This window comes from Haliotis asinina, chromosome 1, assembly GCF_037392515.1.
Source record: "Haliotis asinina isolate JCU_RB_2024 chromosome 1, JCU_Hal_asi_v2, whole genome shotgun sequence".
Lineage (NCBI taxonomy): Eukaryota > Metazoa > Mollusca > Gastropoda > Lepetellida > Haliotidae > Haliotis > Haliotis asinina.
This window is the reverse complement of record NC_090280.1, coordinates 45,654,908-45,726,996: the sequence shown is the minus strand read 5'-3', so window position 1 is coordinate 45,726,996 and position 72,089 is coordinate 45,654,908. Positions and strand designations below refer to the sequence as shown.

Sequence of the window (72,089 nt, the reverse complement as noted above, 5' to 3'; positions counted from 1 at the left end):
TGGTTATCACCACAGCGTTGACCAAACCATGGTACGATTACATGGTACGAACCATGGCCAAATCTTTGACATCCAAAACACCGGAGTCGATTGGAGACATACACCTCCACTCCGATGTTGACATAGCCAGCTTTTAAGGACTGTGGCAATGAAGTGGGGAAACGTTTCACCGAAAACACTCCTTGATCGCTTAATTCTGCAGTTATATGCTGCTCTGACATGTCTGACAAGGAACGAATCCTGTCGTGTACAAAGCCTCGGCAAAGACTTGAGTGTTCTGAGTTCATTTACAACAACCTCATTATTGGTAAATTGATAATAAATTGAGTGATTGCTGCTTCCCCACACATTCTACAAACAGGGAGTCAGAACGAAGTCGGGCAACATTCTTCACGTCTCCACAATAGCCATAAAGTGCTTTTGAAATGACGAACGGGTTGAATTTAATGGGTGAGTGATCTTTTGCTTCGATAACTGAGCCAGTATGATTGTGAGCCATGATGAGTGAGTGAGTGAGTTAATATTTAACGTCACATCGGCAATAGTTCAGCCATATCGTGACGGGAACGTAACATTAAAATGGAATATATGAGAATTATAAAAAACCTGTCGACGAAAGACAGTAAAACAACAAGAACATCACAGAAAAAGAATGTAAAACTAGTAGGTATGCCTAAAACAATTTATCTTCATGTCCTTGTGAGCTATTGGACTGTTTCTTGGCAAGCCTTACATTTATTTTTCCCTAATGCGTGCATGCTTAATAACAGAGTTTGTGCCAGTTTACATTAGGGTTGCTGTCTGGAGGTTCTTCGGAAAGGGGTGAAAGCCTGTCTACAACGCTATCTGACCGAACTTCGCAATGGCTTATTTTGTGACTGAGCTTGGTGGCCACTAAAAGAAAGTGATGCCCAGTCCTATCTGGTTGTGGAGGGTATCTTTAGACGGCATAGACTGCCTTCCTGATATATGATACAAAGTGCAAATGACAACTCTTGGTCTGTGACTAGAAACTAACTTACACCAGATTTACGTATATACTGCTACTGATGACGTCTCCTGGTACACACAGGGCAACTTTAGAATAATGTAAGAAAACGCAGTGCATCAACTTACACAATCCTCTGGCCCAAAGATTCCTAAAACTAAAGACACCAGTCTTTTAGCACACCCTCGGTCCTTCAGTCATGGCACAAGGCTTGCATGTAATTATACTGAGTCAAAACGAAACTTCCCATTCTTTCTTCAGTGCACTATAAAAGAACAAGAGATGGTAAGACGGTTAAATTGTTATTGTCTCATTGCTGAGAGCTGTGTGATGTACTGGATACACTGACAGTGCCACAATCAGTTCCATTAGGCTACATCGCCGTTCGCAAACATGGGTACACAAAATTTCAAGTCATATAGATAAACATTCAAAGTATCTCAGTTCAGTACTGTGTATGGCTGCCCTGTACAAGGATCATAGTTCAAGGGGTTGTCATGTCAGGTCATGTCGGGTCATGACACTGGAAAGTGTTTATCATGTGGTCAGATATGCTCATTTCTCATTGGTTGATAGGCCAACAGCTGGTTCTGCATGTTGCACTTGAACAATTAACCTTCACTTCACACTGGGACACAGAGATAGACAGGTGAGCCATTTTTTTGTGTTGGCATGGCATGTTTTCAGTGCTTGTTGGTGCGGGTAAAGCAGGTATTATAATCCAATTCATAGTGGAATATTGTTGCATCTTTAGCTGTAATTGTATTATAACTTTGTGTAGTTAATAAATTAACATTTGATTTTGTAAATGTTGAATAAGCTTTAGAATTAGCGTTATAAACTTAGTTACTTTTTAAATGGAATAATGTTGCTTTATTGTATAGTTTTCTGCACATTACTGGTCCCAAGGGTGATTTGTGACTGAATGAATTGCTGTGCTGTTTGTGTACTGCAGACGGTAGCGTGTATGCCATGTGGTCATGGAAGGGAAGGGCGTCGCCATGTGCTCGATAGGCTGTGTACCATATATACGTGAGTGCATGATTGTGTATCAAGTTTGGTACATAATACTAGGCTGTGTTACGTTTCTTTTATTCTTTCTATGTATATCATGTAATATTTTAAATGGATATTTGTATCTTAAGGCATTTGTATCTTAAGAAATGAAATGAACTACATTGTTACCTAAATCTGCATGATCTGCATGAATCTGTAATGATTGTTCTAAGTTGGTCTTGAACTAAAATGTGATGTGTTATAATGTAAGCCATAAACCACCATGGAAGGAACGAATTCATGGGTGAGCACCTGGTGGCGGTAAGCAGCAGCTATGAGATTTCCACGGATGTCCAGAGGTCGGATTGTTCCCACAGAAAGCATTCCACACCATGCAACTTCAACCCCCGAATCTGTCGACTTCCTGTACACAACATTGGGTATACCATTCACGACGTCGTCTCCAGACTCCATGCCTGCCGCCGATATGGACGTCGAGAATAGAGATTGGCCGCCCACATTCGAATGGTCTGTGACGCCGGCAGAGATTTGTCACGCAGGTGACGTAGGACGATTTGACGGCCGTCTGCTAGTGACGCCGCACGTGGACGACCCGACCTTGTTGTGTGGTGACCCGACCCGATCTGACGTGTTGCCAGTTTGTTGTAGACGACCTCGCAAGTCATAGACAGTACGACGGCTGCGTCTCATTGCTCTTGCGACGTCAATAACTGATCTTCTCACTAGCAACATGAAAACGGCACAATCACGTGGCATAATTGACAATCGTGGCATTTAAAGTACGGTTAGAACTGTGGTGTAAAAGTGTTTGTTTTTTTTCAATTCTTGAGGCCAATGGAAACACATGCAAATGAAGAAAATTTCGATGCGAAGATCACGTGATCGACTGCACGTGCAAAACCTGATTTGGCACTAACGTCATTTGCACGACGAATGGATGGGTTTAGGTGGGTTTTGCTCACGTATTTCTGGAGTCGAAAGATGGGGATCCCATTTCGGATACATAGATGTATCATCGGAGAAAACATATTCGTTATTTTTACAAATTACATTTTGTGAAGTTTCATTTTTTATTCAGTATACTTTCCACTTTTGCCTTCATCGTCATATTATCTGCTTGACACATTATTGGATAAGGTTCCTGTCTTCATGGGTTACCATGTTGTTAAAATTATTAATCAAGCTTATTTCATGAGTGAAAGTAGCTTCATTTGACATGCATGTGATGCAGTGTAGCACTCCCGTGATATGCCTGTTAAACCGTCCATCACATCCAGTAGCACTCATTGACTTCAAAGTAATTATGCACTTAATATTTAAATTTTGTGATGCAAACAGTTTGCCTGGAATATGATTCAGTCAAGAAAAGGAAAAGCTTCATCCTTGCTTTGCTTTTTTCTAGCACAAATGCTTGTAAAATGTACCTCTTCACGCAAAACTAAAAGTGGGTTCGTAAGGAAGATATCTGAAAAAAAAGAATTTCCTTGCAATCCATTTTGAAAACATGTATTAACATTATTAATGATGAATTCATTGTTTGGATAGTAGATGATAAATAAACCACTTTTGAAAAAACCCAACAACAATAAATTGATTTTTTGCAGTTATTGACCTCTGACTCGGTGTGTGAGTGAGTGAGTTAATATTTAACGTCACATCGGCAATATTGCAGCCATATCGTGACGAGAACATACGTGACAAAAAGAATATATATGCATATTATGAAGAACCTGTCGACGAAGGACAGTAAAACCACTAGATTATCACAGTTATTATTAAAACTAGTGTGGAAACTTAAAAAATAATAGTATCATTATTGGGACAGTACAATATAAAAACAGGCCGTAGATCACCAACAACAGAGGGTAGATCACCATATTAGGGGCCGTGGGGACTTACAGTACCTCTGCTACCTGCATGGTCCCTAGCTGGGTTTACACCATCCCTCAGCTGCTGGCGACTGTATGCAAGATTAGCCAAAAATTACGATGACACATATACTACAGCTAAAAAATGTGGAAGATTAAATCTGATTCCAAATGTTTTGGGACTTACGTACCCTCTCAGGAGGACAATAATTTTACGGTACTTCAACCCCCTTCGAGGATACAGCCATTAACAATGTTATCTGCTGATTCAACTTCCAATCATAAAATGGTTATCTATTTACAAGTTCTGAAACAGGTCTAATTTTTTTAAAAACGCAATGATTAAATGACAACTAACATTACTAAAAAGATCCTTCATACTTCGTGATGTAAAATAGTTATCCCTTGTGATGGAATATTCAACACAGTCAAGCAAAACATGCTTGACTGTGATTCTTTCATCACAAGGGATCCTCACCTTTTAACAAGTACTCATGTGTATACCGCGTATGGCAAACGCGACATCGTCGCATAATGACCTCCTCAAATCTGGACTGACAACCCAAGTAGGTGTAACCAATATACGGTTTTATCTCATGTAATTTATTGATACCTACTTGAGTGTCCCACTTCTTCTGCATTAGATCACGGATATAAGATCTAATTGTAGGTTTATAATCTGAATATGGAATAAGAAGTGGAGTCACAGATTTGTTGAGTGCCGCCTTGGCAGCAAGATCAGCCAGTGTATTCCCTGAAATGCCTACGTGGCTGGGTAACCAACAAAAGACGATGTCGTATTGGCCAGTAGCAAGATCATTATACAATTCAATAATTTCTATTAAAAGTGGATGTTTACAAGAAATATTTTTAATAGCCTGAAGGCAAGAAAGAGAATCGGAATAGATTATATATTGTTTACGTTTAGAGTGTCTTTGAATATATCTGAGAGCTGTTAATATGGCGTTTGCTTCTGCAGTAAAAATAGAGCTGTTATCTGGAATTCTAGAAGATATTGTTCTGGATCCAATGACAGTGGCACAAGCCACTGCGCCACCGTCCTTGGATCCATCTGTAAATAAGGGTTTGTAATTGCTATATTTAGTTTTTAATTGATTATATTCTTGTTTATATTGTAATTCATTAGTTTCTGATTTTTTAAAAGAAGTTAATGTGAGGTCGACTTGTGGCCTTACCAATTGCCAAGGAGGAGAAGAAAGGAGACGGGAGGGAGCTATATTTTCCAGCTCAATGCCGGCCGAAGAAAGAAAGGGTTTAATTCTGTGCCCGAGAGGTGGAACAAGAGAAGACTTTTTGTCATACAAATCTTCATAAAGTGGGTTGAACACACAGTTGTATGCAGGATTAGAACCATTAGAGTATAATTTAGTAATGTATTGTAAGGATAATTTTATACGACTTTGTGCAAGAGATGGTTCGTCGGCTTCAACGTAAAGACTGTCAATAGGTGAAGTTCGGAAAGACCCAAGACAAAGTCTTAAACCTTGGTGGTGTACAGAATCAAGAAGTTTAAGGTTGCTTTTGCAAGCTCCACCGTATACGATGGAACCGTAATCAAGTTTCGAACGGATCAATGATCGATAAAGTTGTAGGAGGGTAGCTTGGTCCCCTCCCCACTTACAATTAGAAATGACTTTCAAAAGGTCAAGTGCCTTCAGGCATTTAGCTTTAAGGGATTTGATATGGGGAAGAAACGTTAAATGCGAGTCAAAAATCAATCCCAAGAACTTGGCCTCTTTTACAACTTTAATAGCAGTGCCATTTAGAAATAGTTCAGGGTCCCTATGTGGTTTATATCGTCTACAGAAATGTATACAATTAGTTTTTGATTTAGAAAATCTGAAACCGTTCTCAAGACACCGTTTATTAATTTTGTTTAAACACAGCTGCAGTTGCCTCTCAATAGTATGCATATTTTTACCACGACAAGAGATATTAAAATCATCCACAAAAAGTGATCCGTCAATCGAATCATTTAAAACTTTGGATAAACTGTTGATTTTAACGCTAAATAAAGTAACAGACAAAATACTCCCTTGTGGAACACCTTGATCCTGATTATAATGATCAGACAGGGTAGAACCCACCCGGACTTGAAATTGCCTGTCATTTAAAATGTTGGATATAAATAGAGGCAATCGGCCTCGCAATCCAAAGGCATGTAAATCTTTTAAAATGCCGTATTTCCATGTAGTGTCATACGCTTTTTCTAAATCAAAAAAGATAGACACTGCATGTTGTTTATTAATTATAGCGTTTTTGACAAAAGACTCCAAACGCACCAAGTGATCAATGGTACTTCTGTTTTTACGAAAGCTACACTGAATATCTGTTATGAGGTTATTGGTTTCTAAGTACCAAACTAGTCTATTGTTTATCATGCGTTCCATGGTTTTGCAAACGCAGCTTGTGAGAGAAATTGGGCGATAATTTGAAGGATCGGTATGGTCACGTCCAGGTTTAGGTATTGGGACTACTATAGCATCTCGCCACGATGACGGAAATTTCCCTGACGTCCAAATATCATCAAAAATATTTAGAAGAGTTTCTAAACAAGATTCAGGTATGTGCTTCAGAAGTTGATAATGTATGTTATCAGCTCCTGTAGCAGTATCGTGGGCCTGGTCAAGAGCAGTATGGAGTTCATGAATTGAAAATACCTCGTTATAATCTTCCCCGTTATCTGAAGTGAAATTTATAGATTTCTCTTCTTGCTGTTGTTGATACCTTTGGAACTCAGGTACATAATTTGTGGAAGAAGAATGTTGTGCCAGTGTTTCACCAAGTTTATTAGCAATATCAGATGTATTAGTTAATAACTGGTCTCCATCTTTGAGATGGTGAATGCTAGATCTAGAGCCCTTACCTTTGATTTTCTGGATCATATTCCATACTTTAGAAATCGGCGTGCGTGAATTTATTTTAGATACATAGTTTTGCCAGGACTGACGTTTATTTTGTTTAAAGGTACGCCGTGCTTTAGCGTTTAAGATTTTACATTTGTTCAAGTTATGGACCATAGGATGACGACGGAAATAATGTTCAGCTTTTTTCCGTGCCTTGCGAGCCTGTTTGCATTCAACATTAAACCATGGTTTTCGTATGTGTGGAATTACTGAGGACTTTGGGATACACTGATCAGCTATGTCGTTCAGATTATTAGAAAAAACATTTAATAGCATCAGGAACATCAATGGAAAGTTCAGGTTTAAGTTTGTCAATGCAGAGAGTCTCATATAAACTCCAGTTGGCCTTTTCAAAATTCCATCTAGATGATGGAGGGACATCAGATGGGTTCAGGGGTTTTAAGATTGTTGGGAAATGGTCACTTCCACAAAGGTCGTCGTGGACTGACCATTCAAACTCACTCAATAGACCAGAATCAGCAAGTGACAAATCAAGAGCTGAATAGGTTCCTGTGCCAGGGTGTAAATATGTATTTGAACAATCATTATATATGCATAAATCGTTGTTTGTAATAAACTCCTCCAGTACTTTCCCTTTAGTATTAACAGTTGTACCACCCCAGAGTGGGTTGTGGCCATTAAAATCACCCATAATAATACAGGGTTTCGGGAGTTGATTGTAAAGGGTTTGAATATCAGCCTGCTGAAGAGCTGAAGATGGTGGAATATATAGCGAGGACTCGGTGTGTGACCTAATTAGGCCTTATCAAACAAAAGACTCGTATTCAGCAGGAAAAGAAACACTCCCAGAAAATGTGTTTTGCTTGAAAGTATTATGAGTTGTAAGCTGCATATTTACCATAAGTACATGTAAACTGTGCAAAAAACCTGTCAACGAAGGACATTAAAAGCAGATAGAATGTCACAATGACATTCTATCTCCAAAATTGGATTTCAAAATTTGGACAAGGAAGCATAAAACTGGGCTATAGATCACCAACAACTGAAGGAAGATAACCATACTATGTACTTGGGGACTTACAGTACATTTGCTTCCTCCATGGGCCTTAGTTTGATTTACGCTATCCTTTCACCTGATAGCAATTTAGACACATCTCGCTAAAAATGAAAAATACACATGTTCTACGATATACAGTGGAAAGTTTTACTGTACTTTGAAATTCTTGGGGACTCACGTACTCTCTCAAGAGGAGAATCCTGTTATTGCACTTTGTCCCAACTCGAGGATACAGCCACTAACAATACAGAGTTCAAACTTCCAATCAGAAAATATTTATATATGTACTAATGAGTTACCAAATCAAATTATTTTACAAATGCAATAATAAAATGAGAAGAAACTTTATTAGAAAGATTGTTCATAGTACGTGATTTAAAATAGTTATCCCTACTGATGAAATATTCAACACCGTCAAGCAAGACATGCTTGACTGTGAGTCTTTCATCACAAAGGTGGCAGAACGGAGGATCCTCACCTCACTATACACCGACCAAACGCTTGACAGTACACCATTGAAATAAACCTGAACATAGTAGGAAATATTTGCTACGACCGGGTTTGCGCATGTGTGCAGATATTTCCTAACTTTGAGCATATACACGTACCAACTTCTAAAGTGTAGGCACCCATGAAGAGCCACCTCCTCGTGGTGGGTGCTGGGTAACGCTAAGTGCTCTTCTCCCGTGTGGACCCGGGACAGAATGTGTCCACAGCACCCCATTGCTGGTCGTAAGAGGCGACCAAATTGGGCAACCTGTTTGCCGTGGGTTGCGTCCCGTGTCGGTGGAGGACGGGAGTCTGGTGGTTGAGGGCAGTGGGAGACTGAACCATTTTGCTCTTACTGCTCAACACACCACTTTAGCCCTTACTTCACCTAGACGGGTGGTAGAACTGGCCCAGTTCTATCAATCGTCTGGTCACGCCAAGCCCTGAGCTACAGCTATGCTCAAAATTTATGAAACTGTTAATTTGCTTTTTCATGCTTGGTTATTTTGAATTTGTAATTTCACATGCATCATTTTATGTATCTTTTTGCCTAGAGTCGTATACCCAGAAGGCGGTGACTCATGGGCCAATCTGGTGGAACTATTAATCTATTAATTTTTCTGCTGGAGTATATCATCCGGGTATCCTTGGTGCTGCAAGCTGGAGATCCGCTTGTTTTTAGCATTGTCCTTGTGATACTCCGTGGTGGGTGGGGAGCCCGGATGATGAACCAATAAATACTAACCATGGAATACCAAACCCCTACCAAAAAGACAAAACGTCCACTTGACATTGATTCTGATAATACTGCACACAGATCCACTAAATCAATTGACTACTGGTCGCGCTTTGTCGTAATTGAAACTCTGGATAAGTCACCATTGAAACTCAACCCTTTTGCGGTATCTAAGGGAATACAAGGAATTGCAGGTGAAGTAAAAAACATCAGACGTTTGCGTTCAGGTGCTTTACTTGTTGAATGCAGTAAACGGCAGCAAGCCACGAACCTGATGGCGATCGAATCGTTTGTGAACATTCCTGTGTTGGTCTCAGCACACAGAACTTTGAACACCAGTAAAGGAATAGTGCGAGACCGTGACCACTTGTTTGCTGACATGACAGAATTTGATATCGTGTCAGAAATGAAGGATCAAGGAGTCACTTATGTTAAGCGATTCCAAAGTCGTAGAAATAATGAAACCGTACAAACAAACACATACCTGTTTTCCTTTTCGTGTCCGATTGCTCCAAAATCAATAAAGGCTGGCTACTGTAACATCAATGTGGATACTTACATTCCTAATCCTTTAAGATGCTTTAAATGACAAAGATACGGCCATGGTGTCAATACATGTAAATCATCGGTTACATGTGCTCACTGTAGTGAGAAAACTCACACGACGGATGACTGCACCAGCACTTTCAAAAAATGTACCAATTGTGAAGGAAATCACTCATCTTTCTCAAAGGAGTGTCCCATTTGCAAACAGCAAATGGAAATCAACAAAATAAAATTTACACAAGACATTAGTTTTGCTGAAGCCAAAAAACAAGTGCAAAAATCTGAACTCAAGGAATCGTATGCTTCCGTATCTCGGTCACCATCTGATACAGCCAAACAAACCAAAATGTCTATAAGCTGTCAAACTAACTGGACATGGATAAATACCGATTCCCCTCAGATTCTGTCACCCGAAATATCCACTCAGACTGCGGAAGTACTTCCAGAGCCATCCCGTATTCAGGATGCATCTATATCTAAGGCATCTAAATCCCAGTCACATGCTAAATTTGATTCTGAACCAAATGTGAAAGACATTGCAAAGCAGCCAGTGAAATCAAGAAATGTATCTTCACAAAAATGTCAGAGTGGCAGAGCCTCGAAAGGTTCAACAAATAAAATCCAGCTGTTCAACAAATATGGATCGTTGGAGGACATGGATGTGTCCGAAACCATCCCCCACAGGGCACATAGCTTGTCGCCCTCTAGAAAGGCAAGGGGTAGGTCCCCAATAAATCCTCCGAAAAAATAGTTTCTTCAACCATTCTACAGTGGAACTGCAGAGGCCTTAAAAATAACATTCATGAACTTCATCTACTAGACCAGGATATTCAACCATCTGCGATCTGTTTACAAGAAACGTATCTGAGACAAACAGATTCTATAAACTTACGTCAGTTCAACACATATCATTGTTATTCTCCCCCAGGTGATAAAGCCACTGGTGGATCCTCCATTCTTGTAAGACATGGCGTTATCCACAGCCCTGTGATGCTCAAAACAAATCTCCAAGCAGTTGCAGTGCGCCTTACTTTGAAGATTACACTTACTCATTGTACATTGTGTTCATTGTACATTCCGCCATCATCGACTCTCCTTTTCGCTGATCTTCAATCTCTCTATGATGAACTACCAAAACCATGTGCACTCGTGGGTGATTTGAATGGCCACAACCCACTCTGGGGGAGTACAACCACAAACACAAAAGGTAAAATTCTAGAGGATTTTATTTTAAGTAATGAATTATGTATATTCAATGATGGTACAGACACGTATTTACATCCTGGTACAGGAACATATTCAGCTCTTGATTTGTCAATAACTGACTCCAGCGTACTAAATGAATTTGAATGGTCAGTCCACGATGATCTTTGTGGAAGTGACCATTTTCCTACTTTTTTGAAATATGTAACTCCATCTGATGTTCCTCCATGTTCAAGATGGAATTTCAAAAAGGCTAACTGGCATTTATATGAGAAATTGTGTCTTGACAAACTTAAACCTGAACTTTTTATTGATGTTCCTGATGCTATTAAATGTTTTTCTGATGAACTGAATTACATAGCTGATGACTGTATACCAAAGTCCTCTGCAGTTCCACATATCCGGAAACCATGGTTTAACCATGAATGCAAACAAGCTAGGAAGGCAAGGAAAAAAGCAGAACATTATTTCCGTCGCCATCCTATGGTGCATAATTTAAATAAATTTAAAATTTTAAATGCTAAAGCACGGCGTACATTTAAACAGAGTAAACGCCAATCTTGGCAAAATTATGTATCCAAAATAAATTCTCGGACACCCATGTCCAAGGTATGGAACATGGTGCAGAAAATTAAAGGTAAAGGTACTAAATCTGCTGTCCATCATCTTAAACATGGAGATCAATTACTTACTGATAAATCAGATATTGCTAATAAACTGGGCGAAACTCTCGCTAAAGATTCTTCCTCTTCTAATTACACACCTAAATTTCAGCAATATCAAAAACAACAAGAATTTTTTTTTATTAATTTCAATTCTGATAATGGGGAAGATTATAATGAAACATTTTCTATTCATGAACTCCATACTGCTCTTGATCAAGCTCATGACACTGCTACAGGAGCTGATAACATACATTATCAACTCTTGAAGCATTTACCAGAACCCTGTTTAGAGACGCTCTTATCAATTTTTGATGATATTTGGACTTCCGGGAAATTTCCTTCTTCATGGCGTGATGCTATAGTAGTACCAATACCTAAACCTGGACGTGATCATACGGATCCATCCAATTATCGTCCGATTTCATTAACTAGCTGTGTTTGCAAGACCATGGAACGCATGATAAATAATCGACTTGTTTGGTACTTGGAAACAAATAACCTTATCACAGATATACAGTGTGGTTTCCGTAAAAACAGAAGTACCATTGATCACTTAGTGCGTTTAGAATCATTTGTGAAAAACGCGCTGATCAATAAACAACATGCTGTGTCTATCTTTTTTGATCTTCAGAAGGCATAGGACACAACCTGGAAGTATGGCATTCTGAGAGATTTACATGATTTTGGTTTGCGAGGTCGTTTGCCTGAATTCATAGCCAAATTTTTAAATAACAGACAATTTCAAGTCCGTGTGGGTTCTACCCTGTCTGATCATTACAATCAGGACCAGGGTGTTCCACAAGGCAGTATTTTTGTCTGTCACACTTTTTAGTATAAAGATAAACAGTTTATCGAAGGTTTTAAGCGATTCAATTGATGGATCGTTATTTGTGGATGATTTTAATATTTCTTGTCGTGGTAAAAATATGCATACCATTGAACGGCAATTGCAGTTGTGTTTAAACAAGATTAATAAATGGTGTCTTGAAAACGGCTTTAAATTTTCTAAATCGAAAACTAACTGCATACATTTTTGTCGTAAATATAAACCACATAAAGACCCTGAACTATCTCTTGATGGCACGCCAGTTAAAGTTGTTAAGGAAGCTAAGTTCTTGGGCCTAATCTTTGATTCACACTTAACTTTTTTACCCCATATTAAATCCCTTAAAACTAAATGCCTGAAAGCACTTGACTTATTGAAAGTGGTTTCAAATTCTAAATGGGGAGGGGATCAAGCTACCCTTCTCCATCTATATCGATCTCTCCTGCGTTCTAAACTTGATTATGGCTCCATCGTCTATGGTGGAGCCTGCAAAAGCAACTTAAAACTATTAGATTGTGTCCATCATCAAGGTCTAAGACTTTGTCTTGGGTCTTTTAGAACTTCGCCTGTTGACAGTCTCTATGTTGAGGCTGATGAACCATCTCTTGAGCAGCGCCGTATAAAGTTAGCTATACAGTGCACTACTAAATTATACTCTAATGAATCTAACCCTGCATATAATTGTGTTTTCAATCCCCTTTATGAGGAATTATACAACAAAAAGTCTTCTCTTGTCCCGCCACTAGGACATAGAATTAAACCCTTTCTTTCTGCTGCCGGCATTGAGCTGGAAAACATAGCTCCCTCCCGTCTTCTTTCTTCTCCTCCTTGGCAGTTGGTCAGGCCCCACGTGGACCTAACATTGACCACATTTAAGAAATCAGAAACCAATGAATTACAATACAAACAAGAATATAATCAATTAAAACATAAATATAGCAATTATAAATCCTTATTTACAGATGGGTCCAAGGACGGTGCCGCAGTTGCTTGTGCCACTGTCATTGGATCCAGAACAATATCTTCTAGATTACCAGACAATAGTTCTATTTTTACTGCTGAAGCTAATGCCATATTAACAGCCCTCAAATATATTCAAAGACACCCGAAACGTAAACAGTATATAATATATTCCGACTCTCTTTCGTGCCTTCAGGCTATTAAAAATATGTCTTGTAAACATCCACTTTTAATTGAAATTATTGAATTGTATAATGATCTTGCAACTGGCCAATACGACATCGTCTTCTGTTGGTTACCCAGCCATGTAGGGATCTCTGGTAACACATTGGCTGACCTTGCTGATAAAGCAGCACTCAACAAATCTGTGACACCACTGCCTATTCCTTACAGTGATTACAAAGCTAGCATTAGAACTTACATCCGTGATCTGATGCAGAAGTGGGACACCCAAGTAGGTATAAATAAATTGCATGAAATCAAACCATATATTGGTTACACGTACTTGGGTTGTCAGTCCAGATTTGAAGAGGTTATTTTAAGACGATGTCGTATTGGCCATACACGATATACTCATGTATACTTGTTAAAAAGTGAGGATCCTCCGTTTTGTATCCCTTGTGATGAGAGAATCACGGTCAAGCATATCCTGCTTGACTGTATTGAATTCTCCATCACAAGGGATAAATATTTCAATGTCAAAACTGTCAAGGATCTTTTTAACACTGTTAATTCTCATTTAATCATTGGTTTTTTAAAAGAAATTGATTTCTTGGTTGAATTATGATTAGTATGTGCTGTAAATAGATGTATTTTAATGATTGGTAGTTTATATTAGTAACTTGAATTGTTAGTGGTTGTACCCTCAAGGGAGGTTAAAGTATTGTAAAATTATTGTCCTCCTGAGAGGGTACGTAAGTCCAAAAACATTCACAGTAAATTTAAATCTACCAGGTTTTTAATTGTAGTATTCTTGTTGTTTTAATTTTGGCTAACCTTTCGTACAATCGCCAGCAGCTGAGGGGATGATGTAAATCCAAATAGGGTCCATGTAGGTAGCAAAGGTACTGTAAGTCCCCATGGTCCCTAGTGTGGTGATCTACCTTCAGTTGTTGGCGATCTATAGTCTGTTTTTATATTGTATTGTCTAAATAGTGCTATTAGTTTTAACTTTCCATACTAGTTTTAATTAAAATTGTGATATGCTAGTTGTTTTACTGTCCTTCGTTGACAGATTTTTACAAAATGCATATATTTCATTTAAGTGTTCATTCACGTGTTCTCGTCACGATATGGCTGAGATATTGCCGACGTGACGTTAAATTCTAACTCACTCACTCACTCTAAAGTGTAATTTCCTACGCCTGTTCAGCTCGCGCATCACTTCTCTTGACAGTACATAATTGTAAGATTTCACTGCATGCGACCTTTCTTAATAGTCTCACAGTACCTGAACAATGTTATTTCCCCATACCCACAGTCTTTGCTGTAATAAAGCCATACATACTTAAAGTTGTCCATTTGTTTCACTAAAAGTATACATTACCAAAAATGCTGTATCAAATTATATACTCTGACAGACATGAAAATAGTTTTTATCGTGGAGCGATTATGATCTGATAGCACAAGCAGGTGCGTCCTCTGAGTATATCATTAGGCACGGTGGATCTCTTGCCTTTTGTGAAAATCGCCCTGTTTAAATTGACGGTTCATAAACTCAGGTTGCGAGTAAAGTTCACAAACGTAATTGTGATGTCGCATTGCAATACAATTTCTCTGTCGGGGAAGTCATTCTCACAAAATATATATATTCCCTTGTTTGGAGAAGGTTTATGGTATCACGCCCCAGTGTTGTTAAATATCTTGAAGGTCTTTAGACTGACACAGACCTCGCATGTTGGACATGAATACAATATCTCAGTGGGTTTTTGCTTTCCTAAGTGAGTGGAGAGCTTTCTGCAACACTGGAGATAACAGAAGCTCTGCCCATTTATAGTGCAATGTGTAAATTACAAATTGTAGGACCAGGATACTTCGCACTTGTAACAATCGTTTGAGGAGATTTAGAGAGAAACGGTCTGAGCGCGATGTATCTGACTGACGTAAATGGAGAACGCTCGAAGAACTTTATAACTGTAATAGTGGAAATACCGGCTATGTTAAAGAAGTACCCTTAATCTGATAGTCAGAGATATTGTTGTTAAAGATCGCAATATGTATCATCATAAACGAGCCAAGGTAAAAGTGAATGTCATTCACCCTACATTATATCCTTTATATATACAAGCAAATTGCTGTTACAGGTAGGGCAAACACGTTCTTCTACATGTATCTGCCGGTTCATGCTCCATACATTTGTTCATATTATTGAGAAAACTAGCGACACAAGATCTCCTCCGTCACAGCAGAGACCATATAATCTAGCACATATAATTGTGCAGATATCTAGTGATTACTATCATTGACAGTAATGAAGCAACTTATCAAAATTTACGACCGACAGTATCATCTGTAGTAGCAAGGCCATATACAGCATCGTATTTATTACTCGCTGACATAAGGTAAAATATCGCAGGGTTGCCATGGTTACAATAATTTGATATACTATTTATTGTGTTATTCTTTAATCTGCGGTTAAAATTTACATCGGTTTTGACGTGAACATGTTGAGAAGAAGGAAGTTAACTTTGAAACGAAAGGAATGGTGATCAGACATACATGCCTTCCACATAAAAAAACAAAAAACAACAACATGTTCATGATAAATTCTGGCACGATTCCGACCGCATCATGGGCATATGTTTGTGAATCATAAACTAACAGTGTCCATACGTCGTAAACAATACATGCAAACAGGCGTAGCTACCATTATCAAAAAATGAAACAGCACGGCTTACGTATGATCTTTGCAAAAAAAGTATTTTTCTTCTAATACTTGCCAAACATACCTTCAAACACTTTCCACATAAAAAGTAGAAATACCTATGTGAACCACATTGACTACAGTATTTTTTTTATAACAAAACATTAGCATGTCCAGTAAACAGGTTATTCCTCATATCGTAACTTTCACCGATGTTTGTTTTTCCATCGACATGGATGTGGCTGTTTTGTTACAGTCACGATTATATCTGAATCTTCACTGAAATGCACTTTCAATTCACATTTTTCAATAATTAATTATTCTTTATCATTTATTTTAGGAAAACAAACACACTAAATACTCGATATAGGGTATTGTATCATTGCAGCAAACATGTGTAAACTATATCCAAATATATTTGTAAATAAGGAAAGCACATTTCATTCAAGTGCTATTCTGAATTGAATTAATGGCTGACTACTCCTTGTGACTTCGAAATCCTGATAACATGACAACAGGTTGAAGCATTGCTATCATTAAACGTCAAACGATAACACTTCAGGTCTCATAAGACGAGTGTGTGGATGACAACTTCCTTCTTCTTTTAATTGTATAACACGACGTTTCTGGACTACTTCTTGACCCACCAAACACAGTTATAAAAGAAAATCAGGTTAAACATACACTGAGGATGAGTAGAAATCACTACAGGAAGCCAGAGATGCGCATGTCCATACAATCTATAAATGAGGTTAGATACATAGGTTGTATGAAGTCCTTATTTATAATATGTTTTCTACTCCTGCCTTTTATCAGCTGAAGAGCGGCAAGAAGTAGCCCAGGAATGTCGCTTATACAATAAAAGAAGAATTCGTCATCCATATAGACGTCAAATAACTGCCTCTCAAGAATCTCACTTCAGGCGTCATAACAGTTGGGCAAGCCCTCAATATAACTCAAATATGAGGCTTTGCAGCCTATAGGGCTTACACGAACAAAATTAGCTTTCTATACTACGCGCCTGACAAACACACGAGCATTGCAATACGGGCATGTTAACTACTGATTCTCCGTGCCCTGGAGACACACGTGATTGAGCGTATGTTTGGACGTAGTCCGTCATACAGACCCTGAAGGAAATGTATCCAATCCCACGCAAGTCTACAAAATGTGGCAAGTCAAGATTTCCACAGCTTCAGGAGAAAGTCTCAGGTCTCCTTTCCATTATTCTATATATATGTTTTACTACTAACGTTTTTTTTTTTTTTTTTTGTAAAATACAAATATGTTTATATCAGAGACTAGTTATTTTAGTTCGGACGGGTAGAAGAAAAAAGACAAAATGAATACTCTTGTTGTTACATGTTATAATTATATATAAACATTCGTCCTTGTCTGGGGATAAAAGTATATTTTTCATTTCAGTTTCACCCAAATGTACATTTGTAGGATATCGAAATCTATGTTAAGCTATTTGAACCGTATTTACAATTAAAAAAACCCCACACAATGATCTGTTGTCAAACTTTTCTTTTTCCTTATCTTGTCCCAGTCTGTATCAGTCACAGAACGCTATTACTTCCCCGTGCGTCTCCAGGAAAACTCGCTGCATGGCTCGGCTGACAGAGTGAACATCCATTTCTGGCAATACCAACATCTCCAGTAACATTTACATGGGTCAGCGTTTAATTCGCTAGTAGCGAGGCAACGAGGTATTGTGACTAGGGGTCCTGTACCATGTTTGTGAAATATCTATGAACTCTATAACCCATATGAACTCTATTACCTAGTCAACTCTAGCTATGTATGCCGTTAAATCAGTGCTTGAAGAAGGGCTTCATATGAATTTTATTTGGTAAATATTTTTTTCAATCACATTTGAAAATACATAGAGTAATGCTTAGACTCTGAAGGTCTTTGAGTTTGACAGTAACAAACAAATCCATTTAAAATGAAAAGCAGCCCCAGGAAGACCATAGATTCAGTCCAGCAAGCCATGACAGTTAGATATCTTTACTTTGTAACCCGACCCCTAAAGTGGGTATGTTTTCTTGCAGATGTTGTCAGACCCTAGACCTGAGGAGATCTAGTCTTGCCTCCTTTAAAGCTTTAGTTTTGTAGTGAGCGCTTGGCAGTTTCTTCAGGGAATGTGATACAGACTAAGTAGTAGGGAAAATAATCTGGTTCAGGGACTGTGAGACGGACGAGAAAGTACATGGCAACCTACACTTCATTGTGACTGTCATTAAGGCATCATACGTTTAGGTAACACAAGGGGTACTTCCTTTGCGTTCCCTGACAGGCTTCCGGTGTAAAATTACTTGGGAATCCGGCCAAAGGTGATCTTATGCTGTCTGGAAATATGGCCTTTTTGTAATGCTCTGCCTTCACTTAATGATAGGTGTTTGTTAAATGTACATATTTTAAAGGATAATCTCGGGAGACGAATGTTTTGCGCGTGTTTTTGAAGGGTGATCTCAGGTGATAAATACTTTGCACGTGGGATTGATAGCTTTGCCTTTTATTGAAATTATATATTTTCAAGACACGAAGTCAGTCTTAATATGCCTATGTCGTGAATCAAACAGCGGCTTTCATTTTGACCTGACAGGTGAACGCCCTAACCACGGACGTAGCCCATCATTCATTGATACTGTTAAAAAATACACAAAGGCACATTTATTATACAGTCAAGACTGAACCCATATCTATATATATTTATATATACCCTTCACTTTTTATGTTAGTGACATGATCTGCACACTGATAGTTTAAAAGGGGGATATAAATAATGTATGTTTGCAATCTTTATCCAATTCAGATTTCATTTATGTTGTACTTTTCTGCTTCTATGTCCTAAGAACTCTGTACGAAGGTACACTCAACGCCACAAGAAAGTGGCCTTTTCGAAAAATCAACACAGACTAAAAAATGATTATTGTGATATTGATGGTAAGGCCACTTGCTAAACATTTGGAGGCTACGTTACATGTATCGGATTCCATTATTACAGACCGCCGTCATATAAGTGGAAATTGCGGCGTAAAAGTAAACTCACTGACTTCAACCTTACTGTAGGCTGTGACTTGCATAGTATCCATATTGTGTGTATTGATGCATATGATGATAAATAATGGATGCTGAGTTACAGTTCCTGTGTGACGCAGGATTCGACAGCTACGGCAGCGTTTGTCGCAACCCCACAGGTAATATGTCAGACATGATGTGTGGGTAGAAGTTTGATTTTCCTTTGTATGTTGTCGCTATTAGTCATTTGTCAGCCATATGACGGCGGTCTCTGAATAATCGAGTCAGGACCAGACAGTACATGGATCAACACCGCTAGTGTCGTTCTATGCACAATGCGATACCATCACATGTGTTTTACAACAAATTCGGTTGTCGGATAAAAGGCTGCACTGTCCAAACGTGGTATTCTTATGCTTCAGGTATACTTCCTATGAAACGTTGAGGCTCACTTAAAACACTCACATATAGTTTCTAAACATTTGAAGCACCCATGAACGGCCACCTCCTCGTGCTGGGTAACGCTAGAAGACGTTCACCCCCGTTGTAGCCCCGGGGGGATATTTGGTCCACCAACCCGTTTGCCGTTGGTTGCGGCCCTGTGTCGGTGCAGGAAGGGATCAACATGGTTGAGGGCCTGAAACCGTGTTCCTATTGCCTAGTGTTATACTAGTGAATATCAGCGGAAAACAGCGGAAAAGAAAGATACATGAATGGGATTTTGTGAAGCAATGCATTGCTATCTTGCCCATATGTCATGGGAATAACAGTCATCACAGTCAGTACTGCTATCCACCAGGTGGTGTATGAGTACCTCGTGTGACCACATCCAGTAGCTACCACTGCCCGACACCTCGTGGGTACAGATCGAATTTGTCGCTTGATGTTTTGTTGTGGAATCCATCTCCATTCCTCCCGCATGGAACAACTGTTGAAGATTATCTGGTGGATTACGACGTCGACGTACCCGTCTATCGATCTGATCCCAAAGGTGTTCGATTGGGTTTAGATCCGGGGATGATGAGGGTCAGGGAAGGGTATTGATGTTGCTATTGGCCAGGTAGTCCACGGTGTCACATGCTGTGTGGGGCCTGGCGTTTACCTGTTTGAAGAGCTGCCGGTGACGGTCAACAAGTTGAAGGACGCGCGGACGGAGAATCTGGACGATGTACCGAGTTCGGTGATAACTGGAACCGTGATTTATCATTACAACATAAACGTGAGGTCTTCGTTAGAACAGGTCTTCAATAACCCCAACCTGCTGTCAGACTCGTTAACTTCAATACCATCATTAACATATGATATTTATATAACGCACATCCACGCAGTTGGTACATGCTTAAAGCGCTGTCTTTCCCCTGTTACCGGGTGTCTATTTCAGCTCCCTGGGGACCAGACGAACCAGGTTACTGACGCTTTCCCATCCTTACAAGGTAACACATGTTAACCGCACAGATCGATAGCGATCGATAGACCTCTATACTAGAGACAATGGGGACTTACTGCACCTTTGCTTCTTGCACGGTCTATAGATGTTACTTTTGCCATTTTATAACCAAACACACGGGCATATAAGTATCCTGCTGAGTTTACAGATACGACAAATAGTCTCTGTTTCCCCCATCAGTTCAGCAGGCCCGCTGCTCACCTATAATGCTCGTGTACAAGAGAATGATACTTGCCTTCACTACAGTCTGGGAGCGGCGGTGTAGCCTAGTGGTTAAAGCGTTCGTTCGTTACCCAACATGGATACAATTTGTGGAGCCCATTCCTGGTGTTCCCCGCCGTGATATTGCCGGAATATTGCCAGGATCGACGTAAACCCATACCCACTCATTCGCCCATTAAGTTACATTTCATAGTGGCATCTTCAATAAACCGAATTATAGATATACAATTAAAGTAATTTACTAATTACAGTTAGAATTAAAAGTAAAATCTAAAGATTTGTCAAAGAAGTACACAGATATTAATTCAAAATTCGTTCTAAAATGATTGAACTATACATTACGACACAATATAACACTCAGGCTGTACCAACAAGTGAAGGCAGACCTCTATACTTGCACGGTCTATAGATGGATTTACTCCTCCCGTTCAGCCCGAGGCGATGGTAGGTAAAGTTCGACGAAATCGTTCATTCACTCATTAAAGTCATTTCACGATGATATAAGATCCACATGATCGCAACATAAGTTTATGTGTCGTGACTTGAACCCCAGACCAAAATGACTTTTACTGCCGCATAACAAAGGGTCGTTTGTTACACAGCTTACGAAACGTTACAAGCCATGTGTTGGATAGCATAAGATGTAACATGTCGAAAATATACAGATTAACAAAGAATATTTTCATAATAAAAAAACTGCGTTTTTATAACAAAGGTCCTGACTTTGAGGGATCGTTTTAGTGCTTCTGACGAAGGGCCGAAAGAAGGAAAAGTCATCATAACCAGCGAATTTGCATTTACATAATATACATTTAGACGGTTGATTTATTCTGACGGTGACCTTCCCTTACAATTTTCCCTGACACATCTGTACGGATGCATGCATTAGAAATCAGGTCACTTTCCCGTCCACGAACATCTGTTAATAAATGAATCACAGCCAAATGTTGATGAATGCCAGGATTTCGTGCAGAGGTTCTGTCCTACCTATGGCACACCTCAAGTGCATGGAAGTTAAACTTGGATGTTCATGGATGGCCAAAATTTACTAGCGGTCAAAACGGGTACTTGCATCGGTAGACAATCTGGTTCACAGTTGAATCGTGGTTCTAACGATCCTCCACTCACATGTCTGCTTATCCAGTTACATACATGTTATCAATGTGAATGTGGATCCATTATCATATTGTTCTATCAGCAAACTTTTAATGACCTCTGTTCGGGTACTCGTATCAGGGTCGGGTACAGCTGGAATCGAGTCCTATTTCAAGGAATCTACTACCCGTGAAGGACGAGAACTCTGTAATAACAAGGGCAGATAATGACGTCTTTTTATTATTGGCGAACACAACACACATTTCCATCACTGGTGCGGTCAGATTAGTCGACGTTATTATTAGCGATTGTAATTAATCTGCGCATGAGCAACAAGCAGTCAGGTTACATTGACAACAGGAACGAAAAAAGTAAAAAGGAATATAAGTACTGGTGTGGCTCTTTCTATTGGTTAAACAGTCGTAAAGTATATTGTAGCTTAAGATCTGTTTAATGTCGTATTGCTATCCTTTCACGTTTTCTGGGGTGGTGGGGTATCCTAGTGGTTAAAGCGTTCGCTCGTTACGCCTTGATATCGCTGGAATATTGCAAAAACCAAACTCGCTTTCACGTTTTCTATAATAATCGTGATTGAAATTCATACACGGTATTCCTTACATTTCCGGGTACACGACTCCAGTTCGGGTAAGTACATGCGGGTACTCCATTCCATGTTTTTTTCCTAATCGTCCCATCCCTACCCGGCATGTAATGCAGGGTGATATAGTTCACGCCTCGTTTGTCTGTCATTCCATAATCATTTTGTTTCGGAGAGAAAGGAAAAACACGTTCAAAAGTTTTCAACAAAAATTCTCACATATATCCAAACGCAATCTGGAGTGGTCAGGTTTGCTATTAACAGATTGTTGTCATTTTTATTGTTGTCGGTTTCCATGGTTTGGACTGGGCAGATATTTCAAACAGATCTTGAAGAGGTGCCTTTAGCTATTTGCAGATATTTGGCTTTCATGTTTCACGAACTCCATGGAAACGATGTAGTGAGTAAGTTCAGATTTTCATTCACATGGGCAATATTGCAGCCATATGGTGCCTGATACTGTTAAAACTATGTTTCATCGTCGAAGCTATGTAATTCCCTGTGATGGAAGTGTGAATTCATAACATGCCGTCAGAGCATGCTGGACTGTGATGCGTTCACCATGAGGCATACAGAATGGAGGATCATCACCTTTTAATTGATATTTATCTGGTGTGGCCGAAACTGTATTTGAATACAGCTTGTTGAGCCTAACCTGATCAAGTGAATACCAATGTAGTATGAGACCGTGCACAACTGGTTGGGTCCATTACTGTGATGGGGTGCACCTTTTCTCAGTTGATTGCCAACATGTCCGAACAGCCAGGACAGCAATATACTAACTTTCTTTAAAAATAAGATGGTAGAGGGTGACAGCGAGATTGAATCGAATTGCGTAAGTAACGGACGACATATAAACACGTCAGTTGGAACATAAAATGACTGTATTTTCAGACTTTTTCTGGGACAGGTTCTGTATGCGTTGCACGAACGCAACATTAATGACATTTTCTATACCCCTATTTAATGACTGTAACTAGACCTGCAGTTTGTGTCATTTAACATCCCGGATCATTACATGCAGAGTAGCTCAGGCCAAGCTGAAGAAGCTGAAGAAGCTAGCACGTTGATAATTAGTGTAAGGGCCCCAACGTAGTGTTGAACATCATATGAGTGCTGATTTAACAGCAGAACCGGCCATTGTGGTACAGGTGATCACAACAAAACACAATACCATATTGGCCAGTAGCAAGACAATTATACAATTACGCACACACAGATATCTGTGTCAAGCTGAACAAGTCAGGTCAAGCTGAACAAGCAATATATACTAATGTAACAAGAGGGAATTGAAGCGGTTGTATTCAGTCTGTTTATTGATACATTTATGATTAGTTGAAATGTTGACCTATGTTGACCTCTTCTTGAACTCTCAGCACATCCTAACACGTATAGGTACTGGGCTTAGTGACTATTCCCTCTTCCAAGACGGTGAAAAACCCCACTGCCGTAACATCCTGCTATTCAGGCTCTCCAGCAATACCATCCTCAGACATATCTTAGCCACAACGAGCCCTGGCGTATTTGATGCTGTCACAAGAATTCGGGGTTCTGTGCAAAGACACGGCACACAAAATGCTAGCAAATGCTTTCATGTACAACCGTACAGTTAGGAAACTGTTAGATGGTTCTTTAGATATTCCGGGCATATATGTAGGTAAATGGTTTATGCATTTTTATGAATTTTGAAATTGTGCTTCCTTTGATGATAATATTGAGGATGTGTGGGGCACCGTAGATACTGACACTGATATAGAGGATGAGCATTTAGCTCTACTGAATGACGCTTTTTCAGGAGAGGAGGTATTTCTAAGCTTGAAAAATATTAAACACCAAGACCGAATAGATTAGGTGGGGGCTTCTTTAAAGCTATTTATGGCCTATATTATGTTCTTTGTCACATTGTATGATAGCGCAGATTCTTTCCACAACATTGGTGAAAAGCATCATGTGCCTTTTGTATATCAATGGCTAGATAGGGATTTCATTGATTAACTCCGTATGAAAGATTCCAACCTCAATAGCTGATGATAGACTGAAACAATGGTGTAACAATAATGATACAATTTCAGAGGCATATTTCCATCCTTCAGGCTGAGGTCACGAAATATCTATTCCCGTTTCATTGACTTTTCCAAGGCATTCCACTGTATTAATCACAAGTTACTTGTTGAGAGTTTGATAGAAAATGGGGTAAAGGGGAAATTACTTTCATTTGTTATTAAGATATACTCTAAACTGTGTTCTTGCGTACGAACTGGTTCAATTTTATCAGACTATTTCAAATGTAATATTGGTACCCGCCAAGGTTTCATTCTGAGTCCGCATATATCTATTGCATTGATGAACAAACTTGCTCAAATGCTGGAGGAAGTCAATATCAAGTCATTATTCTCGTGTATTTTCTCTGTTATTTGCGGTTTATGTATCACCTGTATCAGACACTGCGTTACAGCTCCAAAAGAAAAATGATATACAGGAATCAGTTGCTTTAACACCAGAAATGTTTTTAGTAACGGTAGTCCTCTTCGTTCTTATAAGAAATGATTTCAGTAGTGAGCAAGCATATTTAGAAGTTGTGAAATATGCACAGATATATTGGAATTGTGTTGACTCCTAAACTGTCATTGACCAAAGCACAATCCTGTGTTAAGCAGCTCAAGCAAGTAAACTATATTATCCATTTATAATTACAAACGCATTTGGATACATTAATCACAAGTATATTTAAAGATATTTTACTGAATGGTTACACCCAGTCTGTGTTATGGATCAGAGATTTGGGGAACCAGTTATTGCAGTCAAACTGAAGCTGCACATATACATTTCTGTGAGATTTGCCTCAAAGTGAGCAAGTATACCAACAATAGCATGATGCTTGAAGAGTTTGGCAGGCCCACTATAATACCACTATACCTGTAGATCAATAATGTACTGGCGCAGACTGTTGCAGCTACAACACCATAGACTTCCTTGTCAGGTCTACCAAATGCACAAATCTGTTGATGAGTACAATAAACCTACCTGAACTTCGTACATAACACAGATCGCATTTCAGTATGGTGTTGGGTTTGTATAGATCTCACAAGAAATTGGATGCATTAAAACATTTATGTATATCTTCGAGCAGCAAATTTATCACTGCTTTCTTCGCTTGACTCTTCATCCAAATGTAAACCCTATTCACAATTAAAGGCATTACTCAATATTGAACACTTATGTGACCTCCTACCATAGCAATGGTTCTATCTATGGTTATATCTATGTTCCGCTGTAACAACGTTGGGCTAGTAGTGGAAACCAGCCGCCACACAAATACACCCTGTGATCAAGGTCTGTCAGTCTTCTGGTATAAACTATGTTGAAGATGGGATCCTACGTATCTGTGGTACATATCCTGAAATAGGCACGAAGACCTACCCCCCAACAATTGAAGGTTCTGTGCGTTTAATTACCTGCGGCAATATAGATAATGCAAATAACATCAACTACGTTCCTCTGCACTGTGTATAACAAGTAAGTAAATCCACTACTACAAAACTAAGTGACCTTGTATTTCAATCGAGTCCCACATTCAGCTTGTATGTATTCTTTATATTTGCAGTATGTTGTATTACGGGCCGATGGCCTGCATTATGGAAATAAAATGTCCGTCTGTTTACAGGCGTAGCTGTCTCCATGAAAACTCCACCAGAAGTGAACCACTACGGCTCGATGGCATTCTTCATTCCGCTCAATACTTGGACATTGGTTTAGGAAAAGCAGCATGCTTTGTGTTAATGGTTAGCGTAGTCAGGACTTTCACTCGCTGGGACTCCTCCTCATGAAGCAGATCAATAATGTACTGTTTCACGCTACTGTTAGCAATATCACGGCGGAGGATACCAAAAATGGATTTTACACATCGGACCATATGGGTAATCAGACCCAGGTCATGGGAGTGAGTGATGAGCGAACGCTTTAACAACCAGGTCACCCCTTCGCCCATACGAACAACACATACGTACTAATCATTTAAAACATTAACAAATATTAAATGTTATTGCGGTGCTCTCTCCTTATCAATGCCATAGTTTTCTCAGCCATACAACGTGCTTCACAAATGATTCGCCAGGGCATTTCCCTTGTTGCGGTGTATCGTCATTGCCCTCAAATGTTGTTTGTCATCGGAAGTACTTGCAAAATGACCTCGATGTGGGCCCTGTTGGGACAAGTCATACTGTTTCGTTTTGACCTTTTTGGGTTGGACAATAGATTGTTAACAGGAGATAATGCTGGGTACACACTAAAATAATGCATTTTCAACACATAGTACCTTCGTTGGATATTTCACAGTCACTTATAAGAATAATTAATCGTTGTTGACCCATAAGCTGTATTTATCTGACTGCCTGCATACATACACTCTAGGGGGTGCAAAAACACTCATTGGCATCGTTATAAATGATACCCCGTCATTACAACTACTCATTTCGATCTTTAATTACCTTAAATCGGACGTTTCGGCAACAGAAATGGGCCATTTAGATGTTTTTTTATTGCGTAATCAACAGCCGACAGACCATGAAATGTTGTTAAAAGATAACATATATTCAAGGGGGTGCAAATACATAAATCACTCATTGGGATCGCCATAAATGAAAACCCGTCATTTAAATTACTCATTTCGATCTTTAATTACCTTCAATCGACCTTTGTTAAAACAGAGCACAAATCTCAGCCGCGAACGAAATTTCAACCAATAAGAGCGGTGCGTCTCTGTGACGTAATATGGCGCTTTTAGAAATAACCCACCAATATCGACCTGTGAAGATACGGGATAGATCAGGTGGTCTGACCTGGTTGACACACATGCCATCAGTTCTGAATTACGTAGGTCGATCCCCACTGAACGTTTTTTGTTTTTTTTTGTTTGTTTTGTTTGTTTTCTGTTGTTCACTGTGTGCGGAATAGAGATGAACTAAACTCACTGACACCCACCCACGACATCGCTGCCAGGAACACCCGTGTGGGGATTCGAACCAGGGCCGGCGGGACGCGCCGACGCTGTAACCACTAGACTACTCCATCGCACTAGTTCTGTTTGTAATGGATGAAAATCGAAAATATTTTCTTCTTCGAAATCGTACAGGAATCAACAAGAACGGTATTTCATATAATATGCGACATGTTCTTGGACAATCAAGGAAAACATTTAAAAACATCTATGGGCCCTAGTCAATATGACGAAATATATATTAAATAGTTTTGAATAGGATCTTAACTGTGATGATGAATTGGGGTAATATTGTCGCATGCCATTAACTGTGATCTAACTAGAGGGCTAGACTGAAACTGATTTTGTGATATTGTTATGGAGAGGTAGCGCTTACAATTTGTCTGTCAAGGGAAACATGTTCTTGAAGAATACGTGTTTAAAATCACTTTATCTTTATATATTTTCAAAACGTGATTGTCCAGAATGGTATTGGTAAAAGGAAAATAATTCTTGGTAGGGTGGAAAATATGCCCTGTTTTCAAAATTTACTGTACTGTTTCATGACGAAAGACTTACTAGCTCACTTGTGTTATTTATTTTGTAAACTTTAATGTATACTAACTCTCTCTCTCTCTCTCTCTCTCTCTCTCTCTCTCTCTCTCTCTCACACACACACACACACACACACACACACACACACACACACACACACACACACAAGATTTGAGATTCATTCACATGACCGTGCTGGCTGTCACATGGAGGTGTCACTCTACGTTTTACTTTGTGTCATCTAAGACACGCGAACTGACATTTTGAATGTTCAGATTCACCAATAAATTTAACATTAAATATGAAAGGGGTATATTTGTACATGCATGGTTTTGTATGAAACTCATTTGTCTTTGTGTTTGTGTTTTCTATAAACTATTATAATCATTACAGAACATGAATTCCAAAGGCTTTGTTGTTTTTTATGCGTGAATGGACCGCGAGATGTTTTATGTACGTGTTGAAAACCTATCATTACAAAATTAGAGGGATGCAAGATCACGTTCTTTGTGTGTAGTTCTTTTAAAGGTTACTGTTTCGCTGTGTCATGGAAGAAAAATCAATTCTAGAAGTAACACTACAATGTAAGACAAGTTTTTTTTCACATAACTGTCACCAAAGTACACCACTGCAGAAACGAATAGGCATCACGATCCAGATTTAGCATTGAGTTCACCTTTGTAATAAATTACATCTACACGGATTGCGGGACATGTTTCCTTCACATACTTGTCATCGAAGTAGGCCACAGTATAAACGTATTAATGTCACAGTCTACACTGCAAGAATATTTTATTAACGTCGTTATTGTCTAAAACTCTCTGGCAACTGATAATATGTAAACATTTCTAAAACGGAGCTTCATGCTTGCCTCATCACAACCTCAAATGACACCATCAAACTTTTTAATAAGTTCGGATCACATGGATGTGCCCGAAAACATCCAAAGTAGGGCACATAGCTTGGCTTGTCGCCCTCAAGGAAATCAAGGGGTAGATACCAATACATCCTCCGAAGAACTAATTTCTTCATATACTATTCAGTGGAACTGCAGGGGCCTAACGACTAATCTTAACTAGCTTCACCTGTTAGTCCTAGACTTTACACCATCAGCATTCTGCTTTGCAAGAAACGTATCTAAAGCAGACAAGTACTTTTAACTTACGTTACTATAATGCATATAATTACTTTTCCCCACCTGGAGATAGAGCCACTGGGGGATCATCAATGCTTGTGAGACATGATGTTATTCATAGTTCTGTGACACTCAAAACTAATTTTCAAGCGGTTGCAGTGCGAATTACTTTGAACGTTACACTTACTCTGTGTTCATTCCACCGTCATCAACTCTTATGCAGGCTGATCTACAAACTCTCTATGATCAATTACCCAAACCATGTATTCTCATGGGTGATTTAAATGGGCACAACCCACTTTGGGGTGGTGTAATCACGAACACTAAAGGTCAGCTTCTGGAGGATTCTGGGTAGTTGATCTACAAACTCTCTACGATCAACTACCCAAACCTTGTATATTCATTTTAAAAGAGGTAAATCTGGCCTCTATATGAACTGTGTTACCAGACTTAAGCGTGAATGTTTTGTAGATGTTCCTGATGTCATCAAATGTTTTTCTGATAAACTGAATATCATAGCTGATGAATGTATACCAAAGTCTTCTGCAATTCCACATATTCGAAAACCTATTCGAATCAATGATGAATGCAAACAAGCTAGGAAGGCAAGGAAAAAGCAGAACATTACTTCCTTCGTCACACTATGGTGCACGATTTAAAGTTCAGGTGCAACGTAAACCACAACTTTGCAGATTCTGATACCTTTTGGTATGTCCTTACCGAAACAAATCATCAAAAATGTCAGTTCCTCCTATAAAGTTTTAAAAAAACGCGATGAAATTCGGACTTCAAATGGACCCAGGGGGATATTTGGTCCAGAACGCATTTGCCGTGGGTTGCGGCCCTCTGTCGGTGGAGGAGGGGATCCTGGTCGTTGAGGGCATGGGAGCAGGACCAGTGTTTCTATTGCTCAGTACATCACTTCGGCCCTAACTTCAACCAGACGAGTGGTTGAATGGGACCCTGACGATACTGACCACTGACCGTCCGCATCGATTGAGTATTAGCCGCGTTTCCCTGTGAATCTTTCGTGGTCATTCAGGTCACGGTCTCTGCGCACAAAACCTTGAACACGAGTAAAGGTATCGTTAGAGATCGTGATCGATTGTTTGGTGATATGTCGCACCTTGATATAGTATCAGAAATGAAGGATCAAGGTGTGCTCAATGTCAAGCGCTTTTCAACTCGGAAAAACAACGAAAACATCAAAACAAATACGTATCTGTTTACTTTTTCATCTCCAAATGCACCCAAATCAGTGAAGGCAGGTTACTGTAACAATCAAGTTGACACCTACATTCCCAACCCGCTCAGGTGTTTTAAATGCCAGAAATATTTAGACGATGTGACTACTTGCACATTGTCTGTTGTGTGTGCTCACTGTGGTGAGAAAACACACACAACAGAAGATTGTGACAGTGATTTCAAAAATTGCACCAATTGCTCAGGCGATCACTCATCTTCTTCGAAACAGTGTTCTATCTGGAAAGAGCAAATGGAGATAAACAACATAAAATTTACTCAAAACATCTCTTTTTTCTGAAGCAGAAAAAAAATCGTAAAGAGATCTGATCTTCCAGAAAGTTATGCTACAGTAGCAAAACATCATCTGAGTCTAGCTCTAAAATATCGAAATCATACACAGGTTGCCATACTACCTTGACTTGGATAAATTGCGACTCTCCGCGGCTCTTGTACCCTGCTATATCATCTCAGACTGAGGAATCACTTCCTGGTACATCCAAGTCTTCTTCTGATCACAAATCATCATCACCATCTCAGTCACACTCAAAGTCTCAATCGACAGCTGATAGTCATCAAACTGTTAAAAGTAAACCTAACCCTAAGCATGATGCTTAAAAAAAAACCAAAGTGGCAGAGCCCCAAAAGGGTCACAAAACAGAATTCAATTGTTTAACAAATATCGGTCTCTCGAAGACATGGACGTATCTGCAAACGTCCATTGTAGGGCACATAGCTTGTCGCCTTTCAAAAGAGTGCGGGGTAGATCCCCAATAAATCCTCCTAAAAGATCGTTCATTACAATAATATACTGTTCAAAATAAGTAGGGGATATTGAAATATGATTTTGAATAAGATCGTGGAAAATGGTGACAAATATGAAGTTTCATCTTTATTGTGTGTGTTATGTTTTAAACCCTTATGTTTTAAACCCACATACTCATTCATTTCAGCTCATGTCACCTGTGCTTGTCACATGACAGTGTGTTGCACGTGGTAGGGGTGCAACTGGTGATTTTACACTTTACTTTAGCATGCATTTCTTGAGTAATGTGACCCCAAGAAAACATCCGATGACTTCAAACGATTGTTTGCTTGTCTTTACAACACATTATTTTCTTTGTTTAAATTTTACGACACAATGCGACGTCTGCAGCGAGCGGTACTTCTGAGGGCCGTTGGCATTTCACAGATAGGAACAAAACAGAGAATAGTCGCCCAAACTCTAAATGTTTCGTCGAAGCCAAAATGTCGATGATCTTCCTCGTTCTGGTCGCCCAAGGTCAACAGCTGCGGCACAAGACAGATTTGTCAGATCTCATGCTCTTCGGAGTCGAACCAAAACAGATCGCCAGATCGCCTCCCATCTTGAAACTGCAGCTGGAGTTCCAGTCTCGGGTCAGACGATTCGAAACAGATTACATGCACGTGGGATTAGGGCTCGTCGACCGTACGTTACGCCAGTACTGACGGCCAGACACATCAGAGACAGACATCAATGGTGTGAACAACATCGCCGCTGGGGAAGTCGTCGATGGGCAAGGGTTATGTTCTCTGATGAGTCGAGGTTCACTATAGACTTCCGGGATAGGCGTTCTGGGGTCTGGCGGCGACAGGACGAACGTTACGCTAACCCCAACGTTCATCAACATGACCGATTTGGTGGTGGTTCTGTTATGGTGTGGGGAGGAATCACTGTGAATGGAAGAACAGCACTTCGTCCAAGGGAGAGTCACAGGCAAGTGCTATCGTGACAACATCCTTGACGCCATTGTTATCCCCTTTGCGCGCCAAGCTGGTCGACATTTTTTTACCAAGATGACAACGCCCGAGCACATTGTGCCAGAATCGTCACCGACTACATGCAGAGACAAACCATCGTTACCCTGCCCTGGTCAGCTCTCAGCCCCGACCTATCCCCCTTGGAACACGTTTGGGACATGTTCGGGAGGCGTGAGAGAGCGTCAACGTCAACCAGCTACGGTTCAAGAACTGGGCGCAGAGGAATGGAATGCCATACCCCAATTCATGCTTGGTCGACTGATAAGGAGTATGCCAAGGAGCATTCGTGCTTGTTTGGCCAGTCGCGGAGGTTTCACACGTTATTGACTTAACTGTGAAAAACGTCAAATTCAGTTTATGGACCCTTCTCACCTCTTCATAACGTTTGTGGACATGGTGCGTATATGAGACCGCTATCTACCGTGGCATCTAGTTCTAGACTTGTCTATTAATGGTCCTGACTTATTAGTAATAAAATATATTCGCCATAATTTTGGTTACATCATTTTCATCCGAATTTCCCCTACTTATTTTGAACAGTATGCTGTACAATCAAATTCATTGAGGAGGTTAGAATCTGCAAGAGACAAATCCAGAGAAGAATAAGTGCCAGATGTAGGATGCAGACAGGTGCTTGAATCATCATTAACTATGGACAGGTCGTTGATTGAAATGAAATCTTCGAGTATTTTGCTTTTAGTGTTAGAGTTAGCACTGCCCCATAGTGGGTTGTGACCGTTTAGGTCACAAATAACAATACATGGCTTCGTCAGTTGGTCATAGAGTAACTGAAGATCAGTCTCTTGAAGTTATGAAGAGGGCGGAATGAACAGTCGGCGTAATGTAAATGCTAATATTAGAGACAATCGCAGAGCAACAGTTTGGAGATTAGTGTTCAGTGTAACAGTGCTGTGAATACCATCCTGTCGTATAAGGATAGTAGAACCCCTAGTGGCCCTATCACCTGGAGGGGCAAAATAATGATAAACTTCAAACTGACGTAAGTATCTGTCACTTTCAGATATGTCTCCTGCAGACAGAACGCTGATGGTGGTAAATTCTGGGATAATGCTTAGATGACGGTTGTAGGTAGAAGACTGCTTAGTGGGGGATTCACAATGAGGGCAATACGTATTAATAAGTGTCATGTACTAATATACATATGGGCATTAATTAAGCACTACCAAAAATAATTGTCGATTGTAAGAAAAAGGGATCAAAACAGGGACGTCACATCTAAATACACATGCAGGTAGCATGAACTTCACGTGCTGACTCAAATGTTTGCTTTCCATGCTAAAGTTGTTTCATATTACAAGCGACTGAGGGGTATAAAAAGGTGAAATGAAGTATTCCCATTGCTTTCTTATCGACGGATCAATAAGTGAACTGTGTTGAAATTGAACTTCTTTGGACATGCCGAGGTGTAGGCTTTCTGAAAATATCAGATGGCAGATTATTGGTATGCAGGAAGTTGGTTTGTCCTGTTGCAGCATTGGATCCAGATTGAATATCAATCACACTGTCATTAGTCGCCTTGTAAGGAAACATGGGGCCTCTGTTTACGTCAAGTATCGTCCACGATCAGGAAGGCCGAGAAAGACCACGCCCCGTGATGACCGTGCCCTAGTTCGCATAATGAGACGCAGGCCCATGACCAAGACCAAAGATCTCAGAGAACAGTGGAGAGTGCAGGTATTCTTCTCTCAACTAGCACCATCAGATGGAGGCTCAGGTCCGCTGAATTTCGTGCACGTCTTCCAATCACACGTCCCTTACTCACTGATAGACATAAGGCTCAACGTTTTTTCGTGGTGTAATCAACGGTAAAACCACAATCTGAGGACATGGCGCAGGGTCCGTTGGTCGAATGACAGACCTTTTCTTCATCGCGTTTCTAATGGCCGTTGGCGAGTTTGGAGAAGGAGTAATGCTTACAACAGCGTTCGTATCTCCTATGACTGTAAGCTGAATCATGTCACCACTCAAAGGACACGCAATGGTCAGAGATAGCAACAGGAAGTACTGGAAGTTGCTGTTGTCCCGCACTTTGTTAACCACCCCCTCGCCAGTCGGCCAGTATTTACGGACGACAATGCCCTATCGTCCCAGAGCTGTTATCGCACACTTGCAGAACAACGCAGTTGACAGATTACCTTAGCCTGCGAGAAGCCCTGATCTCATTCCAGTTGAACATTTATGGGACCATCTGGGGCGTCAAGTTCAAGTAAGGGATCCACCTCTTCAAAGTCTACAGGAATTAGCCCAGGCTCTTCATAAGGAATGGCAGAGGATTCCAGTGATGCGCATTCGGCGTTTGATTTCCAGCAGTTATCCGTGCGAGGGGAGGATACACCAAATACTGATGTCACCATTACTGTTGGCTTAGAATCGAACAGTGAACGTTTTTTTGAGAACTGTTTACGCTGGACCACCCGCATTGACAGTGTGTGCATAGTTTTGGACATTATTATGGATAACGTTTTAAAAGACTCCATATGACCGTCAATAAATTACAGCTGAAAGTAGCAGCAGTGTTTGTAGTTGATGGATTGACACTTTAGATGGTTGGGTTAACGAAATTATAACCATAGTGTTGTGTTAACCATAATCTTCTAGCATGAAAATGGGTGGTACTTAATTAATGCTCATGTGTGTATATCGTTCTTAGCATTTCATTTATACACTATGACATACAAATGTACTAAAGAGTAATAGACCATCTTTAATGATCGATGTGTCTGATATTGTCGTAGGAACGTCTGATGCAATCTGTTTTGATGTTCTCTGCATCTTTTCTCTGCTGCTTTCGCTTGAAATTCAGTCTCTGTTAAGGCTTTAGTATATGCAAATTTGACAATAAGGATTGCATATTTGCAGCAAAGCCGAAGTCTGGAGTGTGTAATATATTGTGTCAACTATACATCATGGTATAAGACAGCTCATTACTATTCTCGACGCATGAAACCAGTCGCATGCATGTCCTTCCATATTATTTTTTTTCATTCCCCCTTGCCTTGCACACGAAATGCTGTACACATAAAATAAGCATTACACAACGGAAAACAAAGTAATGGTAGCATCTATGAGCAACACACTTATAAAACTGCCTGTAAAATATTAAATGACAAACATCTTCATGAATCTAAAGATATCGATACTTTACTTTTCCGCAAAATAAAAACAAATTATCTTTTGGGGAAGGGGGGAGAACCAATAAAAATATAAATAAATAAAACGTAATTTCGCTATTCATAACAAAGGAACATGCCTGCTAACTGGTGTTTATCAGATTGCAAAGTATGGGTTGTCCATACTACACAAATGCCAAGGTAAACGACATTCACACTGGTGAAGGACGGAATATTCCTAAACCTGGTACAATGTTTATTGATGTTTGGTAGATGTTTATTGGAACGTTTCTTTGAGATGACCTTTTAAATCAATAACCGGAAGTCACACATGGATGTTGTTCTAGTGACCTCTGACGTAAAACTTCTTGACACGAATCGTCCTCACGATCAAGTAGTTGAAGAAGTTAAAGAAAAATCCATATGCTATTGACTGCAATTTTGGAACAGTCCGTTGCTGAAGCCCGACACGTGAAACCAGAGAGATAAACTTCCATGAAGAAAACTCTGGAACCGTGCTCGGTCAACGTCACCGTATGGAACAACAATCTGTATTTGGTCGCGCGCGGGGGGGGAGGGGGGACTACAGCAGACTATAGTCACCTTAAATATATGGTACTGTATATGTGTAGAAATACTCCTTACCTAACGATTTTGCAGGGCAATATGCTATCATCATTAGTATTGTGTAAATAAAGTGTCTGTAATATATATACCAACGGCCACAAAACAAGTTTCAAAGTAACGGTATTATAATGGCTCTTCAGCCTCCAGTTCATATGCAGTTAGTGATGAATACATCACACTGCATGATATATCTCATCTCAAGTACCATAAAGGCTCTTTAGCCAGCAACATATATCGAACATCATGATTAGCATGACGGCTCTTAGCCTAACATATATACAGATATATTGTAAGTCATTTATTTCCAAACATGATTAGAAGTAATATGAAGGCTCTTCAGCCAACCACATATACAAATATATTGTAATTCAATTAATTCCAAACATGAATAGAAGTATTATAATGGCTCTTCAGCCTACCACATTTACAAATATATTGACATTAATTCATTTCAATGCATAAATAAATTATGTATTATCACGGCTCTTCAGCTCAACAATGGTATACTATGTGCAAATTCGCTCCATTTCAATATACAAACTTTTAAGTATTATCATGGTTCTCCGCCCGGGATGCATTCATAACACATGCGCATCTTGCATGTATCATCAGAGTGCCCAACACCTGCAACATAGGAACATAGTTTCATTATGAAATACAAACGTATTGAGGAAAACAAAACAAAAGATCATGTTGTAAAGTGTACGTGATATACTTCAGCGAGAATGGCCATATTCAAATTGAATAACCCTTATACACCCTTAACAGCGCCATCCCATGGACAGTTAACTCTCGTTACACACCGTTAGGAGAAACAGTTTCCTACTAATTCATCCTTCAAACGTGGGAAATATAATTTCTCCTACATAATACCGTTATACTCAATAACAACACACATCCATGATCAACATTGGGACACGCGGCTTAGTATGTCCGGCGAGACGACAAAGAAAGTCAGAGGCAGTGACAGAGACAACTTAATCTTATTGTCCAGTTTATCTTTAATCAGGGATAACCTACAACACTCTGTATATAGTCTCCTTGCTTCAACATAGCCGTCCTTAACTTTTTCAGTACGCCATCGACCATGGCGTTTGAACATGCGGTCTGGTATACCGCTATTAGCTGCGGCATTTGCGCCTCCACTACGAAGACTAAGCAAACCATACCGTTTAATATCAGTAACAAACGGTGTCAAAGCCTCCAAAAATATATCTCGCAACCTAGTATGAGACATAGGTTTGTTGCTTCTCCTCAACTCACACCGTCCTTCAAACATTTCTAAAAATGCAGACATCTGACTCAGGATTAATGGAAGCAGTCTGTAAATACCTTTCCAAGCATTCAGCCGGACAAAGCTTCGTACCTGTTCTCCCAATCACAAGCCGTGCTTGAGCACCATCTCGGTAAACATCAGTTTCTGACTTTACAAAAACAATAACATAAGAGAATTGTAAAACACAATATCAGAAAGTGTTATATGTAATAGTTCCTCGAATATCAAGAAACCTGCATAAGCCAGTAAACACACTGTTATTCTGGACACACAAGGATGGATCTACAAATTTCGAATCGAATGAATTGTTTAATATTTCAACAGTTACAGGCTCTTTTTTCACAACCTATCTAGCTACCTTCCTCTTGGCTGCCTCCAAAACGTGTTTTGCAAGCTCACTATCTGTCGGGCTCGCAAGCCCAATAATCGCGTGAGCATGCCTTAAGCTATTGAATGCATTTACCACTGGTGAAATAGATTCACTTCTCTGCATAACCGACAACAGGTATATGGCACAATGCAACGGTAAAATAGGCAATACATCTGGCATATTACTACTTTTCGCCCACCTTTTCCATGCAGCATAACCACAACGGTACTTGCTCGTTAAATAATCATCCTTTAATCCTGCTGGGCACAAATGATTCCTCCAACGTAGGTAGATACACATGGGACTTCAGGTATGAAGACTGCATTTTTACACAGAAAAGGCCACAAGCAGGCTGATTTCCACAACTAAAGTTCGCATCGCATTGCATTCCGCCATGTGCTTCGCAACTCGAGGTATGATTCAAAACGGGGGTACTATCCAACTCATGGTCTCCGTCCCACTGTGAATGCATCCACAGCGGCACATCCTGGGTTACTGTAGCGGGAGTTAAACTGTTCCATCTTAGCGTTATAGTAAGATGCAAACCTATCCACCTGATGTGGACCCCATAACTTGTCAATACTCTGGAACACAACGTTTGCAATACCCTAGTCATCATAATCCAGAAGTCGACTGAGATAATCTGCTTGTAAATTACCATTACGAGGAAGCCGCTGAATGCTCAGATCTATGTTACGCTTAAGACACACTTGGAAGATGTCCATCGCTATTGACTGCAAGTGTGATTTCATGCTGCATTTGATTGTCTGTGAACCACTTACCCTTACGGCGATCTAGCTATAGAGAAGAAACCAAACTGACAAGCACCAAATATGCAGCCTTCAGTTCTCCCCACGTAGAACTCTGTCTCGTCTCTTCCTGGCTCCACTGCCCATGGGAAATTACACAATCGACGTCAACACTGAATCCACCAAAACCACTGTCACTGGCACCTGAGTAAACAGTCCTCTTAACCACGCTAGTTTCAATAAGACACATATTTATCTATATTGTTCTGCCAAAATTCCAGTTGTGCAACACTTTCAGGAGATAACAGGATCTTATTCCCCCAACACCACGTTTTGGCTACATCGAGACTCCAAGCTCTAGTCATCAGCTGTGCAACTGGTCCGACAACTTGTTTCATAGATATTACCTGAGTCACTACACTAGAAACAGATCTCACTGCAAAGAGTCTAGGATGCAACCCTAGAATATGCAAGATAGTACTCTTTAACTATCTTCCTCTGAGCAATGCACGTGGTTAAACACGTTGCATCCAATCCAAACCCTAACCATTCAATAGATTGCGACGGATCGGTTTTAATGGCTGCACCTTCTGAAGCATCGGACACAATTGCATCGTCAAAAAACGTAACAATTCTGTGTCCATCAGAACGCTACTTCTTAACTAAAAACGTGAATACGTAAGGAGCTGAAGTCAGACCAAAAGGTAAGACTAAGAATTTGTAATAGCATATATCACTACCAGTATAAAGCCACGCAAATCCAAGGTTTCAGTATGAGGGTATAATATATTGATGTGGTGACATGCAGAAGGTATATCAAATTTGATCAACCAATCACCCCTCTTCACATACGATAGAATTGTGGTCCAGTCCCCGTACTTCACACTAGACTTATGAACATACTTGTTAACACGTGAGAGATCAAGGATCAAATGTTTCTTTCTTGAAGACTGTATGGACACAGACGGTAGACTGACTATTCTAGGAGCTTTGACACACTTGCTGATGAGATTTGTTTTAAGGAGCTCTTTAATAGACTTCGAAAGACTTCGAAACTAGAGTAAAATGCATAAGGACTGATTTATTGTCTTCCAAAAACATATGAGGCGGTTGTAGCACAAACGGAATTTTATAACCATTTGATATAATATCTAGAACAAATTCACATGAACCAGATGAATCTTTCCAAAGCTGAATGTCGGTTTTGAAAGGACCCCTAACTCTGATTTCAGAAGTACCTTGCTCATATTCATAATAATCATCAGTTAAATTAGAATCATCGGAATGACATGAATACTTATCTGCCAACTCCTTGTCAACCGCTTAACTGGTTTGTATTTGAACCCCCAGCTCCACTTGCCGTCATGGTCCCAGCTCCGCTGGCGGTGTATGGACAGTCCCTTCTGAAATGTGTAAATTCTCCACACGCAAAACATGCTCCCGCTTCTCTGGCTTCTGACACGAAAAGATGTGCGGAGGTGGACTGGACAGGATGCACAGAAGCAGGACTAGTACTAGGAGCAGGCTGCACGTTCCGGAGGAACGTATATGATTTCCGTAAAGACGTACTGGTCGAGTAATTAGCTTGCCTAGCTCGCTTTTGTCTGAGTTTTTTGACAGCCTTATTGTCTGCTCGCATGATTTTCTAATCATCGTCACCCAACTCATTGCTGACGTACTGCCAGACGGTCTCCCACCATCCATCAGGAGAATCCGCTATCTAAATAAGTTTATTTTTTCTCGAGAGCCTGTCGAGCTCTTCAAACTGTTACTCAGCGAATTCCAAGCGTGAAGAGAGCAGAGAGAACCTTATTAAAGGGGCACTGATGCAGAGCAATTTCCGTGGAGTGGAAGTTTCTTTTCTTATGTTTTTCTCTCATGAGTACCCGGATGATATCCCTAAATTCGTGACTGGTTCGTGATCTCTGCTGCGCCACCTATATGCGCAATTGATAGTTCATTTGTCGACCGACCAACAAAAATGAAATGATTTTACTTCGTTATTATGAAAACAAATGGAATGTTTGCTCATCTGCCAGTGATATAAAAACAACAACACAAAATTTAGAACTCATAAATAACGAAGTCAGTGTACGTCATTATATTTTGTCTTATATACCTAATTAGTTCCTTGCCATATTTGTATGCATTTTGAAAGTTCATTAAAAAAATCCCACACTTTCTGTTTGTAAGTATAGTGCATTTCTAACATGATTTTAATATCTAGACATTGTACAGATTGCCAACGTGAATCATGTTTCACACTCACCCTATGCGCGACCTAGTGCATGTTTTCTGCAGTACAGATTCTGCTGAATGCTACAAGAAATCAATTAAAACAAACGAAAATTATAGCAACCATGTCAGGCTGTTACCTCGTTCAGGAGTGTATCCATAAATATTCACATAAAAGAATGATATTCCATTCATCTGCAGCTGGTAAATAATTCTTCTCTATGTCTTGTGTCTTTCAAAATTCTAATATGCGAAAAAGTGACGCATCGTTTGAGAATTTCTCACACTGGTGTACACATAATCTCATTGGTCACCCAGGACAGCATACCTGGCAACTAATTGTATGATGTCAGCCATTAGTTAGCCAATGAGCAACAATCAATCAGTCAAGGCAGTGGCGGTTAATTCTTAGCAGGAAGGATCTTGTTTTCACACTCGTACTTTACGACAAGGTGTAGTCAGTATAGATTATTAAATTTACACTCCTAAACACTGCCTTTTAGACAAATCCGCCGTGGAAGTAATTAATCAATCGGGGTGTTATCGGTTAATCCTTTGATCGATGTTTGTTTTCGGAACTCAGCTGATAAACCCTCTTGCATCAGTTACATGCACATATTATTTAACATGCAATACATTTGCCACTACAGACCTTCATTTATAATGTTGAGTATTTACTCCAGACAGGAGAAATGCCACATGGGAACCTTTGTCGAGTAATTTTAGTGGTGTCACCACTAATTATACCCGTTACAAATTCATTAAGTGACTACCAAGTGAATGATTACAAATAACGCGTGTAGATTTATATCATCAAACGCGAGTTACAGCAAGGAAGATGTAATCTCTGTGTCGCATGCAGCCTGAAAACACTTACGAGCCGAAACTATTCGTTGTTACGTAAGAAAAACATATAGGCATTTGCTGTGTACACGGTTCAATGGGCATAATCAGTTTTTTACGTTAGACAATTTTCAGATTTCTCTACCAATGACAACGTCGTTGTTATTAGTTTACGAATTACCAAGCGTAGTTACCATAGATAATAAACCGGGGTCGTAGCTACCAAAATTTACGTGTGATGTTTGCTATGTCAGCTGGGCCAACCCTAAAAAAAATATCTAAATATAAAGCTTTGCAATCTTTCGGACTTATATGAAACCAATGGCTTGCTACGTGTATGTAGACATCATATTTTCAAATGACATGATTAAATATCGAGGTAAAACACACAGAAATAGGATCAAATTGGATCAGTCACTATACCATCCAGGCATCCCCACCAAAAAATACATTAGTGCTGCTGGGATATTTTATTACAATCAGACAAGGAATGCCATGGATTTTTTAAATAACCGTATGTGATTGGCATCCGGCCTCCTCACTTTTTAGGGTGAAGAAATTCTGCTAATGTGGACAGGAGCCCAGTTCCCGTGTCCGTCACGGTCGAGGGAGCGTGTGCTGAGCAATTTGCTGCTTGGTTTCGTAATTAGACCGTTGGTGAGAAACATTATTCGCTCCGCATCAGTGCCCCTTTAAGTGTTGTGATAGACTCTTCGTTGAAAATGTAATGGATTTTATTACCCTCACACGACCAGGCGTATTCCTTTTCAGCTTTCAACTTCTTTAAATCAAGGGTAGTCTGGATGATTTCACTCTTAATGCGCCAATCTTACTGTCGACAGAGGATTGACGTTATTTTTGATGTTTTAAGATGGGGTGAAGTTTGGCGTTGGCGTGCATAGTAAATTGGCCGTGATATATGTAAGCAACTTCCTACTAATTCATCCGTCACACGTAGGAAATATAATTTCTCCTACATAACACCGTTACCCTCAATAACAACAAAAACTTATGTAATATACGAAAAAGTGATGCACTGTTTCAGGTGTTTCTCAGTGGTGTATAGTCTCATTGGTCACCCAAGATAGCACACCGGGCAACTAATTGCATAATATCCGTCGTTCTTTGAAAAAAGTAACTTAGTTAGCCAATATGAGCGATCAATCAATATACTGGCGATTAACTTGTTTACCTGCAAGAATGGTGTTGTTTTTACACAGCCACAGACACGACTTAGTGTATTATTATTATTATTATTGATATTTATATAGCACACATATCAATGCAGCTATTGCTTTTCCCTCGATCATTGCATGTCCGTCTCAACGGCACATCGTATTATCAATCTCAACTCCCTGGGGAGTATACAACTCTTGCTGCCACTAGGCGCACGGTGTATTTTTTATTCAGTACAGATTAGTAAATGTACATACATAAACCCTACCTTCTGACAAATCCGCATAAAAATATTTAATCAGTCAGCGCGTTATCGGTTAATACTTTGATCGATCCAGCCAAAAGAAATGGCAAATGGGGACCTGGATGATCTAAGTGGCGTTACCACTATTTATACCTGTTATAAATTCATTAAGTGAGCATCAAGTGAATGATGACAAATAACGTGGAGGTTTATACCATCTTACACGGATTACAACCTGGCGACACCAAGTGATTTTGACAGAATCGTCTATGAAAACAAGGGTTGTAACGCGGAAAATAGGCAAAGCATTAGACAAACTAAATGACAGTAGATTGTGAGAACATATAGCTTTAATTTTTCACAACAGCTGTCGCGATTTTAGGCTTGTACAAACCTATAAACGAAATAGTTTACCACCCTTAAATGTAGATGAATTCTGCATAGGCCGTCATAGCTATACCTCATATTACGTCCTAAGACGCGCCGCTCCGTTTGGCTGAAATTTCGTTCTCGGATGAGAAATGTGAATTGTTGTCAAAAAGGTCCATTTAACGTAATTAAAAATCAAAATGAGAAATTTCAGCAACGGGGTTTCATTTATGACGATCCCAATAGGTGATTTACGTATTTGCACCCGCTAGAGGATATGTGATCGTTAGACAACATTTCATGATCTGTTGGCTGTTGAAAACCACCTAAACGATCCATCCCTTGTGGCAGGTGCTAATTATGGTACCAATCAGAGAATGTACTCTACAAGAATAAGAGAATGGAAGAGATTTGTCAAAAATGAGCAACTTGAAATTAAATAAGAAAGTATCCCTATGGGGCGAGATGTGTATAGCTCGTAATTACAAGAACTGGACACTACAAAAATGACTTGGTTTCCAGAAACCTGGAAACCATCCGTAATGTGGGTAATTGCGGAATCCAGTTGGTTTCCATTCCCTGAAACTCACTAACTGAGTTTCCAACTAGATTCCATTTTGGAAATGTGATTTTGGTATTCCTGTAAATGGAAACCAAAATGAAACTAAGTTCGGGGGTTTCTTGTTGGTTTCCATACCTGGAATTTGCAACTCTCAGATCTCACTAAATGGAAACCAACATAACAGTAGAAAATGTAGTTTCATGTTGGTTTCCATTGCTGTTATGAACTATGTAACATAAAATGTTTAATTGTTTACCATCCTGACATTCAGTTGGTATCCATTCAGTAAAACTGGGTGACCTAGTTTCCAAATAGAATCCATAATGGAAACTCTAAGCTCCAGTGATGGAAACTGACACGAAGCTATGGTCATGTGTTGGTTTCCATTCCTGACTTAGCTTTCACGAGGTGTTATAATTCAATCTGAATGTGCCTGGGGAAGGAATAGTAGATTCGTATCATTGCTTAGATGAACAACACAACACAAAAGTAAATTGTTGACGCATCATTCTTTGGATATCACAATATTAAATGTGGCTTCAAACTGATGATACATGAACAAACTATACACTTTTTTTCCTTCACATTCTTGTAATGTAATGAAGCATCATATTCCATCTACCATGTACACAAACTTCACAATAACCGTACTAAACATGCAAATGGTGAAAGGACGAATGGCTATAAATGGCCTTTGCCCAGCTATGTGGCACATTTAGTTCTGTTTCTCTAGATTGGGATGAATGGGGCAAGTCCAGGTTTCGGTTGTCTGCTTTGTCAAATTGAGAATCATACGCTTTCTTTATCTGAAAAGAACAGTGATATCTATATACAAGAATAAAAGGTGAGTTGACTCTGCATAGAAACATTGCTCAAACTTTTATTATATATTAATTATAACTTATTGGATCATTGAGTTGTGTACGGGCTTGTATTCCTTTCGGTAAATATATTGTATAAAAATAAATACAATTAAAGCCACTTTAGCAATAGCAATAGTTCAGATATATATTAATAATTAAAAGGTAAATGATGCAATATATAAAAAACAGGCTATAGACTGCCAACTCCTGGGAATGTGAAAGAGTATAAGCATTTAGGAAGATTAGTATGAGTCATTAAAACAATTGTCAGTTCGGTACTTACATGATGATATTTATGCAGAATATACGTGAATTATACAATAAACTGAGGCAGTGCGTAAAGTGTTGCGTTAAAAGCATTTACAGTTGGCATACTTTGACACTGAGTTCAAATACTTGACAACTAATCAGTGTCAGGTCATTAGTGTGTCGGTGTTCGTGTGTCGGCTTCATTGGGGCAGTCCCCACTTAACAGGCTCCTATTATCAAAATTAGCTAGCTGTAAAAACAATAGAACTTACCTGAGTCAGGTGTTGACAGACAAAACCGGAAGTAATGAACCGGTAATCCATGGGCACGCGAACTCGTGACATTTTATAAAAGCAGCAGTTTTATGTACTGAAGTGGTGGTTTTCAGTCTTTGTCTTAAAATCACATCCAAATTGGGTCAGAGAAGGATTTCGTGCCTGCCAATCGAAAAAGGATCAGGTATTTCTTTTTACCCACAATGCCCCTACGCACGGTTGCCGCCATTTTGTCACTTGATCCCAAGTTGTTTTGAGACGACTATTTTGAAAGCAGTTCTCACCCGGTATGTCCAGTAACGACGACAAGGAAGTCAACACAGTGCAGTATTCTTACGTTTGCCCGTGTTATCTGATTCAAGAGACTGGCAATGAGATTTACAATAGAAGCTTTGGAGATTCGGATACTTGAAAAATTGAGAACAGCAGCAGTCGTCGATCGCAGCGGGAGAAAAGGAACATTCCACGATCTGGTCAGGTACAGTGTTATTTTCTTGAAATAAGCAATAGCACATGTTATTCGTAATGTTTAACGTAAATAAGTAACTACTACAATACATATGAAATTTTAGACTTGATGGACCTCGGTAAACAAAGGCGTGTCGAATTCTTAGCAAGAGAGATGTATGGCTTCCTTCACTCAGCACTCGGTTAATTCAAAAACTCAATATTACTGTGATTTGGATCAGCTCACACACGATTAATATGGTTCAATGTGTTAATGAATGAAAAATCATCTTTGCAAGAAAAAAATAAATCACAAATATCTCTAGTATATTATTGCTTATGTGCTTGTTACGACTCAACATAACTTCAAACGTATTTATAAATGCGAATATTTATTTAAGAAATCCTTTTCATATGGCTTTTGATATTTGCACGTTTGAAAACAATGTAGTCGGGGATAGTGTGTCATTTTGCATTTATAGGTTAGGGATTCTCTGACCAGATTTGGTGCATTGTTTGAGTGAAATTTCAAAATTGAAATTTCACAATGTTTTCAAACTAATATTGAATATTTTTATATTATTGATTTATGAGATAATTTAGATTTGCCATCTGTTGTAAGTAGTGTTATGCTTATCATATAAGATTTAACGAACTCTGAATGAAGAAATGTGGATTGTGTTAGTCCCACAGAAAAGGTTACGAAGAGTTTTTGATATAAAGAACATATGGGTATACAATGATGGATTGCCAACCCAAAATAGTATATGAATTTGCTGACCTGGATTCTTTTCATCAAGCATATTCTACACTTTGCAAATTCATATTTATTCTTTTATTCGACACTTTATTGTTATCAAGAGTGCAATATGACAAGTTCCTGACTATTTTTAATCGATGCATTTCTACGTTTCCAGCATAATGGAGGGCAGTGCTGGAAAAACTGAAGAAGGCAGTCAGGACCAACTCATTTTGACATACAAAAGGTATGTATAACCTGAACCGTCCAGTACATAATGTACATACAACAAAACCAAATAATGTAAATCTTAGGAATCAGTAAGAATGCATGGCGCATGTCACTATTCTTGTAACCTCCAACTGGAAACATGTTTCACTTATAGTTATGCATCATGCACATGTCTCCTTTCAGAAGCTTTTTGATGGGTTTGGATGAACAAGATGGATCACTTAAGAAGGTGTGGGGAAAGCAGAGGCCCACGGCTTGTACGCAAAGAAAGGCAAAAAGGCAAAAAGTTCAGAGTAAGTAAACGTATTCTAGTCATTTTACATCTTGCAGAGATTAAACATTTTAAGGAAACCTTTAAAATATCAAGTTAATTTGGATTCTTTCTATGTACATTCAAGGAATTTCAAAATGAACACTGTTTAAAAAGTGCAATTTATCCTTTGAAAAATACAGCTTAAAAATATTATGCAGCACATTATGCTGCAGCGTTTGCTTGTGACCCCATATTCATAGCTTGTCTGGATGAATGACTCCACATTATTGGTTAAGAAAACATGTCTTTTCACAATAACGGATAAATCGTAGTTCTATACTCATAATGTGCATTGTAAGTAACATTCAGAAAATAAATTATGGCTTTCAAAGGCGAATATCTTCATGTCTCTGCACTCTATCATATAACAATAAGCTGTTCTGCGATTGAAACTTTTGATGTCAAATGCTCAGTTTATACTTTTTGATCTCTTCGCTTATCGGACATGGGGTTCAGTGTATTTCACCTCACGCAATGTTTGACCGTTTTCTTTTCTCTAGCCATGGATATCGTAGACGAATGCTTGTTTGTACTGATAGTTTGTTTTCTAAATTTCAGAAGCTGGAAACGAGGAAGGCTGTGAAACGATTGACAGGCCGGAGGAGAAGAAGCACACAGTTCTTCCTCTCTTGGGGAAAGAGCTAACATTTTTCAAACTAGGAAGCCAAGTGATATGGGCTGGTCTACAGTGTGTTTAAGAAACATATTCTGTACTCACTGCTAATTATTCCCTTGCTTTTATTTCATTTACTAACTTGAATAGTCCCCATATTATTTGTTTACAAACATATTGTTGAATATAAATAAACTTTTAATGAATTTATGTTTTATTCTGTTGTTTGTCATCCTGAAGCCTTTTACCATTATGCAATTGTATAAAATACCTGATTTGCTACATGTGAGACATGAAACAACATCTTTTCCGGAGGACCGGGTAAAGGGCCGACACGAGCAAGTTTCAGGACATGGAAACTAGGTATTAAACTAGGTTGGAAACTACAACACGGAAATCAGGTTGAAACCTACAATAAACTCATACATGGAAACCAGGTTGAAACCTGCAATAAACTCATACCTGGAAACCAGGTTGAAACCTACAATAAACTCATACATGGAAACCAGGTTGAAACCTACAATAAACTCGTACATGGAAACCAGGTTGAAACCTACAATAAACTCGTACATGGAAACCAACTGGATCCCGCTTGGAGGAGTGGGTAATGAAACGAACTGGAAACCATCCTGAAATGGTGCAGTTTCAGTTGCATGGAAACCACAATGAAACTATAGGAAACTCCCTGGAAACCAACTGGAAATGTTGGTTTCCATGACGTTTCCTCTCGGTTTCAGTGTTCCGGAAACCAGCTTATTTTTGCTGTGGGAACTTCAAGATTCATAAACTGTTTGAAGATAATGGGTATAGACATCTATGTAGTACACAGTCTACACTGCCACGTACGATAGACAAGAGATGACAGAACCTATTACTTTCTTTTAAAGCTAAGTGGGAGCAACGTGTTAACTACAATACAATTGCATTTTTTTGGAAATCACCATTTTGTTTTCTTGTGGCTGCTGCTGAACCATTTTTTCGCTGGGGGAAAATTAGTGTCTTGTTTGCACTCTGACTTTTCGGGCCTTTTAATCGCGCTATGTTTCAACTTTTTAGGTTGAATTTGCATTTTCGATAAGTTATTAGAGGGAATAATAATCTGCAAATAATTGCGTTGCATGTGACCTTTAAATGAACATGTTTTTCAGCAAAAGTGGAAGATTTGCCCTTAGTGTGGGTACAAACAACTGGGAGAATGGACGTCTGTGTGATGGTTTCCTTTGTTTTCATATTAGTTTCTCACTGATGTTCATGGCTGAGAATATATCTAGCTACACGTCTGACAGATATCTTCAAAGATTCCGTCTAGGCCTTTAACTATAATCACAGTTATTATAGAAATGATCGTAATAATATACTTTGAACGAATCATAAGTTAAATATCTCCATCAGCAGTGTACTCCTTTGCACGGACACCGAGGTTTGGCAGAGTCTCTTTGTGATGGCACCGTACCATTCTGAAAGTCTTCTCATATCTGCGATCATGTCCATGAGTTTAGCAAACCTCCTCATTGGCCCCATGTACGTTGCCTGCAGGTGGGTGAGAAGTACACTTACCATTTGCCACTGGACAGCATTGACGATGCCAGGTACACTCAGTGGACAGCGGTCTACAAAGTAACTTTAAATGATCATACAAACACACGATTAAACTGATTTACACTCTGTGAAGGCATTTGGTGTGTTACATACATCATGTACCCAATGTAACAAGAACATAGTGAGTATAATAGGTTACAAACAGTGATAAGGCCTTGCACCCTTTGTAGCGACGTTCTTGGCAATATCAGGAAGGGAGCACCGAAACTCGGCTGACACATTGAGAAATCGAACCTGTGTCGTCGGCGTACCCTCGTGTTAATACATCGCTCCAGCAAACTGGATGTGAGCAATTTAGGAAACATACATGATGTATAATAGTCATAGTAGATAGTCTCCTGTTCTATGATAGACATACCTTTACTAAACTCCAGCTGCAGGCTAGTTGTTTTCACCTGACAAATTGCAGTTTGACAGCATGAGCATGCAATTATATGGGTTAGACTATGTGCATTTCCATTTCATGGTTTTGGATGCAAGAGGCAAATACATATGTACCTGTTGCTAAGATGCAGATAAGTTCAACGAAGACAATTTCCTTCAGTGTCATGTTTAAGTGGTTTAGACGTTGTGTGAAACGGACGACTTCACTGACGAAATCTGTTCCCCAAAGGTCGTTCAGTTCCTGGATAGGTCTGCATGACAATGATGATGTGCAGTACACGTTCAAGGCTTCGTTGAAGCCAGGGTAGTCTTCCAGTAAGAAGAAGTCGAAATGACCATCTGTTGAAATGAAGTATTCATGAAATCGTTTTTGTTCCCAATACTGAGTGAGAGAGTGATATATGATTTTAAGTCACATCGGCAATATTTAAACTGTATTGTGGCTAAATCCAGTTGTAGATTTATAATGATTAAAAGTAAAGTATAAACGCCTCTCAACGAATGAAAGTTGAATATTGAGTAAGTTGAATATTGAAGGTCTGTTCGCAGTGCGACACAGAGGCTCAGTATAATAGTGAGTGGGTTAAAGTTTATAGTCACATCTGCCGTATTTCAGCCAATCGGGACTAAATTATTAATTCATTCTATGATTCAAATTCATGATAGTAAAACCACCTGGAACGCCAAAGAAACAAGAATCAAAACTGGGATCTTTAAAACTTAATCAGTACAATACCAATACAATATTTAAAAAAAAACGGCCTGAATATTGTCACACTTACATTTCAGAAGTTGAGTTTTATCATAGGTAGATATCTTCCTTAACACAGGGATAGCTTTCAGATAGGAAATAAAGCGCAAAATTTTCTTTTCAAAGTCTTTTTCTGTAAAGTCACTTTGTACTTGACACAGTAAATGAGTAAGATCAGCTTGGATACCGCCCCGATTTGTTGTGACTGTCTCTTGACAGGACTGTGGAACACATCTTATTAGTTCTCTGTCCAACACTTGTTGTTTCTGAAATTGTCAACAAAGATTCAGTGTTTAGACAGTTGTCACAGCAATGAGTTTTTCTTTTTGTATTTTCAAACAGTTTTGTTTTTACCGGGACAGCAAGATGACCAGGAAATAGATGATTTTGTACGTGACAATGTAGGTGCAAAAATAAATGACCTGCATCAACAATTGTGGATGTGTGAAAAGAAAGTTTACAATTTGTAGTTTCACAGGCAATATTGCAACCATTTTGTGACTTAAGAGGATATATATTAAAAACAAACGCAAATGAAATCAAATCTGTCGAGAAAAGACAGGAAAAGAACTAGAGTATCACAGAGAATTCAAACTAGCAAGTAACAATTAAGATTTGGCAAATAGTACAATTAAATATAAAAACAGGCTTGAGATCACCAGCAACGGAATGGGCTGGACCTTAGTTCGTCCCTTCTGGTGATTGCAGGAAAAGTTTAGCCGAAGTTAAAATAAGTGTAAGTAAGTAATTATAACACAAATACTACGTGTAAAACTCAGGTAGGTATAAATCTAACTTTGAAAGCTTTTGGACTTGCGTGCCCCCTCAGGAGGGCACTAAGAGTGTGTAACAAGAAATACACGAACGCACAAAATAATATGTTTACTGTCTGGTCCATTTTGTCTGACCCTTGCGAAAAGTATCAGGGTGTCGAGTAGGATGTCAATTTTACACACAAACGATCCTTGTTTGCTTGTCCAGTTTGCTGACAGTTAAGGTATTAATATAATTCAGGCTTTTTGAGTGTCATTTAGATGTTTCTCCATTCACCTTCATCATATACATTTCGCCTTGTTCGTTCATAGTCATAAAACACGTGTATGTATGCAATACGATTTTTTACATCTTGTCAACAATATTTGCACGCAATACATTTGACACAACGCTGAACTAATATACGCAACATACGGATTTAGCATGAATACGCCATATTTGTGACTTTATAAAAAGTGTTAAATATTGCTCTTTGGAACAATCTGTAATTTCATATAAGAAGGTTAATGACTCTTATATGTCAAAGTGACAATGTTTATTTACGAATATAATTGTTGTGTATGCACACACATTTTAAAACATGTGTCATGCCGTTTTGTGCACAGAACAATTATACGTAAGGACTGAAATAATATTACCATCTTAAGTTTTCCATCTTAGCTTCATTTCTTCTCTTCCATAACTAAACATTACAGCATATATTTGGTCGTTCCATACAGAGGGGACTATTTTAGCCTCTGTCATTGTATATTTATGAAGTGAAATATCCGGAAACTATGTTCATTTATTTTGAAAATGAACGTTATTTCATGAATGTTATTTGATGTCAAACATGTTTGCGTGTTGTCAACCACAGGATACAGGTTCTATCTGTCCAGTTGTTTTATGACATTATTCCAGTGGTAAAATTGCTCATTTTAAATTGCTGTTAAAAGAGCCTTAAATTCGGAGTGACAAACTGACTACAAATATGTAAAACAAGCCATAGTTTCCACTAAAAAGGTGCCATTTTTCAGTAAGTTCATTACATGTGAAGATGAAGCTGTTACTCTGTGTACAACCTTCACAAGATGTATGGTCGCTTATTCGTTTTATACAAAGAACGCGAAACATCATACATAAGCATACGAATCATTTTGGTATATTATTGTGTGGTTCTGTTATCAGTATATTTTTGCAGAAACATGTCAAATAGAACAGTGTTTGGAGTACTTGAAGGAGCGGTGAACAACGTAAGGTTTTCAACGCATAATAAAAGTTCGGTCAGCATTTAACAATGCCTACCTTTCAAACAGCCTAAGTATTTGCACTTGACACCGTGGTAAAATTTTGTGGACGTTCCAAAACTACTCCAAAATTACGAAAATGAACATGAAATACCTTGAGAGAAAAACAACTTTTCACAAACCATGATCAGCCTAATCCTACGCTTTATATATAGCAATGTCCTCTACTGCATGTCATATTAACTGGGTCAAGTTAAAAAAATCAATTTTACCTCACCCATTTTACCTACTCCTTCAGTTGACGTTACAGTTGAGACACAGTCACAGTCGTCAAGTTCAATTGTCAACGGGGTGATGTAAGTCCAGCTAGGGCCTATGCAGATAGTCACCATAGCTGGATTTACACCATCCCATCAGCTGCTAGCAATTTAGACAATTTTCGTCTTACATTAAAAAATGACACATGTGCTACGGTTAAAACGTGGAAAGTTTAAATGTCTTACTATCAAGGTATTTGATGTTCAATTTGAATTTCGTAATATTGGAGTGGTTTGGGAAAGTCCACAAAATTTTACCACAGTGTCAAGTGCAAAGATTTAATTTACTTTGAATGTTTTGGACTTAAGTACCCTCTTCTGAGGACAATAATGTTACAGTACAGGTCCCGGGGTAGAATAGGCCTTCAGCAACCCATGCTTGCCATAAAAAGCGACTATGCTTGTCGTAAGAGGCGACTAACGGGATCGGGTGGTCAGATTCGCTGACTTGGTTGACACATGTCATCGGTTCCCAATTGTGCAGATCGATGCTCATGTTGTTGCTCACTGGATTGTCTGGTCCAAACACGATTATTTACAGACCGCCGCCATATACCTGAAATATTGCTGAGCGCGGCATAAAACTAAACTGACTCACTCGAGGACATAGCCATTGTCGGTGCTAATTCAAACTCCTAATCTTAAGGTTATATATACTTATTTCCAAATCATGTAGCATGTCTGAGTCTTTCAAAAATGCAATAATGAAGGGAGAACTCATGTTATTAAAAAGATCATTCATAGTTCGTGATTTAAAATACTTATCATGTGTGATGGAATAGTCAACAGTCAAACAGGGCATGCTTCACCGTGATTCTGTCATCACAAGGGATATCTTCGCCTTTCAAAGGGTATTCGAGACTATATCTAGTTTTTCCAATGCAACATCGTCGTGTGATGACCTGTTCAGACCTCGACTGACAGCCCAAGTAGGTGTAACCGATAGAGGGCTTATTGCATGTAATTTATTGACACCTACGTGAGTGTCCCAGTTCTGCACCAGATCACAGATGTGGGTTCTAATCCTAGCTTTTAGTCAGAGTATGGAACAAGAAGTGGCGTCACAGACTTGTTGAGTGCTGCCTTGGGAACAAGATAGGGCATTGTATTTCCAGTAATGCCAACGTGGTTGGGTGTCCAACAGAGGAAAGAAACAAGCTCTCACTTGTCTGGGGTGCTTTATTATTCGTCGATAACTCTGCACTCAGTTCGTGTAGTATAAGTGTGCCGGCACAGTTCCCATCCAAACTGCAGTGTAACTTTCCCGGGCGGACAGCACACTTCAAAACGTTGGAGTGTGAGTCTCAGTTTATTATCTGGTTAGAAACATCATGTGAGTCTCCAACTGATGGTGACATGTGCTCACTAACACGAGACTATGATACCATATAGTACAATATTTTCAACGATGGATTACTCGAACATTGTCAACAGTAGCATTGCAGCAGAAATCTGAATTTATTACATTATAATAACTTTACATGATTTCAAAACATAACCCGCCAAATGAAACAGGATGAAAACTCCCCAAAATGAAAGTTTATGTACTCTGTGTAACAGAAACGATATTGGAGATGAATTTCACGTTTTGTTCATTTGTCCTACCTTGACCCTTGAAAGGAAAACATTTATCAGCAACTATTTCTTTAGCATCCCAAATACTCACAAAATGAAGCAGCGTTGACTATAACAAACTAGAAAAAAATAGGAAATTATCAATATTTTGCAAAATAATAATGTTTCATTTTACGCAACACCACCCTAAAAAATAACCAACACCGCATGAGTACAACATTGTTCATTAACCTGGTTAAATGTATGTACAGTCAACGTATTCCTGCAATCAAACGTAAGCTCAAGTGTGACATAATGTAAACGCCGGAGTATAAAAAATAGTTCTGTTCAGTTCAGGTTGAGGGTCATCCTCGATATCACCAGAGTATACTATCGGATGACACCACCAGATATCCAAACATCTGATTAGTTTAATCTGCATCTTTAGTTGGGGCATGGGACCTCCTACCTGTTCAAACTCTTAATTAAAAAACAAAGTGAAATTTAACATGGTGACTCGTTTTATTTTCAAAATGAAATTTGTCTTTGTGTTTTGTCCGAGAGATTCTACGTGAGAAAGAAAGACGGATTGAAGCTCCTGACAGATATGACAGTCTTCCTTATACTTATACGGAGTGTCATATTGACTTACTTGTGTACCAGTCAAACAAACTGTTAATAAACAATCGTGCATGTAAAATGAGGATATTTTCCATAGGATGTGTTAGTCGTTAGCCGTAAAGTACGTTTGCCTATTTAAAAACTGATTTTCATAAAAGTAATTAAACTACGCAAAGAAAAGCATGCATTTCACTTTCAGATAGACATGGACTGCTAATTATATTGTGTGTGAAAACAAATACATAAATGTATTGTTGTCATGCCTTTACACTTTGTTTATTATTTTAAAAGGGACAGCCTAATTATTGTTTTCATTTTTATTGCACGCCAGTTATTTGCTAGCACAAAATGACTATAAAAACATGAACAAGATTGATTAAAAGTGATACAAATGGCTTCACCCATAACGTGTTGAGTGAGTTAATATTTAACGTCACAAAGGGAATATCTCAGCCGTGATGAAAACAATTTATACAAAGGAAAAAAGGAAACATGTTGAAGATTATAACCTGTCGACGATGGACAGTAAAATTACTAGAGAATGACAGATATGAATATATAACTAGCATGTCAAACTACATCTGTTTTATTAAAGAAGGTGATACACTATGACACGGAGGCTGTGGATTACGGGTAAGTCACTGTATTAGGAACCATGAAGATTTATGTTTCTTTTGCTACCCGCATGGACCTTAGCTAGATATACACCATTCCGTCAGGCGCTGGTGAGACGAGGAAGATTTAGCCGAACTTAGATTATAAATAACAAAAATGCTACGATACATTGATCTTAAAGTAATGAATGAATTGAAAACACGTACCTGATATTGGCGCTGAACAGTTGCAATGACTGTACTACTGACATAGTGGATAGAAGCAAGATGCCGTTCATGGGTCGACATTATATCTTCTAGCAGAAAATAGTTAAGTGCATTTTCCATGTCAGCTGTAAGTGGTGATGGCCTCTTAGCTCTTACGCCATGTCGAACTGATGATGCCCTTGACATCCCCACAGACTGGCATTTTCTAATCCTGCAGGCTCGGCAGATAGACCGCGCGGACCCTGTGATGTCACATGCGTCATTCTTTGCACAAGTAGGCATCCTTCCTGTGCCGTAGTTTCGATGATAAAATATCTGTGTAAAAAAGTCACAGCTTAAATATATTTTCCAAACGTTATCACAATTATCACAACGGCATTGTATCCCCATTGCTGCTAAAGTGAACTTTAATCAACAGAAAGGAGGTCAGGAAATGTTGTCACTTTCTCAATTCCATGGATGCCGAGTTTGTTTGTTTTTTTCCTGGCGGATATCTTCATGGGGTTTAAAAGTGAACATTGTGCTAGTATTGCCTTTGTGTGGTCCTGTATTTGCCTTCTGCTACAAAATTACACAGAACTGTAGAATATTAGTCTTTTTCTTTCCGGTGGTATAGAACTAAGTGCAAATATACTGAACAGCAAAAGAAACGTTGTCTTTCAAAACCAAATATAATGTTTTTTATTATTATGATTTTTTTAGTATTGGTACCGTTTTGTTAACGTGATTGTAAATCCAAATGGACATTTATTACCAACATCAGTTTGGTTTCTGATAAAAAAAGCATATCTACCAAATTCACCTTACAAAGCAGACGTAGTAAAATGTACATATGCCATTCGTGAAAATGCCGTTCATTTCAATGTTTTAGTCTGGACAATCTGCCAACTACAGGAGAGGTATCAGTCCATTAACAACATCCAAAACCGTCCATGTAGTGGGCGACCTTCAGTAATATCACTAATATCAGTAATATCAACCGACATCCTGTGCGCAAAGATATGTGAGACTGCTTTCCCTGGGAGACGTAAACAGCACGTCAGACCATTTCTACTTACAACAGATATATAAGTGCCGATATTGTGTGTCGACGTTTGCGCGGAAGAAACCTCTGCTGCCACAGACATTATCCTATTCTCGCTCTCACCATTCATCACCGCCCAAACCTAGTGCAATGGGCAACTCCGCAGTAATTTTGGCGTTATTGACGAATCGGATTCAAAATTGTGGGTTATTTTTCTCATGAAAGATTTTGAGCAACTGATGGCAGAGTGAGAGCATGGTGAAGGTATGGCGTACTGTTTTCATATGAGAATACTGCTGAAAGAGACTCGTGTGGTGGCCCAGCACCATGGTCTTGTGTACAGTCAGTCTGACCAGACAGATAGAAATGTGTTCTTCCAGAATCTCGATACAAGATGATGAAATGACGTCACAGCTGCTCGCTACTGACTACGTCATAAGACCCCACGTTTGATCACATATTGGACGTTATAGAAAACACATCATAAGGCAAGGCGACGCTTGAGCCCACAATGCCAGAGTACCATTGGACATCCTTAAGACAGCATGACATCCAAACCCTACATTAGCCTGCTCTCAGTCTTGATTTTAGTCCAATAGAACATCTTTGGGACGGGACTCAAAGAGAACTGATTGACCTCCAGCCAAGTCCGACAACTGCTGCTTTACTCGATAGGGCATTTCACAAAGTATGGACCCAAGTGTCTATGACCCTCATCAACCGGCTACTTCATTCCATGTTCAGACGATGCAACACTTTCATCAATGCCACTGACAATACTGAAGTTGCGGTATCTTAATGGTACCATTTTTTGTGATTTTGTTTGTGTGAACCCTAAATGTGATTCTCGAAATTGTGTTAACCGTGAAATCTAAAACTTTTTAACTATAGAGAACACCACAAAGACAAAAAAAACAAAAAACAAAAAACAAAAAAAAACACAAACAAAACAAATAAACAATTAAAAAAGGTAAAAGATTGACAACAACCGAATGTAGGTCACCATACTAGGAGCCCTTTCAGGCATAAGTGTATATTTCAAAAGAAAACACCTACTTACAAATGTAGCTTGGGGTAATATTGAAGACATGATTACATGATAAATCATTTGGTAAAGTCAAGATATGACCTTGCATGCTTGGCAGGTTATAACGCCGTAGTGGATCCCTGTCGCTTTCATCTCACACACTTGGCACTTGGCATGTACAGCCGAAGGATGTGCATGGCTTTCGTGGTGGCTTGGCTTTATCTTCGTTTCGGGCATAGTTAGTTTGGCTGAAAGGCAAATGATTCATCACCATTAAATGGGACTGTTTGTTGACGAATTTATGAACATGCTATAGTTTGATTTGAGCGGAAAATATTACTGCCTCTGCTGCTCTAAGCAAGACAATATTAATCATTGTCCTGAGGGCCCTGGTACTTTTGGTGGTAAAGAAGGTATTAATTTACTACTTTAAGTAATTCAGCATTTACTCATTGACTTGATGACCTTATTGCTTTTAGTTGCGATGAAGGAATTAATTTAAGCAAAGAAAGTTAGACGAAATAAATGAACTATGGAGGGCAAGCTGGAAAAGGCACCAGGTGTTAGGAACGAGGCCACCTGTGACCGAGCGTAAGGAACACTTTGTGTGCAGACACATTCACAACCCCTAGTGTAGAAGAAACAACCCGTGTATTGTCACCAACAAAACGCTCAGTGTGTTTTCCCAGGGATTCTGGAGCATAAGTATACTCTGATCTCTCGTCTCAGAGATAATACCTAGTTTTTCCGACATGTCAGCCAACAATCCATCGCGGTCTCTCACGATTCCATTGCTTGTATTAAATGTTTGTGGGACGTGACGGTGACTGGAATGCCAACAAAAGTTTCAGTTTTCAACAGGTTTTATCAGTGGTGTCTTTTGCCACTCAGTCAACAGCGGACCAGAACATAATCTTAAAATGTTTTACAAATCTCGGGCAATGTCTTGGATACTGCTTTCTTTCAATTCTTTTCTGGCTTGAACTACATTTTGAAAATATGTACAGTATTACACTTCTAAAGTACATTCAGGGCTGAAATTGCACTACTTGACGGCACTTAAGAGCTATTCTACATTTCACACATATGGATGCACTGTAACTTAAGCTGTGAGCCTGAGACCACTACACTTTCTGGGAAGCACTGATGTTAGCCTCGCATCACAGGGTCGACCTAAATGGCCGTGCGCTAAAGGTCAGGGAGGCTGATTTCAACGTAAATCATAAAATAAATCACACAAACACCCTGGGTGGGCTCCAGTAAACCGCTGACACCCTGGGATGACGTGATAGATCTTAGGCAAGCAGAACCTTTCGGTTATGTAATATTATGTGAGTTGTATATGTACAACTGTCAGGGAAGGCTACCACACTCTGCCTCCGCCGAATAAACGCCACAACACAACTGTCTTTGTTCTTACGATGAGACATTATGTGAAATTTTAGTTAACTTAACGGTCACATGCAACGTAAAAAACAACTTTGCAGATTCTGGTACCTTTCGGTATGCACAAATCATGAAAAAACCAGTTCAACCTATAAAGTTGAAAAAAAACGCGAAGAAAAAAAGCCCGCGAAATCGGAGTTTAAACGTTTCACTAAAACTGGTTTCAACAGCTGTGCTGCGCTGCGTCAATAACGCATGCGCAGTGAATAGGTTCGCGGAACTTGAAACAGTATGCATGCCCAGCGTCTGAGTTCGTGAGCAGTAGTCTAATCTTGGTTGTGTACACAAACAAGTAAATGATCTACTCGTTACGTAAGAAAAACTTGTTGATTGTGGTAAGTAGTCTCTGTCACAGAGAAAGCTCAGTGTCTGGTTTATTTACACCTATATGTCTGTCTGCCTGTCTGCGAAAGACAACATGCAATACACAGCTTCAATCATTGACCACGTGCAATGTGAACTTAACACCTATGACACCTCAGACTATACGACATAAAGAAAATAAGTTGATTTATGACTCGTGCACCCGAGTCCCGTGTCTGCCACATTATGTAGTTAGGCACGTGTGATACACATAACATGTTTTTTATGTCTGTGGGTTGCAAACAAACTACATTCATTTTTTTCGGATGACTGGATTGGACGGAAACTGGTGCAAACTCTTGTCAGTTTCAAGTCCTGCTTTGTACTTGGACGAATGACAGATTCCAGCCACGCAGTAGTTTACCATCTCTATTAACATGATTTTTGACTGGATTCAGAGAACATGTAGTTTCCAAACCCAACATCTCACATCTCTATATACATTCTTCATGGATAACGACTTCTTTTACTGTATATGATTTTGTTTGACAACAGTGTATGAATCCATACTGAAACGACGCATCAGCTACACAAAAAGAAGTTGTTATCCATAAAGAATCTTACTTCTTGTGACTGGCTATACTTCTAAAATGCCCATCAAACAGATCATCTTTCTGTACACACAATGAACCCTCAGCATATCAGCAAATGAAACAGCCAATCGGAAGCTCTCGTTACACTTGAGTGCATATCCACCCGCTATGACTGAGTTCGGTCTCCCGAGGGCTTCGAGTACAAAATATTCCACTTTTGAATCGCGATTGTACGCTTATAATTTTGTTTATTTGTTTTTTTTAAACCAGCATTGTATAATATATGTCATGAATAAGTGATAAACGTGTTTTAATTATGTTTGATTTTTTGGTTGCATGTGACCTTTAAGTTGCTCATTACAATCTTAAACTCTAGAGCCGCTTCACTGCCCATCACGTGGTGTCCCGCGATGTGTCGAGACAATCACACCTGATTTCCCTGGAAGGTTTGGTGTCCTCTCTTTCTGAATACATACCATTCTGAAGACAGCAAAACTCATGGGCTGTTGGTCAAAATTTGTAAACAGAATGACAAGGCGATAGGTAATACTTGACCCTGCCGCCTTGCTTGTTGAATTGTGCTGTAAAGATCTACGTGGAAACATAGCAGGTGTGAATACATCATGTATTGCAACATTTTATGTTAATTTATTGAAAGTTTCTGTTATTGACCTGATTTCTACAATTACATTTATCAACATGTGTGTGTGTGTGTGTGTGTGTGTTTTGCATGTACAAGATGTGACATACATAAACGAATTCTCTTTTATACTGTGTGAGGTTTAATCATACAATAAAATCTATTCACACAATGAGATTATATATCATTGACAATGACATATTGTGAAAAAGAAATTATTTGCATGTTGTGTTATCTCCTACGAAATTATGATTTTTGTGTATACATTGTTTACTGAATATTTTATATTTTAAGGAAAGTACTACAACTATACATGTCTGCTCCATACGAGACCATACATGCATACATATATATATTGTGTTGTACATATCTCTTGTCTGTAAGTAAGTATTTTATATTGTATCCTCTGTTTTAATTAAACTGTTCTAGTTTTCCATGCTATTTATATTCATATATGTAATACTCTAGTATTTGTACTGTCCATCGTCGACTTGTGAAAAATGTTTTCTTAGGACTGTTTTCATTTCTATTGTACAGATTGTTTTCCCCACGATATGGCGGAGAGAGCAGCGGGTCATTTCACCCCAAACACGATCGCCCCAAGTCGTTTCACCCTGGTTGTTTCACCCCACCAAAAATATTGTTATTATCAACTATGAAATTGTTTCAGTTTTCAGTTTTTTTAATAATAACAATTTGCCGATTACATTTACTCGTTTGGTATTTGAAAGGGGTCAATTAAACATCTCATTTATCAAGCGCTGAAGCACTCCCACTCTCACCATGCAGCTGAGGCACATCTCCAAACATGCAGTCGCCATGACGGAAATTAAACTGTAAAGTCTGACTCAGTGTCGACTTACTAGTATTCAGATGTTCTTTCAAGTTTTAAGCGTGATGAGATGAGATCAGATACCAGCTTGTCTCGTGTCTCATCTCAACAGCATCCTCGATATCTCCAGGGTATACGTTCCGATAAGTCTCCACTATACCCTGGACGCATCTACGGCTCTGCCCGATAAATTCATTACCTTTCTTGGCTGGCTCCGCCTTCTCACAGTAGCCAATCAGGTAGGCCGCCGTCATAACCGAGCTGCGAAGGTCTACTCGCAGTTTGTAGAGAACTCACACAATCAAATTGACAGGCCCGAAACTTTAAAACAACATATGCAAGAACTCCTACCTCTTCCAGACAACCTCTGCATGGTTTCTATTGCCAAGTATAATCGGTTAGATAATTTAAAAAACGAAAGTGGATTGTGATTGGTTCGCTCAACTTCGCAGCGTAGACACCTGATTGGATCCAAAGACAGCCAAAGGAGGTCATAAAGTTATCGGGCAGAGCCATAGATGCGTACATTGTATAGTGGAGACTTATCGGAACGAATAACCAGGAGATATCGAGGATGTCTCAACAGAGACACTGTAGAGTTTACCTTCTTGTTGTAAAAACATTACAAACGATTATTCGGGATGAAACATCCCCTAATGTGGGATCAATTGACCTAGTTTGAAATTGGGATAAAACCCAGATGAAACGACTTTGGGTGAAACGACCCGGAGCAGCTGGGATATTGCCTCTTTGACGTCTTAAATATACTCTACAAAAAAGTAGGTGATCTTCATGTTATTTATTTATGTATTTATTTAAGTATGTATTTATTTATTTATTTATTTACAGTTTCGATAAATATTGATTGTTGGCTGTATCAATGTACTGGGTTCCGACTGTGTTACTTCTAGGTATCATGTAATAGTTTGTGTATAGTAAACAAATATGATCGGAGCACATTAAACATGGATCTACGTTACATATGTATGCGTGTAAATAATCTAGATACGCCTCGACACCGATAAATAAACAAACAGCACTAACTGTATCATTTGGTGCTCGGTTATGCAAACAGATAAAAAGCAACCTCACTTCACGGTTTTATACAACATCATAAAAGCTTGTAAGTGCCCCATACGGATACGTGCTAATCAATGGCCAAACCACAGAAGATAACAACCAAATGTAGCAGAAATAACCGTTAAATGTGATTAATCACAGCTCATAGGAATTTTGGTGTATTTTTGACTAATATAATTGGCAAATACCGGAACCAGATCGACCTTGTGTGCTCCAGTGACCCGGAAACAGTTGTCTATCAACACTCCAGTCACAAGTTCTTCAGTACCTTTCATTTGAATATTTGTTCATATTAAGCCCATTACTTTATTCTACACTGAATATGAAGATAGCAAACATTTAGGTGTGATGCATGTTGTTGCTAGCTTGTTATTTTAGATGGTCCGAAGCAACAGCGTTTACCAATATCAGCCTCAACAGCAGTTGCGGACATGAACTATTTTTGTTTTCAACAGCACCTCTTTGTTTGGTGAATTATTTTGAATCAAACACAGCTAATGACACTGATGTCTTTGCGGTAACGGTATATTTATCAGAAAATGTTATCGTGTGATGAAAAAGGAAACCATATACATGCAATAAGTTATATGGCCTCTGGTGAAAGTAAACAGGCCCCATATTCTGTAGATAGAAATTATCCTACCATATTGTTATCTTTTTCTGGGTTTAGGAGCAATGTCATAACATGAAATTAATCTACTGAACTTTCAAGGATTGTTGTTGTTTGCTGAAGTGTCTGATAATGGCATACTCCAATCATTTAGTGTTCAATAGCCTAAACCGTTAAAAACACAAGAGATGTCAAGAACAGTCTTCTTTGAGTAGCAAAATGCCAAGGCCTAAGCACATTTTCGTTTACGGTGTGGAAGCATTTCATATATGTCTTTGCCACATACATATTACGATGAAACATTCCCAATTGAAATCTTAATGAAATAGTTCCAAACTGGACAACAACAACAACAAAAACATTCATTGCAGAGCTCAGTATTGGGGAAAAGAAATCTATTTGTCCCTGGTGCCTCTATGATATTACATTGATGCCTCAGACCCCCTGACAATGAATTATCTGTCACTTGTAGTTTTGATATTCCATACTCACAACATCACTACAACAAAATTATCCTGGGCCAGGTATGATAATTTTATATTGCTTCATACAAGTTCATGACATGAAAAAATGAGTCCCTCTTTCAATCAGTCAGTGTATTCATTGCCCCAAGACAGTTTGGATCATCAGTCTGTTTCTCAGATGAAATCTGTTTTTAACAGTAAAATATGAACATGGACAGCGTGCAAGTAGGTATAAATATGGCCATAAATATGATGTTACATTTTGCAGGTAGGTTGCAATAGTGCAATTTCTAAATGCTGTATCGAGACACACATCAAACAATCTGATCTGAAACATTACATGCACTTCAGTAGGTAGAATTAGACTCCGAAGGCTCTGCCTTTTTGTAGAATTATTTTGTAACATAATTATTTCAATTTTTCTCTAATTTTGCTAAACAAAAGATGTGTGTTTAGCTGTTATAATGCCATGCCGTGTACGTGCTTTCGGTTTCATCAAGGATGGGTACTATTACAAATATTGTGATATTGTTTCATGATCTGCTCTATTTAGGTATTGAATCGTTTCCGTTCAATGTAAATGAGTTCGGATTCATCCTTCGTGTCATGTCACTTAGAAAAACCAATCAAATTAAAAAAATCATAATGAAGAAAATATCAGACTAGGTACTACTCGAAGTGATGTGCTTGAAGTCAGCAATGGCCGTTATTTACGACTGTGTGCCGAGGAATTTGGCGATCACATTTGTAATTCGCAGCCGTTTCGTATTGAGGTATATAATCATATTGAAGATTATAGATTTGGAAAGCTGAGAACTAGTGCATTCCACACATACTTCATGTGACGACTCATTGAATAATTATTGCAAGTTTTATTTGGAGAAGTCATTATCCTGCACTCCTGTCGACACTACCATTGAGAGGATTGAATCATTCTCATTTTCAGCAATTAAAACAATACCATCTGCTTACGCTAAAACTCCGATGCTGGTAGCGTCATCAATACACGTTATTGATTTTGTCGATTTCTTTTGAATTATTCTCATTGTGACCTCATTAGCATGTGTCGGGAAAGTTCAGAATGTGGCACGTTCACTCCTATTATTCAATGATTTTCTTTCGATATTAAACAATTCCTCATAAAACTGTCAGTTGTAAAATTCACATGCGTAACCAGTAGCGTACTTGCCATTAGGCATATTAGTAATGTGCCATCACTTATTTTTTTGGCAATTCACCACTTTGCCCGTAACATCAACATCAAGGAGAGATCCTTCATTGCAACGAGGAGGATCAAGACGTACTTTCAGTCCACCATGGTTGTTGGGTATGTCATGTATGCACTTATCAGTACACGCACAGACACGTCAGTAAGCACACACACGCAATTTGAACTTTTTTTAACATAACATAGGTGTGCTGCTCAGAATAGAGACTTTCTTTACTTAGTGGTTCACATAATTGCCACCTGTTCAAATTATGTTTACATATAAAGTAATCAGAAGCAAGCAATCCAGTATTAATATGTATTCACTACATCCAACACTACATTTACCTATTGTTATTGGCCTCAGCCGACATAACTATCACTGGTCTACAGATTTTTCTACATAAGTAACTGTATACTGACAGTTCACAAAAGAAACTGTATGGAAAGTTTGTTTTATACGTTTTGATAAAAAGTAAACCAGCTGTTACATATTATTTCATGACCAAATAGAATAATGACTTTAGTTGAATGCTATTGTGTCATTGCCTAAATATGTTACCACGTCCAGCTGTGCCTACACTTCATTTCTGTCCTGGGTACGCCCCTTGTAACTTACAGACAATCACAATCATTTTTTCATTCTTATTGTACAAACAGCCCTGGTGCAATAGATGCAAGATAGATTTACCATGAAGAAATTTTCAATTTTCCATAAATGTATTATAACAGCTTTTTAGTGACTACGTACATGCATGTAGTAGGTTCGAATGTACAGATGCACATGACATATCCACTGTAAGCATTAGTGTGTATTAGGGCTAGGACGGGTCCAGATGTTCTACCCGGGTACATCGCCCACAGCCTAAACCCAATATTTGCCACTGAGGACGTCAGCTTAGCCGAGACCACAAATTGGATTAAGATCTGGTTTTGTGATACATACACCTTACCTTATGAAATGTGACATCAGCCAAACATGACACCATAGAGAACTTGCACTGAAATATATATGTATACATATAAAAGTATATAAAAAAAAATAGAACATTTGCAACATGAAAATGTAAAATAAATGCAGCAGATGTCATACAGCACACGGTACAGTGCATCACATGCCTGTCACAATTTTTATAAAAACTGATGAATTTTCTACTATATGTACTGTTTTGAACTTGTATCCACTCTCGCTACAAACGTGGGATCAACATCGTTTTACATTCAACGTATTTATAGATCTAATGTGTCTTTGTGGTAACTCCTGTCACCATTTGGGTCGCTGCAACTAAATTCATAATCAAACTGTGATCAAAAGACTTGGTATTAATAGTTGTCGAGTAATTTCAATTTCGCATCACCCACGTCAGGCACCGCGTGTTAATATTAGTCACAAATATCGAAAACCAAACGTCAAGCAACATTTCATACCTTGAGGCCAAGGCAATGTGACGTATAAACGTCAACTCCGGCAAACCTCACATGCACTGCTGTACTCACCTGTTCTGTAGCAACGTCCTCTATTTCATCTCATACCTACTTGAATTAAGTCAGACGAACCTTGTTTTATATGTTTATGTTTAGGACATAGTCAAGTAGCCCTCGACGTTTTTGACTTTGCTTAGTTTTAACAAGCATGATCTTTGCCTAGATTGTCTTAACTCTAATTAGTTTTCATGTATGGGATATGGTGAATTGTATGTAAACTCTCATACGAGGACATCCGTGGGGATTAATTGGTCTTCAGTATCCTATACGTTTCGTAAGAGCCAATTGGTCAGACTCGCTGACTTGGTTGGCACGTCATCGTACCTCAGTTGTGACACTCTGGTCAAGACTGGATTACTTGCAGACCGTCGTCATTTCCCGGGAATATTGCTGTTGCATTCCGTGTTTTTATAATGTGAAGCCATTCAGCACGGGAAAAATGTGGATAAAGAAATATCATAAAACAAAATGAACCGTTGTAACCTGACGGTAAATGATTTTAGAGCTCGATGCAAGCAAATGCAACAAATTACACAATGAAGAGAACAATATAATTTCGAATGAAGGCTTTGAAATGAAACCCTTCTCCACTATCCCCAACAAATCTTACCTGAATTTGTCATAAAAACGTTTACAACATAAAATGAAATATAATATAATCCGAAATTATTAAGGGAAAGCTAAAAAAAATAAAGCAGTTTCTTCAAGCAGGTTGGGAGGATGAAATATAATCCGAAATTATTAAGGGAAAGCGAAAAAAGTAAAGCAGTTTCTTCATGATCAAGCAAGTTTTGGAGGGTTGTGTGAGGGAAAGTGCGAGGATGTTGGTTGGGAACATATAGAGTGAGTGAGTGAGTTAATATTTAACGTCACATCGGCAATATTGCAGCCATATCGTGACGAGAACGATTAATTATAAAAATACAAATGAATTACGAGCACGGACATTGCAAAACCCTGTCAGCGAAGGACAGTAAAACTGACTAGAATATCACAGAATAGAATATAAAACTAGTGAATAGACCTAAAACAATATATCAAAGAGGACAGTACAATATAAAAATGAGCTATAGGTTGCCAACAACTGAAGGTAGATCACCATACTAAGGACCATGGGGACTTACAGTACATTTGTTTCCTGCATGGACCCTAGCTGGATTTACATCATCCCTTCAGCTGTTAGCAATTTAGACAAATCTAGCCATAAAGTAAAAACACACTTATTCTACGATTAAAAGGCTGGAAAACTTAAATTTACTTCAAATGTTTCTGGACTTACGTACCCTCTCAGGAGGACAATTGTTTTACGGTACTTCAACCCCCTTTGAGGGTACAGCCACTAACGATTTGAGTTACAAATTTAATCTTCCAATTTTAAAATATTTATCTATTTACAGTTCAGTTAACAAATTTAATTCCTTTAAAAATGCAATAATTAAATGAGGACTAACACTGTTAAAAAGATCCTTCATAGTTTGTGAATTAAAATACTGACCCCTTGTGATGGAATACTCAACACAGTCAACCAAGATATGCTTGACTGTGATTCTTTCATCACAAGGGATGCAGAACGGAGGATCCTCACCTTTCAAAAGGTATTCATGTGTGGCCAATACGACATCGCCGCATAATGACCTCTTCAAATCTGGATTGACAACCCAAGTAGGTGTAACCAATGTAGGGTTTTATTGCATGTAATTTATTTATACCCACTTGGGTGTCCCACTTCTTTTGCATCAGATCACGTATATAAGATCTAATAGTAGGTTTAAAATCTGAATACGGAATACGAAGTGGTGTCACAGACTTGTTGAGTGCCCGCCTTGGCAGCAAGATCGGCCATCACATTCCCAGAAATGCCTACATGGCTGGGTAACCAACAGAAGACGATGTCGTATTGGCCAGTGGCAAGATTATTATACAGTTCAATAATTTCAATTAAAAGTGGATGTTTACAAGAAACATTTTTAATAGCCTGAAGGCAAGAAAGAGAGTCGGAATATATTATATACTGTTTACGTTTCGGGTGTCTTTCAATATATTTAAGAGCTGTTAATATGGCGTTAGCTTCTGCTGTAAAAATAGAGCTGCAATCTGGTAATCTAGAAGATATTGTTCTGGATCCAATGACAGTGGCACAAGCAACTGCGCCACCGTCCTTGGACCCATCTGTAAATAAGGATTTGTAATTGTTATATGTATGTTTCAATTGATTATATTCTTGTTTATATTGTAATTCATTCGTTTCTGATTTTTTAAATGATGTTAAAGTTAGGTCAACCTGTGGCCTAACCAGCTGCCAAGGGGGAGAGGAAAGAAGACGCAAAGGAGCTACGTTGTCCAGCTCAATACCAGCAGCAGCAATAAACGGCTTTATTCTGAGCCCAAGAGGTGGAACAAGTGAAGACTTTTTGTTAAACAAATCCTCATAAGGGGGATCGAAAACACAGTTATAGGCAGGGTTAGAGTCATTAGAATATAATTTGGTAATGTATTGTAAAGACAACTTTAAACGTCGTTGTGAAAGTGATGGTTCATCGGCCTCAACATATAGACTGTCAACAGGAGAAGTTCTGAAGGACCCAAGACAAAGTCTTAGACCCTGGTGATGGACTGAATCTAACAGTTTTAGGTTGCTTTTGCAGGCTCCACCATACACAACAGAACCGTAATCAAGTTTCGAACGAACCAGTGATCGATAGAGGTGTAGGAGGGTAGCTTGATCCCCTCCCCACTTAGAATTGGAAACAACTTTTAATAGATCCAGTGCCTTCCAGCATTTATTCCTGAGGTACTTAATGTGTGGAAGAAAAGTTAAATGGGAATCGAATATTATACCCAAGAACTTGGCCTCCTTGACAACTTTGATGGGAGTGCCATTTAAAAACAGTTCTGGGTCCTTATGTTGCTTATACTTTCTACAGAAGTGCAGACAATTAGTTTTGGATGGAGAAAATTTAAATCCATTTTCGAGAAACCATTTATTTATTTTGTTTAAACACAACTGCATTTGGCGTTCAATAGTATACATATTTTTACCGCGACATGAAATATTAAAATCATCCTCGAAAAGTGATCCATCTATGGAATCATTTAAAACCTTGGATAAACTGTTGATCTTAATGCTGAAGAGTGTAACAGACAAAATACTGCCTTGTGGAACACCCTGATCCTGATTATAATGATCAGACAGTGTTGAACCCACTCTGATTTGAAATTGTCTGTCTTTTAAAAAGTTGCATATAAATTGAGGCAAACGGCCTCGCAATCCAAAGTCATATAAATCTTTTAAAATACCATATTTCCAAGTAGTGTCATACGCTTTTTCGAGATCAAAAAAGATAGACACAGCATGTTGTTTATTAATAAGTGCGTTTTTAACAAATGATTCTAAACGCACTAAGTGATCGACAGTACTTCTGTTTTTACGGAAACCACATTGTATATCTGTTATAAGGTTATTAGTTTCCAAGTACCAAACAAGTCGATTATTTATCATGCGTTCCATGGTTTTGCAAACACAGCTAGTTAAAGAAATAGGTCGATAATTAGAAGGATCGGTAAGATCACGTCCAGGTTTAGCAATTGGAACAATTATAGCATCACGCCATGAAGAAGGAAATTCCCCGGATGTCCAAATACTATCAAAGATATTTAAAAGTGTCTCTAAACACGATTCTGGTAAGTGCTTCAGGAGCTGATAATGTACGTTATCAGCACCTGTAGCAGTATCGTGAGCTTGGTCAAGAGCTTTATGAAGCTCGTAAATAGAAAACAATTCATTATAGTCTTCCCCATTATCCGTGTCGAAATTAAGAGGTTTCTTTTCTTGTTGCAGTTGATATTTTTGAAATTGGGGTTCATAGTTAGAGGAGGAAGAGTGTTTAGCTAAAGTGTCGCCTACTTTATTGGCAATATCTGAAGTATCTGTTAATATTTCATTTCCATTTTTAAGGTGGTGGATGCCAGGTTTAGAGCCTTTATCTTTGATTTTTTGTACCATATTCCACACCTTGGACATGGGCGTGCGTGAATTGATTTTTGACACATAATTCTGCCAAGATTGACGTTTACTTTGTTTAAAAGTACGCCGAGCTTTCGCATTTAAGATCTTAAATTTATTGAGATTATGGACCATGGGATGGAGACGGAAATAGCGTTTAGCCTTTTTCCGTGCCTTTCTTGCTTGTTTGCAGTTGTTATCAAACCATGGTTTTCGTATGTGAGGAACAGCAGAGGACTTAGGTATACATACATCAGCAATTATATTTAGTTCATCCGAAAAACATTTGATGGGATCAGAAATGCCAATGAAAAGTTCGGGTTTCAATTTATAAGTGCAAAGAGTTTCATATAAATGCCAGTCAGCTTTTTGGAAATTCCATCGTGATGACGGAGGGACATCAGTTGGGGACACAGGTTGCAATATAGTTGGGAAGTGGTCACTTCCACAGAGGTCACCGTGGACTGACCATGTGAATTCATTCAACAAAGGTGAATCTGTGAGAGACAGGTCTAAACATGAATATGTACCTGTACCAGGATGTAGGTAACTTTCTAATTCATCATTAAAGATGCACAAGTCGTTATCAGATATGAATTCTTCAATCACTTTTCCTTTTTGATTAATATTTGAACTACCCCATAACGGATTATGTCCATTTAGGTCACCCATTATGATAAACGGTTTAGGAAGCTGGTCGTATAACTGTTGAAGTTCAAGTTTCTGAATATTTGAAGAGGGAGGAAGGTATAGAGAACAAAGTGTGAAGGCAATTTGCAGTGTAAGACGAACTGCTACAGCTTGCAGGTTTGTTGTCAGGGGAATAGGACTGTGAAGAACACCCTGTCGTACCAGAATTGAAGCTCCACCAGTAGCCCTATCACCTGGTGGGGAAAGTGAATGAAAAGAATTATAACGTCTTAGATCACATTTATCTGTATGTTTTAGGTATGTCTCCTGTAAACAAATAGCTGATGGACTTAGATCTGCTGTTAATAATTGCAGTTCATGGAAATTATGTTTAAGGCCTCTGCGGTTCCACTGAAGAAGATTGGAATGGCTCATGGTGGTTCTATCGGTGAACGCTTACGTGACCGCGAGGAGTAGTTACTAGAACTACTACTCCGTTCTGAAGAAGGAGCAAAATCCATCTCAAGAGGGTCAAAAAAGTTGTGTAGATCTACTAATGATGATTCATTAGGACTAGGAATCTTGGTTTTAATTTTCTTGAGTTGTTTTTTCTTTTGTTTGGACAGTTCAACCGATGATTTTGTTGAAGTTTTTGTTTCAGGAACAGGTGTAGAGTGAGATGCACATTCTTCACAGTCTGAAACACTGGCTGATAGATGATTGAATTGAAAGCTTTGGGTTTTCCGATTTGGCCCAAGTCAGATCAGTCTGACATGCAATCGAGTTAGTGGAGATAGAGCGGGACACGGCTGCTGCATATGTTTGCGTTGAGTGAGGTAATCGGCCAGCAACTACCTTTTTCGCTTCTTGAAATGAAATGTTGTTTTGACATTTAACTATCAACACATCCTTTTCATATATCCAGGAAGGGCAAATTTTGGATGATGCGTCATGTTGACCCTTACAGTTTACACAGTGGAGGTCTGCTGTACAACCAGAGCTGTCATGACTCCCTCCACAACGATAACACACAGCCGGACGATTGCATGATTTGGAACCATGTCCAAATTTCTGACAGTTGTAACACCGGAGTGGATTTGGGATATACACCTCCACCCCGATGTTAAAATAGCCTGCTTTTATGGATCTAGGGACAGATGACAAAGAAAATGTAAGCAGATAGGTATTTGTTGGGACAGTTA

The 72,089-nt window shown here is 38.9% G+C and overlaps 1 protein-coding gene across 4 annotated transcripts; it reads right to left on the bottom strand.

The window, feature by feature from the left end:
• Positions 1–37,331: 37,331 nt before the first annotated feature.
• LOC137279306 (ecdysone-inducible protein E75-like) lies at positions 37,332–65,773 on the bottom strand. Of its 4 annotated transcripts, none has more exons than XR_010956698.1 (8): positions 65,723–65,773; positions 57,697–57,842; positions 55,544–55,858; positions 50,262–50,496; positions 49,594–49,818; positions 49,054–49,106; positions 38,371–39,740; positions 37,332–37,362 (listed from the first exon to the last, which is right to left on the bottom strand). XR_010956698.1 is itself a non-coding variant. In XM_067811806.1 (7 exons), exons 2-7 carry the CDS (start codon positions 57,829–57,831, stop codon positions 39,603–39,605), a joined length of 1,101 nt encoding a protein of 366 aa, XP_067667907.1. In that variant the 5' UTR covers positions 57,832–57,842; positions 65,723–65,773; the 3' UTR covers positions 37,745–39,602. The 4 variants fall into 4 exon arrangements, 1 of the variants encoding a protein (XP_067667907.1); XR_010956697.1 differs by lacking the exon at positions 37,332–37,362 and adding an exon at positions 37,745–38,172; XM_067811806.1 differs by lacking the exon at positions 37,332–37,362 and having other exon boundaries at positions 37,745–39,740.
• Between the last annotated feature and the right edge of the window lie 6,316 nt (positions 65,774–72,089).

Coding starts and splice junctions, on each gene's coding strand:
- LOC137279306 (XM_067811806.1), bottom strand. CDS start 57,831: ATGCCCGAAACGAAGATAAAGCCAAGCCACCACGAAAGCCATGCACAT. Junction 49,819..50,261: donor TAAAACTCAACTTCTGAAAT/GTAAGTGTGACA, acceptor TCATTTCAACAG/ATGGTCATTTCGACTTCTTC. Junction 39,741..49,053: donor ATGCTGTCCAGTGGCAAATG/GTAAGTGTACTT, acceptor TACACATTTCAG/AAGGGACTGTCCATACACCG.